The sequence below is a fragment of the Heloderma suspectum genome, chromosome 2 (genome assembly GCF_057233095.1).
Source record: "Heloderma suspectum isolate Gila_16-S chromosome 2, 16-S_ref, whole genome shotgun sequence".
NCBI classification, from domain to species: Eukaryota; Metazoa; Chordata; class Lepidosauria; order Squamata; family Helodermatidae; genus Heloderma; species Heloderma suspectum.
This window is the reverse complement of record NC_139459.1, coordinates 183972316-184044404: the sequence shown is the minus strand read 5'-3', so window position 1 is coordinate 184044404 and position 72089 is coordinate 183972316. Positions and strand designations below refer to the sequence as shown.

Here is a 72089-nt window from a genome sequence, read left to right as displayed (position 1 = left end):
GTCCGTAACATTGTTCAGGAGGCAGCAACTCAATCCATCCCAAAGAAAAAGAAATGCAAGAAAGCCAAGTGGCTGTCTGATGAGGCTTTACAAGTAGCTGAGGAAAGAAGGGAAGCGAAAAGCAAGGGAGAAAGGGGAAGATATATCCAACTGAATGCAGAGTTCCAGAGAATAGCAAGGAGAGACAAGAAGGCCTTCTTAAATGGACAATGCAAAGAAATCGAGGAAAACAACAGAATGGGAAAGACTAGAGATCTTTTCAAGACAATCGGAGATCTCAAGGGAACGTTTTGTGCAAAGACAGGCATGATAAAGGAAAAAGAAGGCAGGGACCTAACAGATGCAGATGAGATTAAGAAGAGGTGGAAAGAATACACAGAAGAACTATACAGGAAAGATCTTAATGTCCCTGATAGCCATGATAGTGCGGTCACTGAACCTGAGCCGGACATCCCAGAGAGTGAAGTCAAGTGGGCCTTAGGAAGCATTAGTAACAACAAAGCTAGCGGAGATGACAGTATTCCAGCTGAGCTATTTAAAATCCTAAAAGATGATGCTGTTAAAGTGCTGCATTCAATATGCCAACAAATTTGGAACACTCAACAATGGCCGCAAGACTGGAAAAGGTCAGTTTACATTCCAATTCCAAAGAAGGGCAATGCCAAAGAGTATTCAAACTACCGTACAATTGCGCTCATTTCACATGCCAGCAAGGTGATGCTCAAAATCCTACAAGCTAGGCTTCAGCAGTATGCGAACAGAGAACTACCGGAAATACAAGCTGGGTTTCGAAGAGGCAGAGGAACTAGAGATCAAATCGCCAACATTCGCTGCATCATGGCGAAAGCAAGAGAATTCCAGAAAAACATCTATTTCTGCTTCATTGACTACGTTAAAGCCTTTGATTGTGTGGATCACAACAAACTGTGTCAAATTCTTAAAGTGATGGGAGTACCAGACCACCTTACCTGTCTCCTGAGAAACCTGTACGAGGGTCAAGAAGCAACAGTAAGAACCAGACATGGAACAACCGATTGGTTCAAAATTGGGAAAGGAGTACGACAAGGCTGCATATTGTCACCCTGCTTATTTAACTTATATGCAGAGTACATCATGAGAAACGCCGGGTTGGATGAATCAGAGGTCGGAATTAAGATTGCTGGGAAAATTATCAACAACCTCCGATATGCAGACGATACCACCCTAATGGCAGAAAGCGAAGAGGATCTAAAGAGCCTCTTGTTGAGGGTGAAAGTGGAGAGTGCAAAAGCTGGTTTGAAACTCAACATTAAAAAAACTAAGATCATGGAATCTGGCCCTATCACTTTCTGGCATATAGAAGGGGAAGAAATGGAAGCAGTGACAGATTTTACTTTCTTGGGCTCCAAGATCACTGCAGACGGTGACTGTAGCCATGAAATTAAAAGATGCTTGCTCCTTGGGAGAAAAGCTATGGCAAACCTAGACAGCATAGTAAGAAGCAGAGACATCACCTTGCCGACAAAGGTCCGGCTAATCAAAGCTATGGTTTTCCCAGTAGTAATGTATGGCGGTGAGAGCTGGACTACAAGGAAGGCTGAGCGCCGAAGAATTGATGCTTTTGAACTGTGGTGCTGGAGAAGACTCTTACGAGTCCCCTGGACTGCAAGGAGGTCAAGTCAGTCCATCCTAAAGGAAATCAACCCTGAGTGCTCTTTGGAAGGACAGATACTGAAGCTGAAGCTCAAATATTTTGGCCACCTAATGCGAAAACTCTCTGGAAAAGACCCTGATGCTGGGAAAGACTGAAGGCAAAAGGAGAAGGGGACGGCAGAGGATGAGATGGCTAGATAGCATCACCGATGCAATGAATATGAACTTGAGCACGCTCCGGGAGACAGCGCAGGACAGAAAGGCCTGGCGTGCTATGGTCCATGGGGTCACGAAGAGTCAGACACGACTGAACAACAACAAGATCCATAATGCTCTCTGCCTTTGGTCAGAGGGCTGCTGTTTTTCCTTAACCAGCCTCCTGATGTAGCCAGATGAGTCAAAAGGGTGAGGAGCAGCTCCAAGAACATTCCTCACTAATGAGGAGAATGTCTTATCACTGATGAGCCTGAGAAGCAGAGTTTGTTTACCTTAAAGCTGCAGGTGGCTGTGCCTGAGAACCAAGTGCTGTTAGCTGAGGCAGAGAATGAATGCTAGGGGTGCGTGCTGCTGAAATGCTGCTTATTGCTCACCTGTAGAGTATGAAACCCATTGTACCCAGTGGCTCGGGGTTCAGAGAAGCTGTCTGACCCAACCGTTGGGTACGCCTGTGTGCTGTAAGTTACTCAATAAAGTACCCCTTGTAAGCAAACCTTTGAGTCTGATTTATCACTATCTTGGCACTTCTAACCTAAGTGTTCAACGCCCACGGCCGGGGCAATACAGTAGTGCAGTGCTGGCTCCGGGTTTTTAAGGCCCCTTGGGCAAGACACCCTCATTGCTCCGCCCAGTGAGTCTGCCCTCTCATTGCCATTGTCACCAGCTGCTCTTGCTCTTGCTCCTCCTCCTCCTCTGTCTCATCATCGCTACCGCTTGCTTGCTTGTTTGACAGGCGGAGAGCCGGTGAGCAAGCAGGCCGTGGTGTCTCCTGCTCTTCCTCCTCAGCACCACCACTGTCCCGCCCAGACCAAGAGGCGGGGGGACAAGCAGGCTGCAATCATGAAGGGGAGCAGCAACTCCAGGGGACTCTTGTCCGTGGGCCCTGCTGGCGTGTGGGCCCTTAGTAGGTGCCCAACCAGGTCTACCCTTGACCCTGACCTTGGGCGTGAGAAGGAGCAGCAGGTTGGCAGATGGTTGGAATAGGCGGAGACAGAGTTAAGAACGACACGGGTTTGTTGAAGGCTGGAAGCACCTTGTGGCTGCAGGTATTTCTTTCTGGGCAATCTGATGCGGAATAGTAGGGTCTACTGGCTAGTGTGCCGCTGCTTGCCTCCGCCTATACTCTACATGTATGTATGTATGTGTACATAAAGCAAATATCGCAAGGTCACTGGAAGTCAGGTGTGCAGAACCTGTTTCAGTCCGAGAGCTGAATTCAGCTTCGAAGACGCTCTCGGGGGCCACATCCCACTTGTGGATGCAGCCAAAGGTAAAAGGGGGAGGAACAAAAATACCAGCATGTTTTAGTTTAAAGCTCTTACTGCCCGTCACTAAGCCTTAGGAGAGGCATTTCAACCTTTTGGGATGGAAAGAAAATGTGCAAGTGCTGGTAAGCCACCCAGTGATCGTGGTCAGGGAGAAAGGGGTATGGCCGGGGGAAGGAGGATTTTGCTATCTGGGGATCACTGGATGGCCGGATTGCATCCCTGTGTAAGCCTCCAGTACATGCACTCTCTAAAGGAAGCCAAACCCAGGTTACACTATCGCCACTCAGGGAAGAGGGGCACGATGCAAGTAGTGTTCTTTCCTCCATTCAGTCTACTGGGAGAGCAGAGGGGATGGCCTGCTACTTGATGCTGGGGTTAGAGCATTTCCCTCTGGGCTCAGCCCCCAGCATAAATTTTTTTACAGCCCCACCTCTTTCTCCCAGCCACTGTTCCCCCATCTCACCCACTTCTTGTTACACTGAGCAGAAGAGCCTTTAAGTAAGGAAGGGGGTGGGGATGGATTGTCTTTTTTATGGCAGCAGATATTGCGGCAAGCTGGGTCCGTTGCCGGGAGCCTCCCAGGTAATAAATGGGTAATAGGATTACCTGGAAGATCCCAAGGGATGCTGCCACCTGCCAAAGCTCTGTCTATTTATATGTGTTAGTCTTACTGTCCTGACAGGGCCGAGGTCATTGGAGGGCCCTGACCCAATCAAAGGTTGACATACGGGGAGAAGGGCTTCATTTTACAGACGTCGCCTGAGGCCTTGGACTCTCTGCCTACACCACTGAGCTGTGGGGGTGGGGTGGGGTGGGGTGGGGTGGGGGGCAGTGATGAGAGAACGATGAATTAGCACAGACACTGAAGAACTATACCTAGCCCTTAAGGATACTGGAGCAATGTTGTCTCAAGCCGTTTGTAGAAGCAGGGCATCTTCCTGTTGACTTTGGGTTACTGCTCTCCATAACATTCATCACCTCCTGCTTCCCACATCACTGTGCTAGGTTGCTGGTTCTGGTTTTAATAATGGGAGAAACGTCTGCTCTTGGACATGAAAGACTGAATTATGAAGAATTCAAAAAGGAAAGGATGTATTGTGGGAATAATTGTTACTGTTTATGAGGTATAAAAGGAGTGCTGTTATCAACACATGCTAAACTAGGCGGGTGGCTACTAGGAGGAGGGCCTTTTCTGCTGTGGCACCCCGGCTGTGGAATGAGCTCCCTAGTGAGGTTCGCCTGGCACCTACATTGTATTCCTTCTGGCGCCAGGTGAAGACCTTTTTATTTTCCCAGGCATTTTAGCATTTTAGCTTTCTAGACTTTTAGCTTTGCTGTTTTAAATCTGTATTTTAAATTCCTGCACTGCTGCTAGGTTTTATTCTGGTTGTATTGTTATATTGTGGTTTTAATGTTCTATATATTTTATATTGTTTTGCCGTTTGGTTTTAATTTTTGTGAATTAGAAGAGCTTTGTGAACTTTAATTTTTGTGAACTAGAGAGCTTTGGCTATTGGGCGGTATAGAAATGAAAGAAAGAAAAAAAACTATCACCAGTATTATATTTTTAAGAAAGTGGCCAGAAATAGAAGTCCTCCTGAGGGATTATATGGGGGGCTGTCCTTGAAGATGGTTTGGCAGTGCCACAACTTTCCTCCTGGTGGGTGCGATTAGGTGAGATCATATTCAACTGGTTCTGTGGCAATTGCACTAGATTCCAGTGGGCTTTGGGGCTCAATTCAGAATCCTGATTTTGACCTTTAAAGACCTTAATTACCTGGGAGCCAGATATTACAGAGCAGAGTACACAACCTTTTTGGTTCCCATGGCCACATGCAGTATCAGTTGGTGGCCCACACCACATTTGTGTGTGTGTGCGCGCACACACACACACACGCTTAAAGGCAAATCAAGAGAGCACTCATCCGAAAAGTGTGGGTGTCCTACTATGGCTGAACCAGACTCCGCATTCGAGCAAATTATGGGCAGTCTAAAAGGCAAGACAACAGAACAGGCAAACAGTTGTGCACAAAAGTTGCAGGCTAGTATGAGACCAGGCAAAGGCGGGAACGGTTCAGGTGCAGGCAAAAGTCAAAGCACAATTAAGGAATAAGTTACCATACACAGTCCAGAAGCAGAGTCAAACAGGAGCCTAAGAGTCAGTAGTATAGAAGATCAGTCACAAAACAAAGTACAAGAACACGTGAACAATGTCAATGTCATTTTAGCCAGGCTAAAACTGAAGGCTTATGTAGCCAGAGCTTTCTGAGCCCCACCCAAGGCTTAGCTGTGGTGCGTTACAGGCCCTCTGGCAAAGGCCCTACTCAGGAGGAGGGCCTTGCTCCCAAGAAGTCCTTCTTTGTAATCAAGCACTCCTTCTCAGAGGAGCCCTATTGGCCTGCCTCTTGAGGCAGTGACACTCTAGGGGCCTGGGTGGTTGCCTCTGCCTCAGGGGTAGAACTCTTCTCCTCCTGCAGATATGGACTAGCGGTGATCTCCTCTGAGGTCCCAGGCTCCCCCAGATCTCCTGACATGGGTGGTTCCTTGGCATTGTCTGTCTCTGGGAGCTCTAGCTCCTCTTCAGAGGAGGATTCCTCCAGCAGGGGCATGATAGTGGGAAGTAACAATGTGAAGGGTCACAGAAGCAAAGACTTCTAGTGAAGGTGGGGTTGGGGGACCCAAGAACGACACTCCCCTGAGAGTTCATCACACAGAAAGTGCTGCCTGTGCATGGGGAAAGTTGCTGGAGCCACTTCTCAGAATGATGAAGAGGGGCAGGGTGAGGTGGGCCAGGGGTGAGCGATGCTTTGCTGCAGGCAAACCCTGCTCTTCACATGGGGAACTTGGCCACATTATCGCAACTCCATCCTGCCCCTCACTTGCTCGCCCTCCCCTGAATAGCTAGAGAGCTTCAAGAGTCTCATGGTATCACTGGATGATGGCGCTCAAATGGCAGGTGATAGCAGCATCCATGATGGGAAGGAAGTGTGGCTGGGGACAGGCATGCGTGCAAGCCATATCACAGAGAAGCAACTGCCCTGTTCCCAAGCACTGTGAGCAAGCACTTTGGTGCAGCAGAACAGAGTGGTGGGGAAGAATTTTTACTGCTGGCAATGGTAAAACTGGCAGCAGAGGGGTCCTGGGGGGCACACAGAAAACATCTTGGTGGAGGTAATCTTTGACAAACGCACCCTCCAATTCCTAGTTCAGGAAGTGGGGGCCCTGTGGTGAAGAGCATGGCTTTCTCCATGGTGGCCTCAGGTTTATGGTGTGACCTCCCTCAGGAGGTGCAGTTAAGCAGCTCTTCCCTGCCTATGGGCATCCATTTGTTTTGTCATAAATGAAATACTGAAAAAAATGGGCCTTTTCATTTACTTTGTTACAGGTAAAGAAAGAAATTTCAGGGTTAACCATTGAGTTCTAAATGTCATATATTAATTCGTTGCTCATTTATTACTAGTTCAGAACCAATTTGAATTACTTTAGTAGTCAGAATAGGTCAGATGGAGGTGACAGGGACGGGGAGAGAGAGAAGGGAAAAATGCTTGATATTAAGCTGCCCAGACTTCAACTTGAACATGTTTTAGCAAAAGTGTCCAGCAGTTTGATACATTTTAGGTCTTCTTTACACAGCATTCTCTAGTTACACTGGAGGGGAGGACTTGTAAAAGTCTATAAAAGAGGGAGATGGATATGATTTTAACTCAGTGAATGAAGTTTCAATTAACATGGTCTGTACCACCTGAGACTGTGGCTAAGGAGCAGTGTTTTGGAATACTACCTCCACATTCAACAAAAAATAATCCAAAGCTGTAAATCTGGATCCCACTCCTCTCTTATGAGGCTGGAATATCCAATATCTTTGACAAAGGCCCAAACAGTTCCACATAACACACACATGTATGTAAGGTTGACCTGATGGCCCCTTTAGATGAGGAGAAGCTTCTTCCAAGGCAGGGCAATCAGGAGAGTGGGGGGCACCCTGTCACAGCAGGTATCCCTTTCATTCTCTCCACACATTCAAAGGCAGTGAAAGCCCACAACGGGTCAAACTCTGGGTTCTTCAGGAGGGAGGGGAGGCTGCAAGAAACATCCAGATGGTGCCAGATATATGCCTTTTGGAGTCTCCATCCAGCATCTCCCTCTGGTTTGAGGGCGTCAGTGTCTGCTAACAGAGACATGTACAGAAGGGTGAGGGAGGGAATGGTGGCCACCTCTTGTCCCTGCGCTGTGTCCTTGATGAGGGATAGGAGGAAGCAGATCTGGATGAAGTGGCTGATTTGCAGTAGATTGGCAAGCGTTTCTGACACCCAGTTGTTTAACAATAGCAGCAACAACAAAATGGCTCTGCACGCCTCACCCAAAATTATACTGCTGAAATGAAAAAAAGGCTTTGGGTAACCAGGCATGGATTTGCGTGTAGAAGAATGACTGCAAACTCCATTCAGTTCTGGTCTTCAAAACAAATACTGGGCTCATAATTCATCAATGCTAATTGTATGTCTTGTCTTTTGCACCAAGCTCCGGTTGGTGCCTCTCAAGGTTCTAGTAAAGAAACAAAGTAGATCCCGCAAGCCTGAAGTCCACCCACCCCTGTCCTAGATTGTCCTGTTGGCCAGTCTGTTTACCAGCCATCATCATATGACCACCATCTCATGCAAAATCAACCCTGACATGACGTTTCAAAAGGTCACGCACATCGATAGGGTTTCAGCGCTGTAAGCTGGAAATGCTGCTATGAATGGGGTAACCAATGCCATGGGAACAGGGCAAAGCATCACAGAGATGCAGGGGTAGAGCAGCTCCCCCACCCACATTGTGGTTTTGTTCAGAAAATGGCTGCTTTCAGCTGGGAATTTCAGGTCTATTTGTCAGTCCAGCCTTCTGTATGAAACGTTCATGCATGTCACGTTTTCAAAAACGACATTGCTGGGTCCTAATTATAAGACAATCTCTGCCAATAACCTGAAGAAGCCCTTGGCAACCCGTTTTAGAGCAAGCAGAAAATCCAGTAATCATTCTGAGATGAGACCTGAGCCCATGGACTGAACTTGCCTGTCCACCCACCTCCCAAATTTAACTTGGGAGTCAAGATGTTTGTCCCCCTCTCCAAACACATCAGCGCCACCTTCACAGCCCTAACTGGATTAGATCCTTCCCAGAAGCCAGGCCATTTTCCTCAGTCCCCTTCTATAAACAGCTCACTTCAGACTTTCTTCATTTTTCCAAATCGAATTTATTTCAGGCACATTTGAAGTCATTGTGCCAGCTCATGATTTCATTAGCTGGGCCCATGGCCCGCGGGTTGGAAAGGCCTGTCGGCTCGATGGAGATCTATAGTCCAATATCGGCCCAAAGAGCCATAAAGGCAGGTTCCCAGCAGAGAGATTACGTAGGGGACAATCTACTCCCGCCTTCTACGTTGTGTGTGATGGATTAAAATATAAATCCTCACACCACCACACATCAGGAATGGGGGGTTGGGGTGGAAACAGTTCTTTGGTTCAGGCCAACTTTGAAGCCTGGAATGCTTTTTGAGACTGCCTGCCAACCCCTTGTCCTCCAACCAGTAAAAACCAAGGTTTGATCACAATCTCAAGGGATCACGAGACCTCCATGGGGATCAGCCTCCAGGGGAGGAGTTTCTGCACTTGGCCTCATGGCTATCCACTTACCATGATCCAGGGACACTGTAGGTGGAGAATGCTCCAAACTGAAAAAATCAAATTTAGATGCTGAGATTTGGGCAGGTTTTTAATTCGTGCAGAATTTCTGTTTCAGCAATAGAAATTGTTAATGCATTCATGGGTGAGACTGGGGACAGAGGGATCAACCACATCAGGGCTAGGAGATCTACGCTTGCTGTAGTCCCTCTGTTGTTCAGAGGAACTGAACATCCCAGCCTCATAAAGTAGGTCTTTTTCAGGGTCAGCTACCTGCATCTATGGGCATGATCTGTGCTAGCTCAGGCAATTGCACTTAGCTTCATCACTCAAGGGTCCAGCCAATGTTGGGGTGGTGACAGATGCACCTCTGGCCTTTTTGCAAGACACTGTGGCAATATTCTGCTTGCACTGGCCTCTTACTGGCCTACATTGCTCATGAGAGGTAAAGGCGAGGTCAGCACACAGCAGGCAACAGTCTATAGTCTCAGAAGAGTGATGCTACTGTAGAATTCTTGCACCTCAAATTTTCTTCTATGCTTTTCAGAGGATTATGTTCCATGTTTGCGCTTTAGCACTGAAGCAGGGATGCAGGAAATATTAGAATTACCCTTATGCATTTTCACATGATCCTGAAAGTGCTTTTAAGCCTCTCTATTGCCATATTTGTGCACGTACATGGACAGTGTTAATAACATGGTATGGAATGCAGAAGAATGCCATGTTAACAATCAGAAGCATATTCTGCCTAGGTTGGGCATTCAAATGACAGGCATGCAAATTTGGTCTGGAGACAGAAAATAGCTTTTAAAAGAGCTGAAAGTGGTTTGTGAGAGGTGTTGCTTCCCATAGTGTATACATACATACTTCTTTGTGTCCCACTGCCACCTGTGATCAAACAGGTCAGGCAGGTTTTTGAAACATCACCAAAATCTGCCAATCCTGTTTATTAGAGGTGAAAGTTGGTTAAAAGTGTAAGTGAGCAGCACTCCCTCTTTGAACCCCTTTTTCAACTCTCCGGGTGCTCTGGAGGCAGGGGGGAACTGTCTGCCTGTCCCCAGCCTTGATTTGTCTTAGATCTGAGAGAATAATTTCTTGCCCTCTCCAGATATTTCCAGATGGAGGGCTCCTAGCGCTACCAATCAAAAGACATTGTGCAGCTATTCTGTCTTGACATCCTTAATGGATTTTCTGTGGGAAGGAAAAAGATGGAAGCAGAGCTGGGAAACTTGTGAGGGTTACAAGTGGAAGACCACGTCATCTGGATTACAACCACCCTGTAATGAGGCAGGGCGACAGCACAATAAAAGCATCATCTGGAAGCCCCCACCACATCCAGTCTTGGGTACTTCCTGTGTATCCAAGGTCCTTACTTGTGCTTAACCAGAATCCAGCCAAGGATACTTGACAAGAATTGCATCAGTGGGGGAGCTGGTGGCAAGACATGAAAAAGTGAGTAGGGAGGAACTTGCCTGAGTCCATACAGCTTAATCAGTCAGGTATTGACACAACATAGAGACAGGGCCAGTTTCCCTGTATTGCCAGGATTTTCTTAACTTTTGGGACTCATCCATGTGCCAGGGAGTGGGGGAAACGAGAAGGCAGGGAAGTTTGGTGCCAACTCACTAGTTCACACAGATCTACTTTGCAACTCAAACCACTTGCAGATGTGATTGGAAGAGAGGGGGGATGTGCAGAAAGAAGCTAGGCATATGGAAAAGTTTTAGGAAGGTGCAAGCAGGAGACCTGAAGGAGTGTGTCCTCTCTTATGCATTGAGCAAGAATTACCTGCCTGAGCTCTCTGGAGAAGTAGTCCTGTCATGTTTGGACATCCTCTCTCTGCTATTTTGATGACTGCACTCAGTCATAGCACTGTAGTATATTAGCCATAGCCTTCCGAGGCTAGACCTGCACGACAGTGTCTCAGAGAGAACGGGGGTGTCGGTCGATTTGCTGCAAGCTGGCCACAATCGATTTGCTGTGAGCTGGCTCTGTTTCGAGGTCATTTGGGGCACATGACGTCATGGCCATCCTGCAGCCACCCTGGAGCTTTTCACAGGAAAAAAACAGATTTCCTGAGACAACTTTTAAGTCTGATTCTTTCCCTTAAGTCAGGTTCTCTGTGGTATAGTTGCTGTGTGCCCCAACCCCCACATTGACTTCCAGTATGCTAGCCCTTCCCAGGGGCGTGCCTTTCAGTGTGACCCCGGTTAAGGGGTGATTCGTGTCCCTGTGTTTCCTGTCCCTGTGTTTCCCAGCATAAACCAATTAGTGTCTACTCAGAAGTAACTCCCATTGTGGTCAATGAGATTTGCCCCCTGAATGCACACTTCAGAATTTACAGAGATCCCCCTCAATCGAAATATCACATTTTAAAGCACTAATTCCCTAAAGGCTGTAAAGCTGCGATTCTCTGTTGTTTCGTTTATTGCAGTTCAGAAGTAACTACTTTGCACCTTCAACCCTGTGCTGCATCAGGTTAGAAAGGGGGCTGGTTTCCCTCCCCTGTCTTTCCCATCCCTGTCTTTCCCAGCACAAACATATGTGTGTCTACTCAAAAGTAACTCCTGTTATGATCAATGATGCTTGTTCCTGAAATGCGCACTCCAGAAGTTACCGAGATTCCCACGCCTCAAAATAATGCATTTCAGAGCCTTAACATGGAAGCTGCATGTCTTTAATGTTTGCTTCCTTGCTTTTTGGAAGTAATTAATTTGCAGCTTGGATCCTTTGCAGCATCAGACGTTTCAGCAGAATGGAGAAAGGGGATTAGAAAGGGGGCTGGTGGGAGCCACAGTGCTTCAAATATTCAGAGGGTTAACTCTCCTAAAGGCTGTGAAGTGCTATGCTGAAGTTGCTTTCTCAGCTGTAAGGGAGTAATTAATGCGAAGCTTCAATTGTTTGCAGCATCAGGAGCTTCAGGGGAGAAAGAAGGCTGCACCTGTGTTGCTTTAATGTTTGATTTGGAGTAATTAATGTGAAGCTTTGATGGTTCGCAGTGTTGTCAGCCATAAGGAAGGATGAGGAAGCCTCTTGCATTGGTTTATCAGCCCCTGCCAGTCTGATGAAGTTCACTCCAATCCCCCCACCCCACCTGAAAGTCCATTCCTGTGAAGGGACTTAGAATGGTATGGTACACTTGTTAGTGGAGCCCTGCGTGGACCAAAGCTGGCTCCTTGAAAAATCCGGGTAAGCCACCATTGTTGTGGAGACACCCCCCAGGTAAAGGCCAGCGCCTTGCACTTCTTGCCCTCCCACAAATCTCTCTCCTCTGAAATAGAACTTTTTGCATCTCCCACAGTAGGGAGGAAGATGCATTTGCTTCCTCTGCAGCATCAACCCATCCAAGTGAACTCTCTCAACCTTCTTTCCTCTCCTCCAATTTTCTAGATGTAAGGAGAAAAAACAATTTTAGATGTAAGGAGAAACACTCAGTAAGAGCTACTGACCCCAATGGAGGCTTCTCTCCCCATACAAATAGCAGCTTCAGGTAGGCAATTTTTGTCAGGACCACAGTGGTAGTAGCGAGGGGGAGGGTTAAACTCTCCCTTTCCATTCCCTGAAGTCCCATTGCTGCTCCCCCCCCCCCCCGTGCTATTTACATGGCCAGCCCAAGAGACTTTGCTGCCTGAGGCAGAGGTTTCCAGTGCCTCCTGAAAACAGCACTGTTCCAGGAGGCATTCCTTAACTAACCAGCCACAGTTTCTGTTGGCATTCTGTTTTTAAAAAGCATAATTTTAATATGGTGTTTTAATCTTTTTATTCTGTTACTACTTTATCTTTTATGTTCACCACTCTGAAACTGGTTTTAGATATGGAGCAGTATACAAATATTGTAAATAAATAAAATACTCCATCACCAGCATGTAATGCTCAAGGCCAGTCAAATTGTTTTGGCACCTGAGGCAGAAAAATCCCACAAGCACTTATCCCCCTCTCTGTATAATAAATTACAATAACAATACATTAAATAATTAGTAATTTGCTACGTTTTCATGATACTCAAAATCATTCTGCCTAATGACAGGACCAGCCCAGAGGGAAAGTGACAGCAATTCCTTATCTTGGAGAGTGTTCTTTCTGTGAGAGTCTCTTACCTGGAGATACCAGAGATTGAACCTGCAGCCTTAAATAGGCATCAGATTATTTACCACTGAGCTACCTCCCTTCTCTTAGTTGGGGATGTCAGGAACTGAACTGATTTTTGGCCTTCCACTTCTAAAATATGCATTTATAATATATACACACAATATAAGCAGCTTACAGTGGCACTGGGGGAGGGCTTTCTGGTGGCTTATTCCTTAAAAAGGTGTCCCCAACCAGTCGTGTCCAACTCTAGGGTGCAGTGCTCATCCCCGTTTCTAAGCTGAAGAGCCAGCGCTGTCCGAAGACGCTTCCGTGGTCATGTGGCCGGCATGACTGAACACCGAGGTGCACGGAACGCTGTTACCTTTCCCGCCGAGGCGGTACCTATTTATCTACTTGCAATTTCTTGCTTTCGAACTGCTAGGTTGGCAGAAGCTGGGACTGAAGACGGGAGCTCACTCCGTCACGCAGCACTCTGGTCTCGAACTGCTGACCTGCCGACCTTCCAGTCTGCAGTTCAGCATCTTAACCACTAAGCCACTGTGGCCCCCGGCTTATTCCTTGGGGCATCTTAAAACCCTGGAACTAGGCCTGGAGAAATAGTCACAGCATCGTAGGCCGGGGACCAAAATATACTCTGACAAGCAGGGTCATTGAGGTAAGAGCCACAGCTCTGACTTACTAGAAGCTTTCCTGCCAGTAAAGCAAACCCCTCAAGGGAAGTCTAAAGAAGGATCCCACCTGGCTGGCTTCAAACATTCAGTTGCAATGCTAAGGTAACAGGGAGCTTTTAACACGCATACATTTCAATGAATTAATCTATATGTTATGAACCAGGCCAGACAGTAGGAAAGTACTAGTGGCCTGGGTACAGTGGCCACTTATGCATTGCCAAAAAAGAGGAACTGCATCACCAAAACGAAGAGGACACCAATTTGCATAACCTTTGCATATGCAGATTTATATGTATTGGTGCAAATTTAGAAATAATCACTAATTTAAATAGAAATACAAGAGAAGACTGGTCAAGGGATCTGTGTGCCTGCTGTTCAGCTCTGCTCTCCAGGTGCTGACTGTTGATGGGCAACTCCAAGACCCCTCCCTGCTCTCCCACCTGATGGTTCTTTGACTTTAACCCAGACTTGAACTGGACAGTCCATCAAATAGAGGACATCCCCAGCCAGCACAGTCAGTGGTCAGGAATGCTGGGAGTTGGAGTCTAACATAACTGGAGGACACAACTGGGGAAAGATGGACTATGTGGTTCTCACCCCCTCCCTTTATCTTCATGACAACCCTGTGAGGTAGGTTAGGTTGAGAGGTAGTGACGGGCCTAAGTTCACCCAGTAAGCTTCATGGATGAGTGGGGATTTGAAGCTGCGTTTCCCCAGTCCTGTTGCAACACACTAACCACTACACCATGCTGGCTTCCATGCTGGAAGCATCTAGAGGAATCTACACACACTTGTAGGCTTTACACGAGGAGCGTCGCCCTGTCACTCACACTGCTCCTCCATCTGCCTCTGCAGTGGCGGTGGACAAGGCCCGAGGCGAGGGGAGAGAAGGCAAGCTCCAGTAACAGAATCCCAGAGATTTCAGGAGACTTGTCTCCCCCTCTCTTCTCTGAGCTCCCAAACTCCCAACAATTCTTGCCTTGTCCAGGCCTCTTGGCTAGGTCTCAAGTCAAACAAAGTAGATGGCTGGTTACCGCAAGCTGAGGTGATTCTGGGGGCTGCAGGGCCAAGCCAGGCGGCACAGGAACAACAGGCCTATTGAGGGAAGGGGGCCATGCCTCCTCGGTGTGGCAGAAACATACATCTTTGCTCCATGCCAGATTGCACTGACTGGGGGTTTGATGACGAGCGATGAGACACGCGTGCAGAAATGGGCACCATATCCTGAGGGGAGGGGAGGCCAAAATGGGACTCACCCATGTCGTAGCTTTTGGAAGAATGCATGGAAATAACACAGGGGGGAGATGAGATAGATAGATAGATAGATAGATAGATAGATAGATAGATATAGATTTAAAGAAACAAGGCTGCCTCTCCTAGCCACCTCTACTTACTTCTTCCTTCACAAGGGCCTGGGGCCCCCAAGAGGAAATGTATCATCAAAAAAAGAGAACAAAGAAGGACAACAATGTGCATAAAATGTGTATGTGCTAATTCATATGTATAGATGAACATTTATAAATAAAAATAAAAATACAGTACATCTCGCATTAGTGTGGAGGACTGTGACCAGATGACCTGTGTACCAGCCTGTTCAGCCTGGTGTCCAGGGATTAACTCTTGCTGGCCAACAACTCTTATGGCTCTTTATCTTTAAACCACTATTGAACTGGACAGCCCTTCAAATAGAGGACAGGCCTCTGTAAAAGAGGACACATGGCTGCCTTAGCCTAGCAATTGGGGTAGTAAATTGCTATGTTTACTGAGCAGTCTTATGCAACTTTACTTGGAAATAGGTCCCACTGAGTCAAGTGAGGTTTGCTCACAGTCAATACAATTAAACAATAGCAGAGTCAAATACTTGTTTAAGGAGAAATGTCTTCATTTTATAGTGAAACACAGCTAAAGAGGAAGATAATGCAACCTCTGGGACAGGGAGTTCCACGAAGGGGGCACTGCCATTGCGAATGCCCTCTCATGCATTGCCACCAACCATGCCTCTGAAGGCAATGGCACACCCAACAGCAGCACAACAGGTGGTCTTAAAGTATAGACAGGTTCATGTTTACTCAGAAGTAAGCCTCACGATGTTCAATAGGACTTACTCCCAATGAAGTGTGGAAAGGACTGCAGCTTTAGTCAATCGGTTTGCTTAATTGGTTAGAATGGTTGAAAAGGTGCCGCCCAATTAATCTTGTTGATTTGTCTAAAATGCGTAATTCAAGACCGACAAGAGGCAGGCACTGTCTTTAGCAGAGCCATTTCTTCTTTGTCACGAAAAGGGGGAATCACTCCTGCGAGGTAGGTCAGCTATAAGGAGTAAGCTTGAAAATTGCTGTACGTTCCCCACTTGCTTGTGGACTTCCCATTGACACTGGTTGGTCGCTGTGGACAAGGCCAGCCCTATCATGAGGCAGAGTGAGGTAGCTACCTCAGGTGGCAGATCTGGGGGGTGGGTGTGACAGGGAGGCGTTGCAGGACAGAACTGTGTGTGTAACACTCAGCCTGCCCTGTGCCCCTTGAGCTAGCTCTGTGGTGTGGTGGAGGATGCTGTTCCATCACCAGTGTTGGTAGGAGTTAACTGCCAGTCTGGTAGGCTTTGTACATGATATTGCAGCGGGAGGACACCATCTTGTCCTTCACCTCAAGCAGCAAAATGCTTTGGAAATAGAGCTTGCTCTGAGAAACAGAATGCTGGATTAGATGGACCTGATGCACCAGGGCTCTTATGTTCTTATGCTCATGCTCAGCCAGTCATGTGCATCGGTCGCTACTCACAGGGGTTCAGCTTTTTAGCACCCCCAGCAATGTTTTTATTTTCTTTCCATTTGCAGTGGCTTGTCAGAAGCTGAATCCTACACAGTGGCAGAGATACATAGCTGGCTAGCCATGAGCTCAGAGTTGGCATGTGCAGGATGTCCCCATGGTTACCATGCACTGAATAAGTCCACTCTTGAGTACTTGGGGAAGAAAAGAAGAAGAAGGGGAGATTATTGTGGCCTTCACTGGCCTCTAGTGGCAAGGATGGGCCATTGCAGCTCTAAAGGGGGGAATGCCAAATGCCTACAATAACTACGATGTGGATCAAAAAATTATATGCATCACTGCATAGAAATATGGAACAGATGTATGAGGAACAATCCACAGGGTCCATACAGCAGTAGTTATTGAAGTGTGTCATAGAGGTCTCCTTAAATCAAGAAAACAGTTCTAATTTCTCCTCCATGTTCACACAGTTTAACGCACCCTTAAGGGTAATGGCAGACATAGCATTCTTAGAATAATCAGGTGTGAATCCATCTTTACAGCTTGTGTTACAGATATACAGAGCAAACACTGGATTAATGAATTGCTTCCCATGGCAAAGAGGTGTGCTAGGCCTCAGTCATACTTTTCCCCTCATGTACCATTTTTGGGGGCGGTAGGGGAGGAAAAATGTTATCTATATATGCGTATAACGTATGGCTGTGAGAGCTGGACTATAAGGAAGGCTGAGCGCCGAAGAATTGATGCTTTCGAACTGTGGTGCTGGAGAAGACTCTTACAAGTCCCCTGGACTGCAAGAAGGTCAAATCAGTCAATCCTAAAGGAAATCAACCCTGACTGCTCATTGGAAGGACAGATACTGAAGCTGGAGCTCAAATATTTTGGCCACCTAATGCGAAGAGAAAACTCTCTGGAAAAGACCCTGATGCTGGGAAAGACTGAAGGCAAAAGGAGAAGGGGACGGCAGAGGATGAGATGGCTAGATAGCATCACTGATGCAATGAATATGGACTTGAGCATGCTCCGGGAGAGAGCGCAGGACAGGAAGGCCTGGCGTGCTATGGTCCATGGGGTCATGAAGTGTTGGACACGACTGAATGACTGAACAATCTATGTTCTCCCTTCACCTTATCCTCTAGCAATTTTTTTTAAGACAATTGCAAAACTGCTCCAGGGATCAGTGTCTGATGATAGTAACACAGGCACCAGCCAATAAACACCCATCACAGCCTGCATTTCAAACCATAGCATTTCAAACTAACCCCCCCCCCCGGGGGGGGGATTTCCAGTATGATACTTCCTGAGCTCGCCCGGGGGCAGAAAAATGTGCTTGTTTGACAGATGTCAGCAGTTCTATCAAACTACCTCTACCTTTTTAAAAATGTTACACTTGCCATCACTCTGTACTTTAATCCTGTTTGTTCTCACTGAGATTTACAATGGGGTTGGGAGCAGGAGTGTGAATTACTCTTGAAAAAAGGGAGTTCATACCCTTATGTCGGAGTTGTTCATAGGGTGGCCATGTGTCCTACTTTACAGAGAGCAGCCCTCTATTTGAAGGGCTGTCTGGTCCAAGTGAGGTATAATAATCATAAGAAGCCAGGGGAGCAGGGGCCTTGAATTTGGCCATCCATGGTTAACACCTAAGCAGCAGACTACACAGGCAGGTACACAGGTCATCTGGTCACAATTGTTCCTGTTATGGTGAGATATATTGCCTTTCAAATGCAATTAGAATAATACTTTCTAAATGTGCACCTAAACCTGTATACATTTAGTGTATACAAGTTTTATGCTAATTGGTGTCCTTTATTTTGGGTGATGCATGTCCTCCTTTTTGGAGATGTGTAGGAGACCATTCTAAGTGTTTAGGACTATGTTCGGGCTTGTTCTACCTCTTGCCAGGTGCCATCTGCACACCCTAAGCATGGAAACTCTGGAACTTCCTAGGATAGAACATGGATCTGCTCAACATAGGGAATGAACTCTTGTATGTGGACAGTGAGAGAAGTAAAGCAAGCTCTCCCAAAACATCTCTACAGGAACACCAAAGGCTGCTTGGTTTTGTGTGCATGTAGCCAGAGACCTGGATCAAGAGGCAGTGCAATATAATCCCCGTGGCTAGATCATGATTTGAAGCCCCTTGGAATCAGCGTGAGCTTGTGACTTTAGTTCAGTTGCTGCTACTAAGCAGTGGGCCCCCATACCCAGCATGTCTATGAAGGTTCAGAAAGTGCAGAACGCATGCCCTTAAGAACACATAGTGCTGCTTTGTATAGGGCAGGTCTGTTGGCCCACCTGTACCAGGGCTATCTGCTCTGATAGACAGCAGCTCTCCAGCCCTCTTTCAGGCAAGTGAAGCTTTCCCCAGCCCTGGGGATTAGACAAATTCATGGAGGATAAATCTGTCAATGGCTACTAGCTGCATGCAACCTCCAGGTTGTAGCAGGACATCTCCAAGTACCAGTTGCTAAGGATCAGCAGGAGGAGAGGGGCTATTGCCCTCATGTCTGCTCATGAACTTTCCAAGAGTCACCTGCTTGGCAATTGTAGGACATAGGATGCTGGACTAGATAAACCTTTGGTCTCATCCAGCACAGGGTTTTTATGCTACCTAAGATGCAAGGACTGATCTTGGGGCATTACAGAGACCAGCCTTACCCAACCTAGTGCCTTCCAGATGTTTTGACCTATAACTCCTATCAGCCCGAGCCAGCATGGCCAATGGTCAGGGATGATGGTAGTTGTAATCCAAAACATCTGGAAGGCACTAGGTAAGGGAAAGCTGATACACATGGCTAAAGCATGAGCTATGGTCCATTATTGCCCTTGCTGTGCATCTTTTTCACAACGAAGGAGGACAGATACTTGTTTCACTGTTAAGCAAGTATTTATTTTATTTATCTTTTAACATATTTATTGCACTTCAATATTAGACAAAAAAAATAAAACTCTCTCCTTTGTCGGCATCTTTTGTGAGTCTTTTGGACTCCCAGCAGCAGCAAATAAAACCCTCTCTATTGTCCCTTTGCAGCAAATATACTCCGGTTTAGGGAGGGAATTCTTTATTATACATTTTTTCCTCTAGTTTTCTAAGAAAAGTGCAATGTTTGATTTTATTTAAAAGCAGTGTTGAACAACAGCAGCAGCAGCAACAGTGTCCCTCCCACCCTGCAAAGAACACAAATATTCCCCACATCATGCACACAGGAGGGTGATCAAAACGTGCCATGAGAACTCCTGTAAATGGGATGGAAAAATCTGGTATGTATCAAGGCAGAGAACAGGGCAGGGCTGACCACAGCCAAGCTGGGACACTGGGGAATCCTACTGGGGAGAAGGGGGAGCCCAGGGTCCCTTTTTGGTCACCTCCCTTACAAGTTTCAAAAATAACCCCTCAAAGATTGGTTCCTTCTTTTAAATCTATTTATGGCCTGATGTACAACAGCTGAGAAAAATATTTCCTGGGATCTCTGGATCTACATCAAGGTTGTAATCCAGCTATCTGCAAGTCCACCACACTCTTAAGTATGGAATTTGGTATCTGGTACAGAATTCAGCAGTCTGCAAATCTCAAGCTTTCATTTTGTTTTGTTTTTTAAATGTAAAATGAAGTTTCTAGCCCCTGTGGCTGAGGAGAAAATCTTGAAAACATTGGGCTTTGCCATTCCAGGCCCAAAGTACACAGGGTAATGGCACAGCCAATTCTTCAACTTTGTGCCACAATCATATGTAAAGCTGGGAATGAGGGTGCAATTTAAAGTGCCACCACGACACACAAGGAGGGGTGCTGAACCCACTTCACACATGCCATTTCCATAGCTCCTCTCCCAGGCACTTTTTTCTCAGCTGGTATAGAAGCCTGGATGGGGGGGGGGGGACGACTGTGGTGGTAAGAGTTGTGAGGGAAGGTCACAGACATGATGGATCTGCACACCACTGTGTGTTCTGTGTAACTTCCTGTGCCTCCTTACCCCTTTCATGACTAGTAGAAGCAGAATAAATTGTGCAGAATAAGCAAATATATGACATTTGTTTAATTTGCAGAATTTATTCAGGTCACAGATTTAGGCATTTCTTGGCACAGAATCAGGCTGCTTTTTAAAAAATATATTATTGTTGTTTATTATAAAGTGCAGAGTACACGCAGCCCCAAATATAGTGAATGGAGAACCAGCCTTTCCTGGTTCCATTTTGTCCCCTTCTAGGGAAGGCAGTCTACTGATCGTTAGGGAACAGTGATTAACCAAACATCTGGGGTTATATTTGCAAGTCTGGAACAGAGATGGGGGGTTGAATATAGTAACAAAGGCAGCTTGGGAGGGAATACTTGTAGCTTCCATGCTCAAAGGAAAAAACGCACCATTGCCCAGAAGGAACTAGTAAGGTTGGGCAGAATATTAGGAGTGTTTGCTTTGTTTAGCCCTTTCTTCCTAATGGCTGAACTAACCTTTGCTTGTTTCACTAAACCTTACTTGAGCCCTGGCTAAACCAGGCTGCCTTTGACACTCGCCTCCCACCTTGGGGCCGCACTCATGCTCCTTCCATTTGCCCTTCAGAAAAACTGGCCTGCTAGCCAACGTGGCGTCTCCACTGCCTTCCTCCACCGATGGCCTCGATAGCATGCTGCGGCCATCTTGGAGAACCACGTGCAACTCTCCCTACAAGCTGGCGGAAGCCCCTTTGTGTGTGTTTTTGTTAGAGACGTGACAAAATATATATTCTGTAGACATAGACACCCACATCAAACAAGACGAAAGAGGATTGTGCCCTGTGCTTGCTCAGGTGGAGGTGGACGACTGGCCCAACTTGAGCAGTTCGGCTTGACATTTGAAGGTAACAGCTACCCCAGTAAAATCTGTAGCATATCTTGAACATCTTAAGACAATGTAGCGCCCAGGCCCTTATGTGCCATCCCTTCTTTGGGAAACAGCAGCAAGGGAATAGAGGCGAAAGAAAGAAAAGCCCGAGACTTGGGGCGAATGGTAGCATGCAGATGAAGGAAGGAAGCTAAGGTTGCGATCATCGCCTTTGTCAGGATTGTGGCCTGCATTTTCCTGTCCTTGAGAGCTACCAATAATTATTATTATGTACAGTATGCCCGGTGTTTTTATATACAGTACAGAACCTCAAGACAGTATCACATAGAAAGATATATATATATATATATTTACACATTTACGAAAGACACGGTACAACGTGTGTCCAGTTCGTTTGCTTGATCTCCTCTAGCAAATAAATGATCTTCAATCCCCACAGCACCACGAACAGCGCTATCTGGGAAACACACCCTTTCCTCCTGTATCTGATCTCCTCACCGGGGAGGGATCTGCTCTAGCAGATCCCAGCTGCGATGGGCTAGGTGCTCCCCGCCCTTGCCGGATCCCTTCTGCTCCTCCTTTATCAACGCTGTCTTCTTCCAAAGAGCAAAATTTGGTCCTGATGCATTAAATTTGCTTGATGGTTGATTCGCGGTTCTTCTTCCCCAAACTCTTCGGGTTTAAGAAGGTGGTCCAGTGGGCTTAAGGGTTGATCCGGAAGGCAAGGAGTTTCTCCGAATGCTGGTTGTTGAGGGTTCTCAGGTCAGGGAGACGGAGGAGCAGCTTGGGGAAAAGTGTGGAGTCGTCTGGGTGCTTCTTAGTTACTAGCGTTCTCAAGCCCCGTATTAAAGTCTCCTGGAGGATTTCAACCGCATCCACGTCAGAGATGCCAGAGCGATCTGAAGGCCCAAGCAAAATCATTAACATTTACAGTAAAAGGAAAGACCTAGAGAATAGAGAAGTTTGCTGTGGGGTTTATTTCTAAAGAAAAAGTATGGGTGGGGAGAGGGGAAGGGAATCATAGAATAGTATCACAGAATAGTAGGGATGGAAGGGGACTATAAGACCATCGAGTCCAACCCCGCTTAAAGTAGTTGCAATATTTACTTGATTGTCAATATCAAACTCAGTTGTTAGAGATGCCCTGACATTGTCATGCAGATATAAAATACATTTAAAAAATAAAAGTTCTGTCACAAGTTGATTTTTTCACCTACATGTGGGGAGGGGCAGGGCAGGAAAGCCTCATCCCTGACCACTGGAAATCTTATTCGGCTACTGGAATTCTACTGAGCTACTGGAATTCCACCAGGCATAGTTGAATCCCTCTCCCCAAGCTAAAAATGTACTGTTCTTTGCTCAAAGATGTGATTCTAAGAAAGCTAAATTTTGTGACCAGTATCACAATCACACCATGAACATAACCTCACCCAATGGTGAATATGTAAACCGAGAGGCCATTAGGTCTAAATCTTGCCTGGAAGTCCTGCCTCCTAATCCCAAGTGTGTGGAGTTCAGTTGTGGTTACTGAGTATTGAGGGAACAGCTCTCTGCACTTGTTCAGAGACACTTTGTTATTCAATTATTTATTTAATTTCCCTCCTTTCCATTAAATAGCTTATGATTAAAAAAACCCACTAAAACATGTAAAACTATCAAGTTTGAAACAATCAGAACAAACAAAAACAAAAAATAGGTGTTTAGTCATATTTAGAGCACACCCATTTAAATCAATAGGACTTGTTAGTCAAGTATCATTTATCTCAATGGGTCTACTCTTAAGTATGACTAAATCTGGATCAAACCCTAGGTAAATAGCAACTGCCATAAAAATTGAGCTCCACAAATCAGGCCCTTTGTAATTACTTCAAATATTCCACATCCAACCCCAGGTTGCAGGGCTAGGCCCTGGTTCAGCTTCATTCCCTCACTTGCCTGCAGTTAATCCCTCACTGGCCTCACTTGCCAGTGCAGGCTCCCAGATTCCTGTTGGAGGGACTAGGTCCATGAGTCACTTAGCCTGAATTTGAAGGGATAATATGTACCTGAGTGAGATGGGAGGGGATCTCTGGGAGGTCACTCTGGCTTTTCCTTGTCTCCTCCCTCTACTCTCCTATCTTCTTTCTTCTGCAAGGGATGCTGACCATTGGGCTGACCTTAGCCAACTTACCTTGAGATGAAAGTTTGCTTTATCTCCAGTGAAGACTGTTTCTACCCTAACACTCAAGTGTGTTTTGCCTACATCTGTGGCTACTGACAGGGGGGCTGATTCAGACTTCAATTCCATCCTGGACAGGCCTGGCTGCTGTTACTTTTAAGTGCTCTGAGACAGTGGGGAGTTCTCCAGGATTCTCCCTGTCTTAGGACTGCAAGGACAGGGAAAGCCCTTAACGAAAGGCACAAAAGTGCCTGTCCATGATAGGACGCATCAATCCATACCCACAAGCTCTAGCCAAGTTATGCCTCCATAAGAGCCCACACCCACCTGCTGAGACAAGGACCACGGCCATGAAGAGCGCCATTTCCTGTGCATCCAGGCCCAGAGAGCTAAGCTTCTCACTGAACTCAAACATGGCGTCCAGCAGGGAGCCCATGCCCATGGTACGTAGACTGCAGAGCGAGTAGGTCTCCCCACTCAGGAAAGTCACCACCTTCTCCTTGGGGCTGAACAGGGAGGAGAAGCGCACCATCAGCACCTGGAGAGAGAAGGTAGAGGGAAAGGGTCAGGTGCTGCCGGTTTAAGCAAAGGTGAAACCATTTGGACAAATATCCCAGCAAATGAAGAAAAGCTCTCCATAGCTAATAACTCATACATTCCAAATCCAGGCTTTGGAGCAGTCTGTCAAAATGTCCTATTACCAGAAGATGCTGGAGAACTACCAGTTTTTTTTCTAAGCAAGCACAGACTTAACAGCATGAGGAGTGGAGGCCTCTGCTCATCCCTACCATACATTGTATGAGGAACACTTGTGTGGGGTTTTTTTACATTTGGGGAGCAACACTGCCAGTGCTAGGCCTTGAAAAGTGCCCACAGATTATGGGACAGAGAAGTGTGGCAGATTTGACGTTTTTGTTTTATTCTGTTTTTAGAAGCTGTTTTTTGTTACAGTTCTCCCTGCTATGCACCTGTTGAAGACACAAGAGCACTATTTCAGTCTGGATGTTTTTCAAACCCTTTGGCTGGGGGTGGGAGGGGAGGGTGTTGCTAAGTTATGCCAGAGTTAAATTCCTTAAATTGAGGAAAAGAGTGCTTCTGGTGTCTCTGTGTTTTTGAGTCCCCCACTCCTGAAACTCTGCCAATGCAACTGACCCTCATCAAACAATGCTGCAAGTTTTCATTTAAAAGTGGGAAGCAAGTCTCTAGCTTTTGCAATGGTGGAAAAAAAAGCCTACCCCAAAAGCTCATGTCTCTTCTCTCTCTATCCTAGCCAACTGCCATCACAGCTCCTCCCTAAAACCGAAAACATCTGGAAAAAAATTCAACCTCAGTAATCAATATTGTGACCTGGGAAATGATATGCAGATTAGCTCAATTTGCATAAGTAATCCTTTGCACAGAATTGGGTTGCCTACGGAAGGACTGCCCTTGGCTCGATCCATGAAGTAATATGTATAGCAAGAGCAACTGAGAGTCAGGCTGAATCTACACATAGCACTTTTACCGTTACCATACTGCAGTGATAACTACTGGTGCCCATTGGTGTAATGGGCACCAACAGTTATCACTGCAGTATGATAACGGTAAAACTGCTATGTGTAGATTCAGCCCTTGTGTAGTGTAGTCAGAGAGCCAGTGTGGTGTAGTGGTTAGAGTGTTGGACTGGGACCCAAGAGATCTGGGTTCTAGCCCCCACTTGGCTCTGAAGCACACTGGGTGACTCTGGGCCAGTCACTGACTCTCACCCAACCTACCTCACAGGGTTGTTGTTGTGAGGATGAAATGGAGAGGAGGAGGATCATATAAGCTGCCTTGGGTTCCTTGCAAGAGAAAAAAGGGCAGGATATAAATGTAAGAACAAACAAACTGACCTGGAAAGTGCCTGCTTTGAGCAGCATCACTTGGTCCTGCTGGCAGAGTGACTGGAAGCCCGGAATGCTCTTGGCAAACTCCACCACCTCCTTAACGGCTGGTGTGAAGCACTGCGAAAACTCCTCCCACACTTGCTGGCTGCTCTTGCCATTGCTACAGTAGGGGGTGGCGTTCAGAGGACAAGCCTGCAGGGAGAAATAGAAGTAAACTTGGTCAAACCAGAATCCCTTGCAAAAGACCTGTTCTAACCAACAAGCAATACTATTATTACTTTATTTCAAAAATGCTCTCCCCACCCCGTAAAAGGATGGCTTGTGTCCACCTTCCCCAACCTGATGCCCTCCAGATGTGTTGGACTGCAACTCCCATCATTCCCAGCACATCTTGGAGGGTACCAGTTTGGGGAAGGCTGACTTATGTAATGAAAACACACAGTAAAGCTGCTTTAAATCAAAGGTGCATCTAGATGGAATGATAAGGTATAAATGGGTGGGGGGAGGGGGGGAATGCAAAAAAACCCAACCAACCAAGCGGGCAATCTTCCCACCATCCATCCTTTTACATACACACAAAACTGCTTATCTGTAACTGCTTTTTCTTCCAGTGGGGTTACTACTTCCAGCGATGTAGCTTGACTGGGAGAAAATTACTTTTGGTTTGGGAAGGGAGAATGTGAGCAAGGTTCCCCACACCCTTCTTCACTTGAAATTCCCTTTCGGCCCCACCATTTTATATGAGTTCGGTGGCAGACTTGATTGTAAGCATGAATCTGAGCTGCCGCCATCACATCAGGTTTTTTAAACAAACCTTCAGGAATGTGCCACAAATAGGTTTAAAACAAGAAAGAAAAAATAGGTTGGTTTAAAACTATTTCTTTTTAAAAAAAACAACAGCACCAAATTTGTCATGAAACCTTGGGGAAAGTAATGTTCATCGTGATCGTGTTTTTACTTTTCAGTTTCCTTTGTAAAACTAGGGCTGCGGCTGAATTCACTTCCCTTGAGTCATCTGGAGCTATTTTATTCTAGTGGCACTTGCTGCCTTTGTCTGATCGTAGCACACAGTACTCTGGATTGTGCAGCTTAAACAGTGCACAGTGGTTGGCTAGTGGATGACCCTATATGGTAGCCGGACAGGAAGTTGGACGCTCTAATGCAAAGTTAAATGGTGGATGGTGCGGTGGGGAGGGGACGGGACAGGACGACGACACTGGGCCAAGTATTAATAGTTTAAAAGTGCAATCTTATACCTGTCTAACCAGATGTTTTGCATTGAGTTTAATGGGGCTTACTCTAAGGTAAGTGGGTGTAGGGTCACAGCCTTAACTTCAGAACTGCTGAATAAGTATGGCTGGATCTAGCCCTGAATGACAATGATGTAGGGGCAAGATGGTAGAGTCCTGAGGTAGTACAGTGGACTGTGGCACTTGACCACAAGGATGAAATACATTTTGAATTGTATGAGAAACAAAAAGCAACTCCCTGCAGGTACAGAAAACTAGCATAGTAGGAAGAGGGCTGGGCTAGAACCATTTGTACTCATGTATTAGTCTGCTGCTTGCAGATGTTTTTCTTTAATACAAGACAGCATATTCCTCCACTTGCAGTCTAAAGTGGTACATTCTAGTCATGACATCTGGGCTTGATCATCTTATTCTGCTGCAAGTGTAGATCCAGTTAGTAGGGGTACCTTTGGGTCAGCGGATTGCAAATATAATGGGGGTAGTACAAAACGTCTAGGTCAAGGCAAACAGAGGAAGTGGCTGAACCCTACAGAACCATGTGTAATGTGTGCATATGAAACCTCTGAATGATATTAGCCTGCTTCAAATGGGTAATATCTAAAAAGGAAGTTGTTAAGACTCAGGTTGCCTGGCTGGAAGCTATTATTTATTCTTAAAATGAAGTAACAGAGGATGTCAGCAGGAACAACTTTTCTCATTGCCCATACACTATTGTGGGAGAAGCGGCAGCCACCAAAATTCTCCCTGCCATTATTGTGTTGAACCTAGCAGTGATGGGGTAGGTAGGGAGACGAGGACAGCTGCATAGCCCTTTCTTACTAGCCCTGTTGGCTCCTGAAGAGGCTCACCGTTTTAAAAATTACTATCTGTCAATCCAGTCCTGTCACTTATTACCGCTACAGTACCGCCATTTTACAACAGAGAGAATGCAAGAGTTTGGAAACCAGAGTTCTCTATGGGAGAACCTGCAGTAGAATTACCAAGGTAGTAAGGCCTGAAGGAAATGGCAGCCCACTCCAGTATTCTTGCCAAGAAAACCCCGTGGAACGTATCACAAGGCTAAAAGATATGACGCGGGAAGATGAGCCCCTCAGGTCAGAAGGTGTCCAATATACTACTGGGGAAGAGCAGAGGGAATTTCCAAGTAGCACCAGAAAGAGTGAAGCGGCTGGGCCAAAGCCAAAAGGACACTCACTGTGGATGTGTCTGGTGGTGAAAAGACAGTCCAATGCTGTAAAGAACAATACTGTTTAGGAACCTGGAATGTAAGATCAATGAATAATGGTAAGCTGGAGGTGGTCAAACATGAGATGGCAAGACTGAACATTGACATCTTGGGAATCAGCGAACTAAAATGGACAAGCATGGGTGAATTTAATTCAGGTGACCATCATATCTACTACTGTGGCCAAGAATCCTTTAGAAGAAATGGAGTAGCACTCATAGTCAACAAAAGGGTGGGAAAAGCAGTACTGGGGTACAATCTTAAAAACGACAGAATGATCTCAGTACGTATCCAAGGCAAACATTCAACATCACAGTAATTCAAGTCTATGCCCCAGCCACTGATGCTGAAAAGGCTGAGGTTGACCGGTTCTCTGAAGACCTACAATACCTTCTAGAACTAACACCAAAAAAAGATGTCCTCTTCATCATAGGGGATTGGAATGCTAAAGCAGGAAGTCACGAAATCACTGGGATAACAGGCAAGCATGGCCTTGGTGTACAAAATGAAGCAGGACAAAGGCTAATAGAGTTTTGCCAAGAGAACACGCTGATCATAGCAAACACTCTTTTCCAACAGCACAAGAGGCGACTCTACACATAGACATCACCAGATGGTCAATATCAAAATCAGATTATGTCCTTTGCAGCCAAAGATGGAGAAGCTCTATACAGTCAGTAAAAACAAGACCTGGAGCTGACTGTGGCTCAGATCATGAGCTGCTTCTTGCAAAATTTCGGCTGAAATTGAAGAACATAGGGAAAACCACTAAACCATTCAGGTATGACCTAAATCATATCCCTTATGAATATACAGTGGAGGTGACGACTAGATTTCAGGGATTAGACCTGATAGACAGAGTGCCTGAGGAACTATAGACGGAGGTCCGTAACATTGTTCAGGAGGCAGCAACTCAATCCATCCCAAAGAAAAAGAAATGCAAGAAAGCCAAGTGGCTGTCTGATGAGGCTTTACAAGTAGCTGAGGAAAGAAGGGAAGCGAAAAGCATGGGAGAAAGGGGAAGATATATCCAACTGAATGCAGTGTTCCAGAGAATAGCAAGGAGAGACAAGAAGGCCTTCTTAAATGAACAATGCAACAATAGAATGGGAAAGACTAGAGATCTCTTCAAGAAAATTGGAGATCTCAAGGGAACGTTTTGTGCAAAGACGGGCATGATAAAGGACAAAGAAGGCAGGGACGTAACAGAAGCAGATGAGATTAAGAAGAGGTGGAAAGAATACACAGAAGAACTATACAGGAAAGATCTGAATGTCCCTGATAGCCATGATAGTGCGGTCACGGAACTTGAGCCGGACATCCTAGAGAGTGAAGTCAAGTGGGCCTTAGGAAGCATTACTAACAACAAAGCTAGCAGAGATGACAGTATTCCAGCTGAGCTATTTAAGTTCCTAAAAGATGATGCTGTTAAAGTGCTGCACTCAATATGCCAGCAAATTTGGAACACTCAACAGTGGCCACAAGACTGGAAAAGGTCAGTTTACATTCCAATTCCAAAGAAGGGCAGTGCCAAAGAGTGTTCAAACTACCGTACAATTGCGCTCATTTCACATGCCAGCAAGGTTATGCTCCAAATCCTACAAGCTAGGCTTCAGCAGCATGTGAACCGAGAACTACCGGAAGTACAAGCTGGGTTTCGCAGAGGCAGAGGAACTAGAGATCAAATCGCCAACATTCGCTGGATCACAGAGAAAGCAAGAGAATTCCAGAAAAACGTCTATTTCTGCTTCATTGACTATGCTAAAGCCTTTGATTGTGTGGATCACAACAAACTGTGGCAAATTCTTAAAGAGAAAGGAGTACCAGACCACCTTACCTGTCTCCTGAGAAACCTGTACGTGGGACAAGAAGCAACAGCAAGAACCGGACATGGAACAACCGATTGGTTCAAAATTGGGAAAGGAGTACTACAAGGCTGTATATTGTTGCCCTGCTTATTTAATTTATATGCAGAGTACATTCTGAGAAATGCCGGGTTGGATGAATCACAGGTCGGAATTAAGATTGCCGGGAGAATTATCAACAACCTCAGATACGCAGACGATACCACCCTAATGGCAGAAAGCGAAGAGGATCTAAAGAGCCTCTTGTTGAGGGTGAAAGTGGAGAGTGCAAAAGCTGGTTTGAAACTCAACATCAAAAAAACGAAGATCATAGCATCTGGCCCCATCACTTCCTGGCATATAGAAGCGGAAGAAATGGAAGCAGTGACAGATTTTATTTTCTTGGGCTCCAAGATCACCGCAGACGGTGACTGCAGCCATGAAATTAAAAGACGCTTGCTCCTTGGGAGGAAAGCTATGGCAAACCTAGACAGCATAGTCAGAAGCAGAGACATCACCTTGCCAACAAAGATTTGTATAATCAAAGCTATGGTTTTCCCAGTAGCAACGTATGGCTGTGAGAGCTGGACTATAAGGAAGGCTGAGCGCCGAAGAATCGATGCCTTCGAACTGAGGTGCTGGAGAAGACTCTTACAAGTCTCCTGGACTGCAAGGAGGTCAAATCAGTCCATCCTAAAGGAAATCAACCCTGACTGCTCATTAGAAGGACAGATACTGAAGCTGGAGCTCAAATATTTTGGCCACCTAATGCGAGGAGAAAACTCACTGGAAAAGACCCTGATGCTGGGAAAGATTGAAGGCAAAAGGAGAAGGGGGTCAGCAGAGGATGAGATGGCTAGATAGCATCACTGATGCAATGAATATGAACTTGAACACACTCCGGGAGAGAGCGGAGGACAGGAAGGCCTGGCGTGCTATGGTCCATGGGGTCACGAAGAGTCAGACACGACTTAACGACTGAACAACAACAACAAGGCCTGATTTTGCAATCTGCCAGCCTCCCTCAGTTACAGCTCAGTCAGGGCCCAATTTCTAAAAAGAAACATGCTGAAATTCAAGCACACCTGGAAGCTGTGTTATGTCTCTTGGAGCTTCTTACTATTAAATTGACTACCCGTCCCATCTGGGATTAATAGAAAGCCCTCAGGGAACTCAGAAGGAACTCCCAAGCTTTTGGAGGGATCACAGAGTTATACTGCCTCTGAATGTGGAGCAGCCTTACCCAACCTGGCACCCTCCAAAAGTGTCTTGACTGCGTGGCTGTGCTGGCCAGGGATGATGGGAGCTGTGGTCCAATGCATCTGAAAGGCGGCAGGTTCAGGAAGGCTGGCATAGGGGTTCTATTCCTAGCAATCATGGCTCATTGCCATCAATAGACCTATCTTCCATATCTCTAATCCTTCTAAAAAGTTGCCTATATGCTAGTGCAGCCTCCCCCAACCTGGCATCAAACTGTTGTGTTGGACTGCAACATTCCATAATTCTCAGCCAGCATGACACTGGCTGGGAGTGATGGGAGTTGGAGTCCAACACATGTGGGGAGCACCCAGCTGGGGAAAGCTGGGCCAGTGGCTACCGCAACATCCCATGGCAATGAATTCCCCAGTGTAACTGCTAGGTACTTACAATGCCTCTGCTGGTTGTCCCCCGCCAGGGGCAGCCCCTCTGGGGGTCTGCCTCTGGGTAGCCGTATTCAAAGGCTGGGTAGCATCCAGCATTGTGCAGATAGCCAGCCTGCTGGGCCTGGAAGAGGTCATTGCCGAAGCACCGGGGGCTGTTGTCAACGTAACTGGCTTGCTCCGGAGTGCTGTAGCTTGACAGGCGCAAGGTGGCTGACTCGTACTGCCCATAGCCATAGGAGGGGTTGAGCTGCTGTTCGTGGTAGTTGGCCAAGGGGCAGGCCTTGCTCCCTGGGGAGCCGCCCCGCTTGCCCAGGCGGTCCTGCCCACTCACGAAGATGTCGTGGTAAGCCCTGGAGATGGCGCCAATCGCCTCCTCTTCCTGGGCGTTAGGGCTGGGTGGGGTGTCTGCCTCAGGACTCAGACCAGCGTCCATCGGGGCCTCATTCAGGCTGTTCACGTAGCTCTGCATCTCATCGAGGAGGCGCTGTTTCTCCCGCTTAGGAATGCGGCCAAAGCGCACAGCTGCGGAATGGAGAGAACGGCAGGGAGATGTGAGTGCCGTGGGGAAGGACTCCATGAGATAACCAGTTCATACACAGTATGATGGCAGGGCACAGCTATTCTCATAGCCCCTACGCTATTGTGGGAGAAGCTGCATCCTCTAAAACTCCCCCTGCCACTGTTGCATTGAAACTGGCTGCAATGAGGTCGATGCGGGGATGAAGACAGCTGCATGGCCCTTCAACATCATCTCAAACCTGAGTAAAAAAATATAGATGGGACAGGCACCGGTCAGATCAGGTATACTGCCTCATGCGTGCATGCACACACTGTGCAATGCTGTTTCTGCAACTCGGGAGATGGTGGCAACTGCTGATTTTGCTGCAATTCTCTTCCCCAGAAAAACCAGGAATGGCCGGTTCCAAACCTGTCCTCAATCCATGGCACCATTGCAAAGCCAAAATTAGCAACTAGCTTCTCAGGCTTCTGGGTACATCTGTCATGTACTCAGGAGAGCCGTTGTGACCATTAATCAAAGGACACTGTTTGCTCTCTGGGCATGAGTGGCTCCTCCCACATCCTTCTCTGTTGCTCTGGAAATCCTGGCTCAGGAGCATAAATCAGCCCAGGGTTCCATTAATCAACCAAGGATTTGCTGACACTGTACTCTCATGAGAGAACAGCAGCAGCCAGCCAACTGTTTCTGCCTTAGGCTATGTACCACTTGGTACATTAATGATAGAGCATACCTAGGTAGTAGCTTAGCCCCTTCTCCCTGCTCCCCTCCACCATTTCCCTGCCATTTTGGGGGGCTGCCATTCCTTAAGAAAGTGTACTGTACAGTACAGGTCAGTAAGCCAGTGTTACATTTTGTTTTATTATAGGCTGCTGGTAGTTTTATCTTGCTTTTTATCCCATTTGTTTTATTGCTACTTTGTATTTATGTTTTTAATTTGTACACCGCCCAGAGAACTTTGGTTACTGGGCAGTTTAAAAATGTAATAAGCAAACTGCTCTGCCTATGTGCTGTTAAAGAAGATAAACACTGTGCACTTCCAGTGTGCTTTTGTGTCGCTCACTCAATTCCAAATGCACTTGGAAGAAAGCCACAGGGCCCATTATTAAGATACATCTGTAGCTCTGGATTGTCACTCAAAGGTAATTCACTGCAGTTGCCCCTGAGCCTCCCATCTACCTAAAACAGGGTCTGGCCCTGCCTAGACGCTCACCGTCTCTTGACATGCCCACCGCCAGGCACTTCTTGAAGCGGCAATGCTGGCAGCGGTTGCGGTTCATCCGCATGATCATGCAGTTTTCGTTCTTCACGCACATCTTGTAGTTGATGTTCTGCTGTATGCTCCGGCGAAAGAACCCCTGGTGGGCAGAAGCAGATAGGGACTGGATTAGGGAACAGGAGTCAACACACACACACAAACACGCTCTGAGCGTTCACATCGACGCTTGACTTTTCATTCTTTTAGAGTTGTACTGGAAATGTACCTAGTCTTGACATGTTGCAGATGTCTCTTTCTAAAAGTTAGCTGAAGGTGCCACAATTAGTTCCAAGAATATAGGGTAAGTTTATTCTACCTTGAATTCCTGGGAGCCACTTGGATGGTCAGCAGTACGGTAGGCATCCATTAGTTTGACCAAAACAAAATTTGTAACGGAAGCATCCCTTTTGTTTTTCCCATCTATTTTTGCTACCACTATGAATGACCCTGCCCTACTTTGCTACTAGAATCGTAGAATAGTAGGGTTGGAAGGGGCCTACAAGGCCATTGAGTCCAACCCCCTGCTCAATGCAGGAATCCAGGTCAGAGCATCCCTGACAGATGGCTGTCCAACCTCGTCTTGAATGTCTCCAGTGTGGGAGAGCCCACCACCTCCCTAGGTGATTGGTTCCATTGTCGTATTGCTCTAACAGTCAGGACGTTTTTCTTGATGTTCAGCCGGAATCTGGCTTCCTGTAACTTGAGCCCATTATTCCGTGTCCTGCTCTCTGAGATGATCAAGAAGAGATCCTGGTCTTCCTCTCTGTGACAACCTCTCAAGCTTGTCACAGAGCGATACTACAGTATAGCGTTTCTGCAATCAATGGAAATAGGGAGAAGAGCAGAAATGAATCAAGACTAATCACTTCTGCAAGGCACTTTAGAAATAAATTAGTTAACACAGAGTGCACACTGGACCAGATTCATTACTACGCAGCCCAGAGAGAGATGCAGATGAGAGGATCCCACTCTTAAAGGCAACCATGAAATAATTTTAGATAATATTTTTATAGGTAGATGCAAAACACTGCCAAGAGTGAGAATTGTGTGTACTTTGGATTCCTGCAATTCCCCCATGAGTGCAGAATTTGATTATCAGGCACCAAATTCTCAGTTTTGATACTTAAAAAAATGGTTTCTAGTTCTCATCACTCCTGATACAACACTTAGACAAACAAACCAAAAAAAATGGGGGGGTGGGGAGAAGGAGGGTGCTCCTCACCTTACACCCTTCACATGCATGGACGCCGTAGTGGAAGCCTGAGGCAATGTCGCCGCAAACCTTGCAGAGCAGCACCATCCCACCCGCCTCTGTTGAGAGACAGAGAGAGGAATTGGGGTTAATCCTCCACCAGTGTCCTCCTCTCCACCCTCGGTCCCCTTCCCCTGCACTTCCAGAAGGCTTACAGCACCCTTCCCCAACGGACTGCCATACAGAGATGGTGCACTACAACTCCCATCACCAATGGGCTCACACTCCCACACATTCAGTTGCTGTAATGATACCTTAAATGAAAGGATAATGTTGCTAACAACAACCTTGCGCCTTTGGGAGTTTTAAAAGATCAATTAACTAAACAGCTCTGTACCCTCTGGGGTGGCCAACTTGGCTTGCTTTTTCCAGAAGCTCAGGCCCATGAGTTGAGCAATGGCCAACTTTTAAGATGTGGATAGTTAAATAAAGAGGCATGTGCAACTGGCAGGAGCAGGAGTGGGGAGGTTCCCTCTGGGGAGAGTAATATTTTAGCCTTTCTCTAAGGCAGCCTCCCCCAGCCTGGTGCCCTCCATGTATGTTGGATTACACATCACATCATCCCCAGCCAGCATGTCCAATGGCCAGGCTGAGTGGGGAAATGATGGGAGCTGTAGTCCAACACTTCTCGAGGACCCCAGGTTGAGGAAGGCTGCTCTAAAGGCACACTTCACATACATAGCAGAATGTAAGTGAAAGACTCTGAAGTCTTTATAAAAATAGCTAGAAAGCTATATAACAATCCTGTATGTTAGGTCACGCTTGTTATCCTGTTATTGTAGAATGCGTAGGGGGGCTGAGACAAATGAGGTTGCGGCTTGTCTAAGACCCACCTAGCAAGTTCGTGGCAGAGGTGAGATTTGAACTGGTGACATCCTGGCTCACAATGCTCACTCCAGGGATGTTTCTACATTAAGCAACCCCCCCGCAAACCTCCACATCCTTTCCAGACCTTCCTGCTTTCAGTGTCTTTGCAGGCTTAGGAAGGGCTTCTTTACACAGCAGCCATGTGGTTTGAACTGAGGGAGTGCCTCCCTCCCTCCTTGGCATGTGTGCAAAGGTGGGGGGGGGAGTCCTGATTTCATAGCTTAACTTCTTCTGCAGAATAAGTTCTGCTGTTCTTGCAGCCCCCAGGTAACCTCTGACTTACTTCTCAGTAGACCTACGATAACCCTGTAAGTCTGCAACCCTCAGCACACTTACTTGGGAGTAAGCCCCACTGAAATAATAGGGTGCTCGGATAAAAGCTCCGTGTGATGAACCTCCAAGCCTTGACTGGCAGAACCCAACTCCTCGCTCACACTATAGCCCAAAGTTCCATATTGCCCTTGCTCTTAGGGCCAAAAACAGACATTGCTTTAAACCTGTGTTTTGCAGTTGCGTCTCCCCCATCCCCATTTTTACTCTAGAGTAGGTGCAGGATCCCAATCCGGACCCTAGTGGGGGGTAGGGCGTGCTTTTAAGATCTGGAGCCCTGCATCTACTCAGGAGTGAAAAGGAAAAGAAGACATAGCTGCTGGATACACATTTAAGGCACAATCCTACACATGTTTAGACAGAAAGAAGTCCTACAACTCCTGGCTGTGGGATGCTGGGATTGGTAGGGATTTGTTCTGCCTAAACATGCATAGGATCGCACCTTTAAAGTAACATCTGTTTTGGCCCTCAAAGCTGCAAATACCAGAATCGAGAGCAGGGGTCTGGATCTCTGTTTTTTGCTCTGCCGCTGGCCATCCTTTGTTTCCATTTCCCTCACTAAACGGAGGAGGTGGCAGAGCAGCGAGTTACTTACTGGTGAAGGTGCCGGTGGCTCCGTTCTGCTTGGCAGCAGGCACCCCGCTTTGCGTTGGGGGCGACTGGCCCTTGCTGGGATAGCGAATCCCCTCTGGGAATTGGAAGGCTACTTTGGGTGAGGAGGGGGAGCCGGCCCGTTGTGGCTTGATGGCCCCAATCTCGGTAATGGTCAGCTCTTCCAAGGAGGAGGGCAATGAGTGTTGGGGCGAAGGTGCCAGGTATCCACTGGGAGGGCTGCCTGGGGTGGGGCTGGAGCCTGCTGTTGAGCCCACATACAGGATCACACCACCTGTGAGATGAGAAAGAGCCAGGGGGAAGATGAACGCAGGAGCTGTGCACAGTGCTAAGGAGTTAAAGCAACGTCCTAAAAACTCACAAAAAGCAAAGTAAGCCGTGTGGACCATAAATGAAATCCAAAAACCCATATTAGCGCAATGCCTTTATTAGGCCAACCAAAAGATCACCAAAAAAATGTACAAGCTTTTGAGATCCCCAGATCTCTTCATCAGGCAAGATGCTCTTTATAACATCTTGCCTGATGAAGCAATCTGGAGCAGTCAAAAGCTTGCACATTTTTGGTGATCTTTTGGCTGGCCTAATGAGGGTATTGCACTAATATGGGTTCTAAAAACTCCCATGCCTGGGTCATGTTCTAGTTCAGCATTCTGAACCTGAACCACTCAGCAGCCGGAATCAGGATCCTACGAGTACTCAAAGGCCATCTAGTCCAAATCCTGCTCAGTGGCAGGACCAATGCCCCCCTCCCCCCATACACACACCCTACAAATCAATATGGTGCTGTGAGGCATGTGCCTCCCAGATGCTCCCCCCTGTTATTGCAGTTCCAGGCAGGCAAAAACAAGATGCTTATGAAGCTTGACTGGTGGGCGGCTTTTGACCTGATGGGTAACAAGCTGTGCAGGCCTGGAATGGGACATCTCAAGGAAATGTTACTGCATGCAATTCCATGTCACCCACTATGGGAAACCCTCTGTGGGGGGGGGGGGAGCACCCTTTCAAGCCCCAGTAGGCTACAAATGAAAAAAGATGAATGAAACCTTTAATTCCTCTTCCTGACTTTGGCAGGGTGTGCTGTTATTCTTGGTATCTGAAGAAGCAGCAGGATCCAAGAACCTACAGGCTGCCATTGCCCGGAGGTGAGCAAGTGGGAGGCGGGGGGGAGAGGGGAAGAAGCAGGGCCCCTTTGGTTGTGCCTCCACAGAAACCTCCAGCAGCCTGCCCAAGCAAAAGGTATCATTGGTTCAAACAGGCACAGGTCACTGAAGGCTCCTATCGGACATCTGCGCCCACACAAACAGAATCTATTGCTGCCTCTTGCCACAGCAAATGGCTGGCCGCCACTGCCTCTAAACAAGTGAACAGATCCTCCCAATTTTTCTGCTGCCATCTGGGACTGCCTCCCCCACAAAAAGTACTGTGAGCTGCCACACTGGGAACTGTTGAGAAAGAGAAACTAGAGAACAGAAGAAAAAATAATAGCGTGTCCCCCCGTCTGCTTGAAAATGGCTCACGAGTCTGGGAAGGTTGAAGAACACGGATCCAGTCCAAGCTGCGTGCTGCTAACCTGCACAGCCTTTCCCTGAAAAACTCCAAGGAAGACAGTTCTGAAATCTACCCAGGCTGCACATTTCTCTGCTGGAGCGTCTCTTAGGGAGTTGGGCTACATCCCACACCGGAAGCAACAGTTAAAAACTCCCTCTGATCATAACAACATAGCAAAACTAAATTGCACCTCTAACATTTATCCAACATCTATCTTCATGGGATTTAAAGCCACCGTTCCTTGTCCTGCCCCCTCGGGTCGATACAGCGAACAATTGTTCTCCCTTTTTTTGCTTTTGCGTGCCAACTGTTTGACCTGCCAAACTCTGCATACAGAGGTCAGAGCAGGAGGAAATGGGGGGACTGGACTTGAGCAGAGTCGCTGCCAATGAAAACTATCCTCCCCCCACACCCCTCCCTTCCACCATGGCATTGATCTGCAGTACGGCTGGCAGCTGTGTCTGAAGGTGCGAAGCCAATGACCAACTGAACGCACGCAGCCTCCATGTGGCTCCAGGACGAAGTCAGGGAAACAGCAGGGAATGTGGCCCAAAGGGCACGTGCTGTGGGAAAAGCAGAGCAAGTGGATGGCGCATATACGCAGGCAGAAGACCCAGGCCGCCCATCTGAAAGCTGTGGCAGGAGGCAGAGGCCCCAGTGCCAAGACCCCACAAGAGGCCAGTGCAAACGCCAAACCAGAGATCGTGTTGGCTCAGGGCTTCTCAAGCTGGCCTCCCTAAGGGTACATTTAGAAAAGTGCTCCATTAATGACCCCGTGACAGTCTTCCACATTCTTACAGCATCACGTCTCAAGGCTAAAGCAGGTCATGAGCCTGGAATCAGAGGAATATCAGAATAGGGTTCAGCCCACGAACTCAGGTCCAGCCAAAGGGAAGGAACTAGGACCAAAGAAAGAAACCTCTCAACAAAAATAGGCCAGGTCAGGTCGGGTGATAAGGGCTTCTGGGCCAGGCTGGCTTGTGCAACTAAGACTCCACTCTGGCTGCTGCTAGTGCTGGTTATCATGGAAGGTGGCCAGGCTGTTTGTCCATCTGGCTCAGCAGAGTCTCCTCTGGCTGGGGGCAGTTCTCCAGAGGCTCAGGCAGAGGGCTTGCACATTGCTTGCTACTTGACCCTTCTTCAACCAGAGGGATTGAATCTGGGACCACCTGCATGCAAAACAGGTGCTCTACCACTGAGCTCTGGTCCCTCCCTAACAGGTTACCATCCACTTATCCTAGCCCTAAAACCCCTTGGTTGTACACTGCCACTTTCCTTTGCTTCCCAACATTTTGTCTCCCCCACCCCCCAAAATCAGGGATGTGCTCAACTGTGTGAGGACTTTGTAAAGTGGACCACACAGAAGCTTAGCGGGTGGCGCACTCCCCCGCCCCTGCTCCTTGCCTTGTGTGCCTGAACTCGCACACCACATACACATCCGCACGTGACCTACATCAGGAACAGAGATGTACTTTCCAAGCAAACATGCCCACACTCTTGTTCTGTCTGTCTTTTGGTGACAGAATGAGTTTAATTTCCCGCAGGGACCAATCATCATCACTCAGCTCTGTCCTGCAAAAACCCTTGGCTTCAAAGACATGCGCCCAAAATAAACCGCCTCTCTTTTATATTTTTGTGGGCATTGTGAAGCTTATAAGGGCAACAGCAGCTTGTTCCAGCTGCAAGCACTGCCAACTTTAAAACCAATTTTGGAACTGGGAGAGGGGTTTGTATCCAGCAAGAACACACTCAAAGACTTTTGCTCAGGGGGCCGTCAGGCTTCAGGGACATCCTGGAAATACTTCTGCCTGCTCTCGAACAGCATTTGATTTTTGGCCCCTTGATCACGGGGATCTCAAACTTTTTACACTGGCAGCCTCTCCGAACAGAGCAAACAACTGCCCAAACCTCCGCAAATGAATGACAACCAAAAGATTCAACTGGCACTTGTCAGCTCCTCTCCTCAGCAAGCAGCTCAACAGAGCATAGGTGGGGTCCACTACATGCTTTCATGTGCCAGTCCTTGATTATATTGCCAGTACTGTATTGATCAATGAGGCAAACCTCTTCCCCTCCTCCCAACCTCTCAGGCTCACTTTGGATGGCCAAAAGGTGCTTCTGGAAGATGCACAAATGCATTGTTTTTCCTCTCCTTGCACTTCTGAGCATCATCTGAAGGAGAGTAGAGACGCTCTGTGGAGAGATGGGTGCTCTACTCCCATATCAGAGTCAATCCCAGCTCCATCAGATGAGACAGCTCAGCAGCAGAGCATATCCTTTGCATGCAGAGTGTTGTGGCGAAGGGGCTTGTGTAACTCAGTGAAGCCATAAGCTATGCCGTACAGGGCCACCCAAGACGGACAGGTCATGGTGGAGAGTTCTGACAAAATGTGGTCCACTGGAGAAGGAAATGGCAACCCACTCCAGTATTCCTGCCAAGAAAACCCCATGGAACGTATCACAAGGCTAAAAGATATGACGCGGGAAGATGAGCCCCTCAGGTTGGAAGGTGTCCAATATACTACTGGGGAAGAGCAGAGGGAATTTCCAAGTAGTGCCAGAAAGAGTGAAGCAGCTGGGCCAAAACCGAAAGGGCACTCAGCTGTGGATGTGTCTGGTGGTGAAAAGAAAGTCTGGTGCTGTAAAGAACAATATTGTTTAGGAACCTGGAATGTAAGATCAATGAATAATGGTAAGCTGGAGGTGGTCAAACATGAGATGGCAAGACTGAACATTGACATCTTGGGAATCAGCGAACTAAAATGGACAAGCATGGGTGAATTTAATTCAGGTGACCATCATATCTACTACTGTGGCCAAGAATCCCTTAGAAGAAATGGAGTAGCACGCATAGTCAACAAAGGGTGGGAAAAGCAGTACTGGGGTACAATCTCAAAAACAACAGAATGATCTCAGTACGTATCCAAGGCAAACATTCAGCATCACAGTAATTCAAGTCTATGCCCTAACCACTGATGCTGAAAAAGCTGAGGTTGATCGGTTCTCTGAAGACCTACAATACCTTCTAGAACTAACACCAAAAAAAGATGTCCTCTTCATCATAGGGGATTAGAATGCTAAAGTAGGAAGTCAAAAAATCACTGGGATAACAGGCAAGCATGGCCTTGGTGTACAAAATGAAGCAGGACAAAGGCTAATAGTTTTGCCAAGAGAACACGCTGATCATAGCAAACACTCTTTCCAACAGCACAAGAGGCGACTCTACACAGGGACATCACCAGATGGTCAATATCGAAATCAGATTGATTATGTCCTTTGCAGCCAAAGATGGAGAAGCTCTATACAGTCAGTAAAAACAAGACCTGGAGCTGACTGTGGCTCAGATCATGAGCTGCTTCTTGCAAAATTTCGGCTGAAATTGAAGAACGTAGGGAAAACCACTAAACCATTCAGGTATGACCTAAATCATATCCCTTATGAATATACAGTGGAGGTGACGACTAGATTTCAGGGATTAGACCTGATAGACAGAGGGCCTGAGGAACTATGGATGGAGGTCCGTAACATTGTTCAGGAGGCAGCAACTCAATCCATCCCAAAGAAAAAGAAATGCAAGAAAGCCAAGTGGCTGTCTGATGAGGCTTTACAAGTAGCTGAGGAAAGAAGGGAAGTGAAAAGCAAGGGAAAAAGGGGAAGATATATCCAACTGAATGCAGATTTCCAGAGAATAGCAAGGAGAGACAAGAAGGCCTTCTTAAATGAACAATGCAAAGAAATCAAAGAAAACAATAGAATGGGAAAGACTAGAGATCTCTTCAAGAAAATTGGAGATCTCAAGGGAACGTTTTGTGCAAAGACGGGCATGATAAAGGACAAAGAAGGCAGGGACGTAACAGAAGCAGATGAGATTAAGAAGAGGTGGAAAGAATACACAGAAGAACTATACAGGAAAGATCTGAATGTCCCTGATAGCCATGATAGTGCGGTCACGGAACTTGAGCTCTCATCCCAGAGAGTGAAGTCAAGTGGGCCTTAGGAAGCATTACTAACAACAAAGCTAGCGGAGATGACAGTATTCCAGCTGAGCTGTTTAAGATCCTAAAAGATGATGCTGTTAAAGTGCTGCACTCAATATGCCAGCAAATTTGGAACACTTAACAGTGGCCACAAGACTGGAAAAGGTCAGTTTACATTCCAATTCCAAAGAGGGGCAGTGCCAAAGAGTGTTCAAACTACCGTACAATTGCGCTCACTTCACATGCCAGCAAGGTTATGCTCCAAATCCTACAAGCTAGGCTTCAGCAGCATGTGAACTGAGAACTACCGGAAGTACAAGCTGGGTTTCGAAGAGGCAGAGGAACTAGAGATCAAATCGCCAACATTCGCTGGATCACAGAGAAAGCAAGAGAATTCCAGAAAAACGTCTATTTCTGCTTCATTGACTACGCTAAAGCCTTTGATTGTGTGGATCACAACAAACTGTGGCAAATTCTTAAAGAGAAAGGAGTACTAGACCGCCTTACCTGTCTCCTGAGAAACCTGTACGAGGGTCAAGAAGCAACAGTAAGAACCGGACATGGAACAACCGATTGGTTCAAAATTGGGAAAGGAGTACGACAAGGCTGTATATTGTCGCCCTGCTTATTTAATTTATATGCAGAGTACATTCTGAGAAATGCCAGGTTGGATGAATCACAGGTCGGAATTAAGATTGCCGGGAGAATTATCAACAAACTCAGATATGCAGACGATAGCACTCTAATGGCAGAAAGCGAAGAGGATGTAAAGAGCCTCTTGTTGAGGGTGAAAGTGGAGAGTGCAAAAGCTGGTTTGAAACTCAACATTAAAAAAACTAAAATCATGGCATCTGGCCCCATCACTTCCTGGCATATAGAAGTGGAAGAAATGGAAGCAGTGACAGATTTTATTTACTTGGGCTCCAAGATCACCGCAGACGGTGACTGCAGCCATGAAATTAAAAGACGCTTGCTCCTTGGGAGGAAAGCTATGGCAAACCTAGACAGCATAGTCAGAAGCAGAGACATCACCTTGCTGACAAAGGTCCGTATAATCAAAGCTATGGTTTTCCCATTAGCAACGTATGGCTGTGAGAGCTGGACTACACGGAAGGCTGAGCGCCGAAGAATTGATGCTTTCGAACTGTGGTGCTGGAGAAGACTCTTATGAGTCTCCTGGACTGCAAGGAGGTCAAATCAGTCCATCCTAAAGGAAATCAACCCTGACTGCTCATTGGAAGGTCAGATACTGAAGCCGGAGCTCAAATATTTTGGCCACCTAATGTGAAGAGAAAACTCCCTGGAAAAGACCCTGATGCTGGGAAAGATTGAAGGCAAAAGGAGAAGGGGACGGCAGAGGATGAGATGGCTAGATAGCATCACCGATGCAATGAATATGAACTTGAGCACGCTCCGGGAGAGAGCGCAGGACAGGAAGGCCTGGCGTGCTATGGTCCTTGGGGTCACGAAGAGTCGGACACGACTGAACAACAATGAGGTTAAAAGATAGCAAGGCTAGGAAAGGCTTCTTCTGCCCACAACCTTAGAGAGCTGCTGACAGTCACAGTGGATAGTATTGGGTTAAGTAGAACGACTTAAGCTTCATATGCTCAAAATGAGATCAGTCATACACCACCTTTTATAACTCCTTTTGAATACCAGCAGCAGCCTCAAGGGTTGGAGGGGTGGGGAGTGGAACTGCCCTATTGATCAGCAGTACTGACAGCAAAAACAAAGGTTGGCACTTTCACTCAATCAAGATACATTGGTCAGAGATCAGCTCAAATATCCTCCATTGACTCTGGATGCCTTGGATGCTTAAAAACTACTGACACTAGAGGGAGTGGAAAACATAAGGCTCTTCTGTTATTAAATGCCATGCTCTAGGTAGCATAAATAGGTTGAAAACTAAAAATGCACAGCCTCCTTATGACTATGCATTGCACTAACTGGCTCCAAAAAAGAAATGCGGGGAAAAGGCACTGAATGATGTCCTGAGAAATCTCTTCAATTAACAACATAGAATAAGAACGTATGAGTATATTATCTTTAGCATGAATTACATTTAACAAAAAAAAAAGTGCAGAAAGGGTGAGATCCAGCCAAAGTTAAGCACTTTTCTCATTTATTCCAATGGGGAAATTAAGCATATGCATACTGAAATCAAGGGCACTAGGTTCCTTCATCTTGGTTGTCTATATTGTAAATTATATTGAAGATAATAAAATTGCTTTATGGTTTAAGAAAAACAAGCAGTACAAAAATATCAACTCCCAAAGGGGAAGATAAAAAGACTGGGGGGAAAACACAAATCAACACTGAATTTACAGAAACATATAATTTGGCAAGGCTATATCAACACAAAACATCAAAGCTAGGACATCAGAGAGAGAGGTTCTAGCCCAGCTTGCTCCTTGCACACTGATTTTCTACTTGCAGGGAGTGATTTTTAATGTGGGGGGAGGCTCCTCTCATCTCTAAACGTAAGTGGTACAGTGAAGTCCATTATACCATCTCATCTCTCTGCCACCTCATTCATACCTCTTTTTGCTGTGCGAATCCTATGCACACTTATCCAGGAATAAGTCCCACTGAACTTAATAGGATTTGCTTCTGAGTAGACATGCACAAGATTGCACTGCCAGTCTCTTAGTAAGGGATATAGTCATCAGCTGAGCATGAAATGGAAGGAAACCAAGGGTGTTTCCAGACCGGGGGCTCCTAGCATAACCAGTCAAAAGGCACTGCACAGCTATTCCATCTTTCCGTCCTCTATGTTTTTATGGGGAAATGAAGAAACCCTAGAAGCGGCCGTGGGAAAACACAGGAGAGTTACAAATGGAAAACAACATTGCCTGGACCACCCATAAAATTCCACGAATTAGGCAGGGCAATTGCACAATAAAAGCCTTGTCTAACAGTGCCCCAAGTCACAATGGCGTTATTTTCTGGGCCCAATTCCTAGTTGGTTGTCTCTGCTGGGAGAGTTTATACGCAATTGTCATCCTCACCTTCCAAAACTTGCCCAACCTTTGTTATTTAATAGGCTGGAGCGCATGTGTGTTTCTAGCCGCTTCACTTCCCCCATCCAACCCCTGGCATTTATTTTCACAAGAATCCTGTGAGGTACATCACCCTGAGAGATGGTAAGCTGCCCAAGGCCTTCAAAGCAGACTGGGAATTTGGACCTGGGTCTCCCAAATCCAAATCTGACACACTAACAGAGCCTTCCCCAATGTGCCCACCCTCCAGCACGTTCAGCTACAACTCCCCAACAAATGGTCACCCTGGCTGGGGATGATGGGAACTGTATTCCAACACATTGGGGGGCCCTCTAACCACTACATAAGTGGCGCTCTATATTCATACGTTATTTAACAAAGCACGTAAAAATAAAAATTCATCAGCCAGCACTAACATTCCTGCTCTGAAAACCCCTTTTGCTTTCGCCCTCTTCCTAAAAGGTTTCCCCTTATGGCTTTGGCCCTCCCCGCTTTGAAACTAACTCCGAGGCACCGTGACCCGGCTCTTCGCAGCGGGGCAGAAGCGGGGATTGCCCGAGGCCGAAGATACCCAGCGCTGCCCCGCTCTTGGCGGTGAATCTGTGCCAAACTGCACCAGCTCTCGTTATTTTTAGCGCCTGCCAATAGCTGGAGGAGAAAACATCGAGGAGGGGGGAGAGAGGGGGCGGGGGGTCCAACCCTCCAACGGGGTCAGCGCCTCACGTGTCCGCCTCTCGCTGCCGCTGAACGAGTGTCAGCAGCAAGCAACGTGCTGGAGCGCCGCCAAGGCGGGGTGGGGAGACACCTGACTCGCTGCTCACATGGCCCGGGCGGCACAGATAATTCCGGCTGCAGGCGGCGGGTCTTGCACGCGAACCGCCAGGGACGCGGTGCGTTGCAACGGGGGCGGCGGAGGCATGCGATCTGGGGGAAGCGGGAGACACCCGCCGCACCCTTTCTTTGCGCATTGGGGCGCGGGGTTGCATGTCAGCCAGGAGGGCTTGTTTACACGCTGTCTTGTAGAAGAGAATCGCCATTCCCAGCCTGGGCTGTTTGAAACAATTAAAAAGAAAAGAAAAATGAGGGCGCCTCTGAACGTGTGCAGAGTGCCCTCCACCAGAGTGACAACAGTCGCCCTCCCGCAAGCAAGCGTATATCTAGGATGAGGTGGCCAGTGCCTCAAAAACCGAGGGATGGCTGGACGTTTTCAAGAAGCCTTGAACTAAAATGCAAGGCTCCAGGTGGCCTGAAAAAGTCAAGCCGCTTTACCGCGAAGCCATTCTGTTTATCCTCCTAACTCAGAAACTGGACAGTTTACTGATGACAATCCTGGTCCTCTGAAGAGCACCTTTTCACATGTTAAACCGAGTTTGCTGCTGAGTGTGTGTTTGACAGGGGGTTGCAGCCAATCATCTCCCCTCTGGGTGGCATGCCACCATGACGCACTGTTTCCAACACATTTGCTTCATTCACACGGTACATTTTTATGTGCACACTTAAAAAAATAAACAGGCGTACGCTCTGCCTAATAGAGCCTTCGGGTTTGTATTGAAATGAGGTGTTTGGTCTAAACCCTATTGAGCGCTGGTTCAACCTAAGGCACCAGACCTCTCTCGGTAAAAATTAACTGCTGCGGTGTTTAATTTGCAAAGCAGTTGTGGCAATTGCAATGTTCAGACACACTGTACCCTGTATATGAGTATGTCTTTTTCCCTCTGAGTGAGCAACAACTTCTGGGGAAAGTAATACATAACTAAGTCCGGGCTGCAGGAGTTCTTGCCCAGACTGCAGCTGCAAACAAGGGGCAGGTAAGATGGAGCTGCTCTCCTCCCCACCAGTTTTTAAAAGCCTTCCCACCTCCTTCCTATTGAGCGTACACCAGTACTCACCTTTACTGCACATATACAAGGACAATGAGCAATGTGACAGAACCCAGAAATCTTAGTTCCGGGCACTGATACTCCATTTTCTCTGCATGAATACCAGTTGCTGCTGAGTACTACATTTGTCCGGGAGAGAGTGCAGGACAGGAAGGCCTGGCATGCTATGGTCCATGGGGTCACGAAGAGTCGGACACAACTGAACGACTGAACAACAACAACTACATTTGTACTGGATAATGGAGGATGCCCTCCAGGACCACTAACACAGCCTTTTTGTTCTGTCAAATCACCTAAGGATTTTTCTTGCAGATAGCGAACTTTGGAGGTTCTGAACAGTTCTACTATGTGTCTACTATACACACTTGTATAGTTTGCATTGGAATATGTACAGATTTGTAGCAATTTATGCTAACCATGTAATTTTTGAAGTGAAAGTTTCCAAACTCATAAGTGTTTCCTGAAGGCATAAATGTTCGAGAGCACTGGCTTAGAACATGGCCAGACTGTGCAGCATGGGTGCCAGAAGTGAAACGGGCAACAGGGGTTTGTGGTGCACTTTGACGGAAATGAGAGGCCACCATGGGCCTAGCTGCTATGGCACAGAGACAGGCCTGCTGCTCATGCCTGCCTCTGCTGTGCTGTGCCGTGGTGTGCTGCTGCTTCAGCTATTACACAAGACAAAACCACACAAAAGGCAACAGCACAATGGGCAGCAAATGTACCACAGTGCATAGTAAAGAGGCACTATCTCCTACTCTGAACTTGACTTGTGGGGTATCTACCTCCCAAAAATTGTATATTAAAAAACTGTATTTATATCCCACCATTCCGGTTTTCACAAGGCCCCAAAATTGCCAATCACTAGTTTCGAACAATACTGAATAAGCTCATTTCAACCTATTCATGCATACCAAGGAATAGAGACCACAATTCATATTGATCTTTCTCTCCCCGCCCCCTTGACACTGCAGACCCCTAGCTGCTTCCAGATCTCACAGAGACAGAGCCTGTACCATTTTTTTTTTGGTCCGTGCTATCATGACCCAGCTCTCCTGCTTGCCCCACTGCTGTTTTGCAACCCAGCAAAATGATTGTAACTACAAAGTCATTGTAAAGCTGCCAGTCCACAAGAAGTGTTACTGAGGAGGAGGAAACACATCTGAACAGGAAGCGTGGAAAGTTAAGTAGAGGGGCAACATCAAAGGATAACCGGGGTCGGGGTGGGGGGGAAACATAACAGACAAAAATGAAGTACATAGAAGTAAGGGGCAGCAGTGACAGAGGGAACAGGTGCTGCAATAACTTAAGTTGCTACTAAATTTACTGTCTGAAATTTTGCTGGTGTATTTCACAAGGACCCGCTTTGCAGGTAGTGGCAGCATATCGTGGGTTAATTAACTACATAATTAGTTGTTAGGTTAACTGTGGGTTGTGTAACCCACGATTAACTTAATAGTGTCTGGGTTTGGATGTCACGTAGCAACCTCTGACTGGAAGCTGAAAATGAAAAAAGGCTGTGGGATATGCCTGGCATATGCTTCAACAAAGGATTTGCCACCGTTGCATGTGAATCGTCCCATTGTCAAGGCCTGCCCCCTTACCTCAGAGCTTTAAGTTTAAAACCTTGCCAGGAATGCTTCTGCTTCCCATCTCCTATAAGGGGATACTTGCTCCCAAGAACTAGCCCTAGAGCAGATGCCTAAGAAATCACTGATGGGTGCCTTTCCGTTCCTGGACATGCCTACTGATCAAGTGCTAGCCTGGCAACTGTGCCAGGTCCAGAAGAAAGGGGACTAAACCCCAAGATGAAAATGCAGCCCACTTGTGCTAAGTGTTATGCAGACTCTGCCTCTGTGCTATAAACATGCAGTCTGGTCCTAAAATACTTTTCCATGGGTGTCAGACCCATTGATTTCAATGGATTTTGCTTCTTCATAAAAGGAGCAGTTGCTTCAAATATCATGAATTCTGAAAGCTTGATGAAGAGGGACTCTAGTTCAGTGGTAGGGCATATGCTTTGCATGTAGAAGGTCCAAGGTATCTCCAGTTAAAAAAAGGATCAGGTAGCAGCAAGGTGATGACAAAGACCTCTCTGCCCGAGACTCCGGAGAACCACTGCCAGTCAGACAATACTGGACTAGATGGACAAATAATCTGACCTGGTATACAGCAGCTTCCTATGAAGCAGGCTGAGTGGCTTGGACAGCCGTATTTCACTAGACTGCACTTTAACACATACTAGCATCCTCCTCTCCCACCCCACCCTAAAGACAAAGGAATTCTGGAAACTGTAGCTTATTGCAAAGGTCTGGCATTAACAGAGAATTCTCTGAACCACCTCACAAAACTGCAGTTTCCAGGATTCCTTGAGCAGGAAACTGAGAGTTAAACCAATTTGACAAAAATGAAAAAGGTAGTTGTGCTGGCCATAAGACAAATACCAACATTCGTATAAGGGTAATACCTTTATAAGGCCAACACTGAAGTCACAAAAATGTTCAAACATTCGAGATCTCAGGCAAGATACAACAAAAAGCATGGGAGAGGAGTGGAGGAAAAGGCTGATTTGATGTTGAAATCATGAAGTCTGCATGGTGAAATGTGGGAGGAGGTTGCAGACCTTCAAACTAAGCTCTAACCCAGTGATGTGATAGTGCAGAGACAGCGCATGCTCTAAGGCCATTTTTACACATGACATTAGAACAGCTCTGAGCTGTGTGTGTACATTGCATTACATTGTTTGCATCATTTTGTAATCGAACATACATTCTAGCCCAACATTAAGCTTTACATTTAAATTACGGATTTTGGAAATACAAAAAAGGGCTTTTTCTTTCACCTGCAGAACCACATTTGCAATTGCCTGCATCAAATATGGAAGTGGAACCCTGAAGCCCAGGGAGATGAAATTCAAAAATGTTTGGAGGGGCCATAGCTCAGTGGTAGAGCACTTGCTTTGCGCACAGAAGTCCCAGGTTTGATCTCCAGGTAGGGCTAGGAAAGAATCCTGCCTAAAACCCTGGAGAGCCATTGCTGCCAGTCAGTGTTGATAATACTGGGCTAGATGGGCCAACGATCTGACTCAGCAAAAAGCAGTTTCCTATATTCCTAGGACCTCTTAAGAGAAAGCCAATGTGGTATAGTGGTTAGTGTGTTGGTCTGGGGAGACCTCCAGTTCATATAAAATGCCTAACAGAAGCTCAATGCTGCAAGTCAGTGGCAGAGAAATAGTAGAAACAGATGCCGCTTCTACTGTGCCTAAACAGCTCTCAGCTGATCTGGTCCCCTGCCTCTTGCAAGAGTTTTAAAATCAAAACTTTTATTTTATGGCAGCTATCTGCAACCAAACTGGCACCATCAGCAGCAGCAACCCCCCACTGCACAGCCCTCCCCTCAAGAGTGGCATTATTAGCAACTGCGTTGCATGCGGCCTCATCCATCAGCACTTGTCACTGTGTCCATGCTGCTGACACTGCAGTTGGTTTCACTCTGCAGCGGGGAGCAGGGTGGGGGTGGAGGGGGAATCACAGCCCACACTGGCAATCCTTGAACCTCTAGCGAACAGTAATTTCAGCTGTGCCACTTTACATGTTGTAGTAGGAAGAGGAACTGCTGCAGTATGCATTTCCCAGGCGCTATAGAAACCAATCCAAGGCACCCACCAGAAACATTGTGGTAAAGACAACTGCTGCAGTTGCTTGTACTTGGTGACCTGAATTCACCTGAACAAAGGTGAATTCAGAAACTCTCAATGGTTTTGTAAAGCATTATGCTGCCTTTGAAGCAGCCAACAGCTGGGGGAATCCTGATTTCGGAATCTAGGCCAGGAAGCTGCTGTTCTCCCACCCACAAACCCCCCCTTTTTAAAAGTGGTGAAACCCAATTTCCTCCTCCCTCTGCAGATGCAAGCAATGACCGTATTTTGGGCTCGCTTATCAGAATCACTTTGAATCTGACCACATACATTCTTTCTCTCTCTCTCCCTCAGTCTAGAAAAATGACTCAAATTTTGCCTGCATAGCTGGTCTATAGGAAAGGCAGCCCCAGACAATTTCTAACAGAGAAATTCCTGGTTCCAAATTTAAGAACCAAAGTGGGCATGTACTTAATGTTCTAATGCTGGCCCTGAATTCTATCAGAAGGATCAAACCTCGTAAATTGGTTTAGTTTGGCAGATTAGGTTTTCGATGAGTCACTATTTTTGAGCCTCAATCTCCTATCTGTAAAATGGAGGTTATAATGACCTCCCTCATGGCAGGATTGCTTTGATGGCAGACAAAATAAAGTGCCAAAGCTCTGGAAGATCAGAATGAAAGGTTGACTGCCAAAATTGGGAGAACATCCACTTTTGCTGTACTGTGTTGAAAGACTTTCCAATCTTTGGGGCTATGCAGAAAAGAATGACCAACCAACTTTGATGTAACGCTACTACTTTTAATCCTGGCATCCTTTGCACGCTGGGATACGCTACAAAAAAGGTAATCCTTCCCCCTGCCTCCTCATACGTACCATATTTCTTGATACACAGAGAAGAGCCTTAAGCACAAGGAGCTTATCTAACATGTCCCCAATCATGTTCACTCAAATTGTGTGTGTGTTTGACCTGATACCACGAGTTTTCTCAAATAAGGAGAAACTACTTGCTGCCGAATGAAGCATTACAAATTCTGCCTATTGTCCACCCATGATGGGACTGCTGTAAACCCACAAAGCAGCCCCGCGCTACACTGGCCAGTGATTCCTGCCAAAACAAACCACCCAACAAAAAACACCTTTGACCTTCCTAAAGGGATATTAGTAATCTGATAGAAACCATTTAACAAGCCACTTATATGGAGTCACAGCAGACCACTTAAAAGCAATTTATAGGGAGATGGGTCTTCCACATGACTTAGGTTGTTAACAAGGGGGTTTGTTCTTAGCAGAGAAGCTCCTCCGTGTTGGATAAAGCACGCAACTCACGCCTTCCTGTGTAGAAGGCAAAACCTCATGGCTGTTCATTGTGCAGGCTTGCTTGTCATCTTTGAGTTGGAGCCAACAGCCTGGAACAAAACCAGCCAAGAGAAATCAGTACCAAATCGAGCACAACATCTAAATGGCCCCATTTCCTTTTCCTTCCCCCTCCCCCTGCTTTAGATCCAGCATATCAGGGCTCCAGGTGATGTGCTTCAGAAGGAGGAGAGATGCCCACCTAATGGGTAGAAGGAGCTGATGCTTTGGCAAAATAGAGATGTGTCAATTACCCAGAAACAGAACACAAGTCTAGCTAGGGTCTTAGCTGGAGCCTGCCAGGAGACACTAGCTGCTCGTGCAGGCTTTAATCTGCCTGCACGTTCCTGCATCAGTGGAACAGGAGTGGGAGGGGCAGGAGAGGAACGAGCAGCTTGGGGTTTTTGGCTTTAAGTAGGTTAAACAAATCAGAGTGCATCTGTGGGCTTGTTGGAACTGCAGTAGCGCTCCCAGAATAGGCCAAGAGCCTGGGAATCAAAGATACCAAATGCGATCTCAAAGATATTTGTTTGCTTCACTGAGAGCAGAGTGGGGGTGAGAGGGAAGAGGTGGGCAAGGGAACAGAACACAAACAGGGCCAAACACCCGTCAAGTGACATATTTAGAAGTATCTAGGCTTCTTGGGATTCAATGTTTGTTTGTTTTATTCTAAAGGACAGATAAAAGTGGTGGAAACAAGGGTTGTGCCCCCACCCCAATACAGTGTTTATTCTGTACAGTCCTAAGAAACTGGGGCATTTCAGAATTAAGAGTTGCATACTAGGAACCCGTCTTGTACTGAGTCAAGCCATCTAGCTAAATGTTTATTGGTTACACTGACTGGCAGTGACTCGCCAGAGTTTCTAGAGTTGCCAGGTATTATACCAAGGGGCCTTCTGCATGCGAAGCAGGTACTCTATGGTTGAGCTACGTGTGACGTCACAAGAGAGAGAGATAAATGGTCCATCTCCAGTACTCATATTTGGGCTTGGTTTCAGACCAAATTGCAGAGGAGTGGGGAGAGAAGAATTCAACATGGTTGAATCTAATTTTGGTTAACCTGTTTTCTGACTAGTCCCGTGATGCAGTGGGTGGAATTTTCACACATTGCAGGTTCGCTGGCAAACTCAATTTGTGGTAAGCCATCCAGGCAACTGATTCACCACAAGCACATTCTGGTCAGGTTGACATTTTTGTTGTTTTTGTTTCTGTGAACCTGGTTTCAAACAACGTTCTTCAGTAATCGTTGTTGTTGCTGTTTATTCGTTCAGTCGCTTCCGACTCTTCGTGACTTCATGGACCAGCCAGCGCCAGAGCTTCCTGTCGGCCGTTGCCGACCCCAGCTCCCCCAAGGTCGAGTTCTTCAGTAATGGGCCACATGAATTGGCCCTTGGTGTGGTTCATGCCAAGGATGAAGTGTTGGAGCTGGGGGATTACAACCCAGGTCCCATCCTTGGGGCAGAATTGCATATTAAAAAACAAAACCCTGACATTGAACACAATGCAAAATGTTATTATACAGAAGCATGTATAATAAAATCCACATAGCTGCTGCTCTTAGGCAAAGCACATTCAGGAAGGGATGATTTGCAATGGAGAAGGAGCAGGGATATTTAACTTTCCCCAACCACTGGTTTTGTGATTTGAAAAATCCCCCCCCCCACAAGCTATTTACCTCTTCCTCGCCCCCTCCCCATCAGCAAGGCAGAGGAAGCAGCTTGGAGGGGGGCTGCAGCAGAAAACAGGAAGTTCGAGAATGGTTAAGCACTCCTCTCTGATCCTTCTCTACTGCAAACTGTCCCCTGCAAAAAAGCTGCTTTAGCTATAACAGCCTTCCCCATCCTGGTGAACTCCAGATGCTGGGGGTGCCGAGAGTTGTTCTCCAACACGTCTGGAGGGCCCCAGGTTGTGGAAGGCTAACCTAGAAGAAGCAGGCATTGGGGTTATATTATGTATGTCTGGCTGTAATGCGTAGTAACATATTCACCACTTCGGTGGACTTGGGCAAACCACCCTCTTCAAATCTTGGTCTTGTGTCTGTAAACCCTGGTGATGCGCTCAACAGACTCCGCTGCTTCTGAACCAGGGTTCGAGAATTACAGCTTTATACGCACCTCATGTTTTAAAGAATGGCCAGGTAATAACTTTGGTTGAAGAGATAAGGTTCGGTCCAACAAGTACCAGGTATCAAAACAGAAAACCAGCTTACCCATGACTCCTTCCTCCCTTCTCCCCCCACCCCCCACTATTTTCTAATGCCTGAATGCTGGCAGAGATCAAGAAGGAAAATCATCTCCTGCAAAGGTAGAGGCTGCTCTACAATCAAAGAAGCTCAACCAAGCATCAGGACCACACCCTATTGTGCTCCTAGCCCAGCATATCCTGCCTGCTGCAATACAGTTTAGCTTTGATCTCAGTCTCTCTGGCACCTGTGAAAGTTCCTTCGAGGCTTGCAGGCAGTGAAGTAGGTCAAAGTCACCACAACAGGAGAAAGGGCAAAATGAGGTGGCACAGCTCTAAGCTGGGAGGGGAAGCTTTTTTGCTGCAGGATTAACTCCCTCTTCAGTTGTACAACCCTGCTCCTCCCAGCCCCAAATGGGAATGAGAAACCAAGGAAGTGATAGTCATTGACTTATGATGAATATGTGTGGAACCCAGGCAACCAAGAAGAGAGTTTTGTAAACCGAAGAGGGTTGTTGGATCAATAAACAATAAATAAATTTCATCCAATTTACAAAACTTTCCCTGCCTTGTCACCCAGACTTGACGCTTATTCGCCATAGGTGAGTGACTTGATTACAAGCTCTTATTACATGATCTAGTTTCTCTTTTCAGTGTGAGGCTGGGGGTTTCCTGCCTTAAGTCCAAGGGTTTAGGTTTTTTACTCTCAGGCAATCACTATGCCACAAATGACTAATGTAAATGGAGGCAGCAGGATTTTGTGAACTTACCTGCATGGCTGAACTTAACTAGCATTTACTCCAGCTGATCTGATTTACCACGGACAGCTCCTGCTTTTTGCTGCCAGTCTCTGGTAAAACACTTATCCTGGTTTTATTTTTTGCAGGATGTTGGGGATGCCTTTCTAAAACATTGCTATTGTGTACACAGGTGCATTAGAGTTGTTCAGGTTTCAGCCCAGTCATGCTGTCAGGGCAAAACTTCTGGACAGAAGTCCAGGGTCGCACTGAGCAGGATGAACAGGAGGGCCCCCAAACACAGCAAGGCTGGCTTAGCCCATTTTTAAATAAATGAAATAATATACCTTGCCATCTAAAGAGGAGAGCCCTGGCAAGACCATTCAATCCAGAGTCTAAAATTACTTAACTGCACTACTATTTCGGCCCCTTCTCTCTAGATATTAAATATTGAGGGGCCTGGAGGAAGAGAGGGGATGCCTACAGTGCAGATGCAGATACATGTATGCTTGCAGATGTACATCAGATACTGATGCACTGCTGCTCCCCTTTCACATCCCACCCCATAACTGCTTCATCCAGATAGCTGAAGTTGCTGAATGGCTTTGAGTTGTATTTAAGAAAGAAAGACAGTTATTGTGCAAATGCACCCTTTTTGAGCAGGGTAGGCTATTACAAAGTAAATGAATACAATGTATGAAGAAAAAGAGGAAGAGCCTCAGGCAGGGGTTGCTTGGTGTGGAAACAGGCATTACAGATACACAGATGACCTTATTCTCACCAGGCAAATGCTGGAAGCTGTGACCTGGTAACTGGATATCTATAGCCTAGACTTAACCTAGTTTGAGAGTCATTCCTTCCCTGTAGGGAGCCATGGGAATTGTAGTTTTGTGAGATGGGCTAGGGCTCTCTACCACAGCATACTCGCACCCTCACCGAACTACAATTCCTAGGATTCTTCCAGGAAAGTCATGATATTTATTTATTTTATTTATATTCTGCCTTTTCCTCCAAGGAGCCCAAGGTGGCATACCTGATCCGCTTCATTTTATCCTCACAACAACAACCCTGTGAGGTAGATTAGGCTGAAGTCAGCAACTGGCTCAAAGTCACCCAGTGAGCTTCATGTCCGAGTGGGGACTTGAACCCGGGCCTCCCCAGTCCCAGTCTAACACTTTAACCACTACACCACTGCTAGCCAGCCTCTATAAGTTTGCAGTGTAGTTGTGCATGAAGATTATGACTAAGATATCAACAGGACCAGCTAATTCTCCTCCTGCAGCAGAAAAAGAGGCACAGATACCGCAATTACCACCATCTCACCTAACTCCTTTCTAAAGCTTCTGTTCCCACCTTGAGACTCCTGAAAAATTCACCCTCTAGAAGGTAAATCAGATTCTTCTTGGGGATTTTGTGTGGATTACAGGAAATGTACAAACAACAAAATGGATTGCCCTTATTTCCAACTTTTCTTTGTGAATAAAAACCCTGCTACTAATTTGCAGCTGGAGCTACAATAGTTAGGCTGACCAGATACAACAGAGCAGGGGTGGGCAAAAGATAGATCTGGAACTATTAGTAGATCTCTGGGTGATTTGTAGTAGATTGGCAAGGATTTCTGATTCCAAATTGTTTAACATCGCAGCAAGAAAATGACTCCTCTCTCCAACCTAAATTATACTGCCGAAATGAAGAAAGTTGGGTGTAGGGGGTAACAAGGCATGGGTATTTGTGCGGAAGGGCTGTGAGCTCCAATTCTGCTACTCAAAACAAATTCCTGGGCTCAGGACTCTTTAATTCTCAGTGTATGTCTTTTGCAGCAGGCTGTGGTTGGTGGATCTTGGGATTCTAAAAAAAAAGATCCTGCAAGCCTGAAGCCTGCCCAGCCCTACAGTAGAGTACAGGAATCCTATACCTTTACACATCATACAGAAAGGATGGGATATGCTGCAGATGCCAAAATTCCCTCTTCCATGCAACCATTAACCCATCTATTATTGCCTCTGATCACTGTAACCACTGCAGCTCCAGATGTGCTTCCAGATGAGGCTTTTATCATGCCATTGCCTTGCCTCATTCATAGAATTATATGGGAGATCCAGACAAAGTTGTCATCCACTTGTAATCCTCCTGTGTTTTCCACCACTTCTTCCATCTTTTTATTTCCCCGTGGAAAATCCGTTAAGAAGAAAAGACAGAAGAGCTGCATAATGCCTTCTAATTCTCAGCATTAGAAACCCTCTGTCTGGAAGAACCCCTGCTGTAAAATTAGTGGCCAAGAGAATAGCACAAAAAAACCCAAAGGGTTCTTATATTCAAAGGGAAGTTGCAAAACAGGGTCCATCAATTATATATTCTATAATTCACACAGAAGCCAAATTATATCCACAAAAGTAAAGTTCCAAAATCCATATTCATATAACACCTTTATTAGGCCAACCAAAAGATCACCAAAAACGTGCAAGTTTTCGAGATCTCCAGATCACTTCACCAGGCAAGATGTTACAAAAAGCAACTTTGGCCAGGGGAAGGGGCAAGGCGATAGAGAGCAAACAAACCCCTGAATTGACAGTGAAGTCACAGTGTCTGCATGATGAAGTGGGGGAGGAGGGGTCTGCAGACATTCAAATTAGGCTTTGCAGGTTACAGGCTGGATCTGCAGCTGCCCCAAGGTTGCTGGGAACGAGAAATTCCCCCATTTTGGAAATACAAAATACAGCTGTTACTCAAAGCTGTTTCCATTGTGGGCGAAGCACACTGGCCCCTTTTCCCAGTAGATCACAGAGATACTAAACAGCCTTGATATTAACCAAGCCCAAGATATTTTTAGATGCTGTACTAGGTTATAAAAGGCATTTGAAGCCAAATTAGGTAGCTTAACGTAGTAGTTGGAGGGGCTTCGATTGTCTTTATTCAATCTAGTACAGCATCACAAATTATCTCCAGCTTGGTTAATATAAAGCCTGTTTATCTGCACTGTTTATCACCCAGTGATCGGGTATCTATGGGCAACAGGCCAACCACTAGCAAATTTTCATCATGAGATGCGTGCTGTGTATGGAGACCACTGATTTTGGAAACCTGGATGCCTCTAAGTGAACAAGAATATGCAAACGCAGCAGTAGATCATTGGCTGTATGCCCAAAATAACACCGCCTATGAGACAGGTTTTCAAACACTAATAAAATGCAGAAAACAATGTTTCGGACACAAATGGGGCATATCTTCAGTGTATGAGCTCTGATTGAGAGTCCTGTGATTCAAATGGGCTTCTCCATTACTTTCAATCGGTGTGGCAAAGGGATACACAGAGATCTCTTTGAAGTGAATGGGAAAACCCTGGTGCAAACAAGACCTCTGTGCAGAACCTTTGGTGCAAAATACTGCTGGACCAGAATGATGCAATTTAATTTGTATATTTCTTTAGCATACAGAAGGGTAATGACTGTTGGGAGCAATACAGTGTTTGTAACATCCCCCACCCCACCCTCATACAATTGACTACTTTTCCCAACTTTCCCCTATTAATATCAAAGGAAAATACTCTATCTGGAGCAGACAAGTGGCGGGAGGGGGCGGGATAACAGTCCAATGTGTGTGTGTATGTGGGCAGGAGGGAGTCAGTAAAACACAGTTTGGTCTCTTTTAACTTTCTGGTTAGCAAAGGGCAACATTTTACCACTGAATAACCAACTTCTACATTGTCAGGGGCCACTATATTCTCCAGACCAGGGCCAGGGGCCCAAAATGTATTTTGCTACACAACTCAGCACCTCCTCCCCATATATGCCCCCCTTCCCAGTAGGAAGGCTGCACGATAAGCTTCCCAAAGACCCATTGGCTAGGATGTTACATGCAAAACCCAAGGGAGGATAAATATTATTTCTTTGAATATTTCTTCCAATTTTTTAAAGCATCTTTTCTGCTCTTATGAGTGAAGCTGTAGGCCAAAAAAGATCACACCTTGATTAAAATTGAATATAGGGTAGGAGTGGGTACCTTGTGGCCCTCCAGATGTTTTGGCCGACAGCTCCTATCAGCGCTAGCCAGCATAGCCAGTGGTGAGGGATCATGCATACCATCCCATGATCCCTCACCACTGGCTATGCTGGCTAGCGCTGATAGGAGTTGTAGGCCAAAACATCTGGAGGGCATCAAGTTGCCCTCCCCCATATAGGGCCACACTCACAATGCTTTGAAGGCCTGAGAATTCAGCCACTGGATGTTTATTCCAGAATTATAGAAATCCATAGTAGGCAACTAACATCCCATGGGAAGAATCTGGCTCCCAACCAACTGCTATGTCGATGGCTAAAAGAAACCTTTTGGCCACCATCAAATTCCCCATTCCCCATAGGTGGTTTCAAGAGGACAAGGAAATTGCTAGAAACATATAGGCCATAGTATTCACATGTCCTGCTCTCTTTTCCTCCCCTTCCAAGAAAGGTGCCATACAGGTCTGCAACATTCACCTCAGAGCAGCAAGCGAGTAAAGGGCAGGGGAGTGACTTGGCCCCTTGACCCGGTGTTCCCCCTGGGATTGGCCTGCAGACTGATCTAGTTGCTGACTATTGCACCAAGGCCTTTTCTGTTTGGCTCTCCCCAATTTTGTTTCAGCCCTCAAGGAAGTTAATCCAAACTGAAGATGACAATGCAGGAATCAGTTCTACATGCTTGTCCTCTATCTGCTACCTGCTCTATTTCCCCGGCAGCGGGCAGTCAATTCTCCAATGGTGCTAACTAACATACCTCATACCACTTGTCAGAGCACCGGGTGCTAATTGACTTCATGGAGATTCTAAGCTGACACCTCTGCGAGGAATAGCACAAAGAGCTACCAAACAGAAGCCAGGCTGTAGATACTTAAGGACGGAGTACTCCTTTGCATGCATGCCAGCTGCGACTGCCAGCTTTTTTATGGACAGGCGCTCTGCACTTCTTGCCAGCGGCATGGTATGCACAAATCAAGAGGTGAAGCAGTGATGGGTAAAGCACCACCTGTTATTTCTGCAAGGGTTAATGGCACAGCCTCTGTCCATAAAATGGTCAGGACTGCCACCTTTTACCCTGGACAAGGGATACCCTGGACAAGAGATGTTGCCCTTTAAATCTGTTGAAGTGGTAGGAAAGGCAGCAACAGTTGCTTGAATGGTCCTGTAGCTTGCCCTCCTCCCTCGCATGCTGTGGCAAGGAAGTCTCCAGGTGTGCCAAAAAGGTGAGGGAGGCAGGCAGGGGCAGACAAAAAGGACTGCAGAGGAAATGGGCAGGGAAGGGCCATGCAGCTGCCTTGTCTCTCACTTCAGCAAGAGACTTGAGAGCAATGTCCACTCCCCAGGATAAAAGATGGCATCACTTATTAACCTGCAGAGGACAGAGCTCTTGCAAACATTTCTGATTTGATTTTGCAGCTCAACTCTTGCAGAGCTTACCTGATGGCAATCCTATCCATATATGCAATGGGACACACGTCTAAAACTGGACCCAGTTCACAAGTGATTTTGCAATTCTAGCCAACTCCATGCCTATAATTATGGGCATTAAAAGGCACTGTGAGCATCAATTACCTGAATCTACTGCGTATACACCAGCTCCATCTTCCCCAGCTGCAGGCTGAGTTCACCCTAATATTGCTTACATGCTTCCTCCTGGAACTACCACTGCAAGTTCTCTGACCACTGTAGAGTTTGGGCCTCCTTATACCTAGGAAGTCTAGGGAGATGCCTTATACTAGGTCAGACTATTTCCCCATCTAGCCTAACCTTGTCTAGTCTGACTGACAGCTGCTCCCCACAATCTCAGGAAGGGGACCTGGGACCTTCTGAATGCAAAGCATGTTGCTCTACCACTGAGTGATCGCCCCTTCCCAGCATCTCTGACATGGCCGGGAACAGAGGCAAAACATGAGCCCCAGATGTGCTGTCTGGCAGACTACTACATTGTCACTCTCTTTGAGCCACTGTTTGACTGCAAAGCATTCCCAAATGTTTTGTTGGTTTTGGGCCCAGCTGACTGCAGCTCCTAAAAGCAGCAAGACAGCCACACCCCAGGCTGGCCAGGGTGGAATGGAATTCAGTCTGCATACCTTGCACTTCATGTGAACTGGAAGAGATGGATGCGGCAACTGTCTTGAGGGGGGGACCTCAGCCTTATAAATGGAATCCACCTAAGACAACTCGGCAAGCGAGAGATTTCGATTCCCAGCCTACCAGCATCCAAAATAGCACACCTGGGCACCCATGCAGGTGCCTCTACGCACACCTTCCTTCTCAACGGCCTTTGAGTCACGCAGAAATCTTCCTCAAGCAGTGATTAGCTGGAGAAAACCCTGGGCATGTGCATTCGCAAAGGCTGAAGTGCTCAGTACAGAGAATGCACTGTCAGGTTAGCACCACTCAATCACCACTCACATGAAGGCCTACCAGGGATCATCCAAGCAAGGGACCCGACAGGACTGTCACTCCCATCAGACGGATTAGGGAGATGGATGCTGGTCCATGTGGCCAGCAGAAGGAGAGAGCCAGTCTTGTAGCACGCAACCTCAAATGGCTGGCAGGCTGGGATGAGCAGCTGGGGGCTCACAAGCCACACTTCCCTGTCTGAGGAAATTTGGGTTTGAAGTATGGTGAAAAGAAACAAAAGGAAAACACGTCTGCCCACAGTTACGAGGAAAAGGAAAATGTGTTCATGTTGTAAGAAGAAATACAGATATTCCTGTTCCTAATAATAACCTTCTGTTTGAGTTTTGTATGTAAAGCCCATTGGCTATGCCTGACCGCATTCAATTTACCCTTCCCCAACCTGGTGTCTCCCAGATGCATTGGCCACGCTGGCTGGGGTGATGTAGTCGAACACATCTGGAGGGAACCGATTTGGGGGAGAATGATTTCGTTCAAAGGTCAAAGGTATATCCCACCTTTCTAACCAAGTCAAGTCAGCTTACAAAAAATCCAAAATAATAATGAACAATACAACAACGAAAATTAAAAGTTGACCCGATTAGCAAAATAATGATAAGCATCATGCTCGGTAACTGTGAAGCCCTTATTGATAGGTAGCGCCACCTTTATGATGGAATCTGACCGCTAATGAGGTCAGTTTGTGTGATAAAATACACTGTTTGGAGCAGGGGAAGGGAACTTGGTGCCCTCCAGATGTTTTGCGCAACTCCCATCAGCCCCAGCCACTATGGCCAATGGTTCGGGATTATGGGAGCTATAGTCAAAACATCTGGAGGGCACCAGGTTGAATAGAATGTTCTGAATAATACCAAAGTTGGACATTCCTGCCTTAAAAGAATGGAGGGGGGGGAGCCTGCACTTACACAACAGACTTACCCATGATAGCTTATTTTCCAAAACAATCCATGATGGCCCAGTGTGTTGTCCGTGGGATCTTTTTCCCATGCGTGGTGGGTTATTTCCCCCAAATAAGCCACCCCGAGAACCCACAGTCTGCAGTAAGGGTTATTTTACCTACGGTGGGTTAGCGTGTTGTCTGTTACGTCAGCGTGGGTTACAGAGAACACCTACACAGCTGCTTGGCAACAGCAACCAAAAACATTCCCGCTGCTCTGTTCCTCTCAAGTGATCTCTATTCCCACTGCAAAGGAAGTTGGGATACCTGCCTGGCTGGGCAGGAGGACAACAGGAGGAGGGGAATAAACAACTCTGTGTAGCTCATTTGCCCGGTTGTCTGATGGAAGCACAGTAAGTTGTTTGCATAACCACCTACCCAGTGTAGCTAGCCACCCACCACGAGTTAGTGTGACATGTGAACAGGCCCAAAATGTCAGGCTCTTTTCAATCCTCAGTGGGCATTGCTCCCAGATAGGTCTTACTAGAAAAGAATACCAAAGTCTCCAGTGGTACTCATTTCAAGTTGCACTTCTGTCCCAACACAAACACATTGCTGTAGGCACTTGATAAAGATTAGATGTTTTTATCACTCTAACACAAACACAGCGTTAACACAGAACTACAAAAGTGACCTCTCTGAGAATGTGGCATTGTGTCAAGAGAGTGGCAATGTCAACATTTCACCATGAACCATCATAGTAGCCTGCTGGGACAACAAAGAACTTCAAGAGGCCGGTGTGATGTTAGAGCACAGCACACTGTGGAGAGACCACTGTTTTTGAACACTGCACTGCCCCAACTGAGAAAGCATGGTATATCTCCTTCTCCAAAGGGCTAGATGACATCACAGGGATGTTACACTTCCGCAAGGGATTTCAACATGACTTTGTGCAACATTACCCCATGACCTTGCACACTGCCTCCACACTCTACTATGCTGACTTCTAACAATACTATTGTCTCATTATGAAGTGGCTCCAGAATAGTGATGGCTTCCTCCTCTTCCCCAATGCCAAGTGATCCTGGGATTAGGGACACCCTAGTTCTTTTTATGTACTGGTTCATAAATACATATATTTATGTATTGGGAAGAGCTGTAGCTCAGTGGTAGAGCAGCTGCTTTGCATGCAGAAGGTCCCAGGTTCAATCCCTGGTATCTCTAGGTAGCGCTGGAAAAAAAATCCTGCCCTCAAACCCTGGGGAGCCATTGGTACCAGTCAGTGTCGACAATACTGGGCTAGATGGACCAAAGGCAGCTTCCTAAATTCCTCTATGTATGTATATGTGTTTTTGTGTGTGTTTATAATGTATGAAATACAAGAAATATTATTTATTTATTCCTCTAAGGAGCTCAAGACGGGGAGAGGGTTCTTCCTTTTACTCCTCATGACAACCCTGTGAGGTAGGTTAGGTTGAGACTGTGACTTTTACAAGTTCTCTTCATTCCTGAGCAACATTTGAACTTCGATCACCTTGTTCCAGCCCTCAGCCCATACATGACACTGGGTCTTGTGGCCATCAAGGAATATCTGGGGGTTAACAGAAGATCTGTTGCACTCTAATGCTATGAAATGCACTCGCTGCACTCCCAAAGCTTCTTACAGATAATTTAGCAGGAGGGAGAAGAACATAGGACGCAGCCCAGGCTCCATATCCCTCCAGTCAGGGTCACAGTCATGTCACCACCACCGCCACAAGGATTGTGTGGACTGGAGGACTTCCTATGCAAATTCTTTTTTATATTCCAGAGGTTTGCTGCAGGTTTGAGAAACCCGGCGTGTAAGACATCCTTACAGGGTGCCATAGCCAGGTTTCTGTGTAACCTGCACTAAACAAAAGGGGGGGAAAATTAATAATCAAATGAATGAACAAATAAATACATAAAAATTATACGGCACATTAAGGTAATCCTAAATCTGCACCAAGAAAAGGTATGTATCTTGTAGCCTGCATAAATTATGCAAATTAAGAAAAAATGCATCTATTTATTTCTGCATAATTTATTCTACTTCTGCTAATCAAAAACAGAGGCAAAGAGCTATGTAGCTCAGAGAAGCCCCACTTCCTGATCCCTGCAAATCTTCCTGAGACCCCCTCTGTCTTCTGAGATTTCATCAAGAATTGTCCATACACCATCAAGCCTATCTTCATTAAGGGCTAGAAACTTGTCTTTTTTAAAACAGAAAGCAAATATTTTCAGGATGCTGAACTCTGTGCCAGGTATCAATTCCTGCACTTGTGTGTGATGCAGTGGTGGAATAAACACAGCTCTCTGGCTGTAAAAGGATAGAGCAAAGGATTTCCATAGAGGAAGTCCCAGGTTCTGTCCTTACCATCTTCAGTTAAGAGAACTCAAGCAGGGAAAAGATCTTTACCTGAGACTCCATAGCAGCATTCCCAAACCTGGTGCCCTCCAGATGTGTTGGACAATATAACTCAGCATTCCCAGCCAGATTGGCTTGGGCTACAACTCCCAGCATCCCCAGAAGTCCAACATATCTAGAGGGCAGAAGGTAGGGGAAGACTGCTCTATGAAGAACCCCCTACCAGTCCAGGTTGGATGGTCTCCAAAGAACTGCTCATCAATCACATATCAAAAGGTGCTTGTCTGCATTACGCCACATCCCTGGCTTACCTGAGAACAGTGGTTCACCTGATCTCACCCGCCTGCCTCCCTTCAACAACCCTTTTTGAATGCTCAATCATAACCGGAGCATTCAACCCAATGCTGAGCAGCAACCTAACCTCCTGCTTCAGAAATCAGTCACTACCATTTTCTCCCACATTCCACAACACACTTGGGACTTGCTGACCCCCCAGCCCCCCCCCTCACCCACACACAAGCTTGCATGCAAAGCAGGTACTAAATGAAGTGGTATGCAGCAATTGTTCTTCTTTGCACAGAAATGAGTGGCGGTTTTCCAGAATAATCTGTCCAATGTTGCTGGGTTTGTTTACTGAGGTGTAAAAATTCAGTGGCACCCATGTGAGTATTTAGGAAAACTAACTGTGAGCCTGTTCAATTTTAAACAAGTAGTAATTTTAAGCACCTCACCCCCACCCTCCTGCCCAGTCCCCCTGGAGAAAAATCTGCAGCCTCCTCATAACTATATCCAACATTGCACCAATAATTTTCTCTTTCTTCTTTGTATGCCTATGCACATATTTCAGGCTGGATATTTTTCTCTCCCTCTCCACTTAAACAATCGTTCCAATATCAACAGAAACCATCTTTCCATTTTTCTTTTTTTCTATCCATGCAAATCATCATCATCAATAAAAGCCGCTTTAAAAATCCATTAAAAAATCAGACATTTACGCTTCGGGAAAATACCAACCATCTAAAAATAAGCAGGAAAGGGTTTCTTTCTGCGTGTTTTTTTAAATAAAGGGAAATGAATTAAATCCCACACTTGTGCTTATGTTCGGCTTCCGGTGTTGTAGCAGAAACATGATAGGAATCCTAGCTAGGATTTTAGGCGAGACTGCCGAGGAGTAAGCGGAAGAACGCAAAACCCAGCTATATAACACAATGCCAAGGAAATTCGAAAGCGCAGGAGACAGGTTACAAGCCCCCACCCCCGCACACACACCGGTGCATCGCTTTTTTCTCTCTCTTTTCGCATTCGCTCTTTTAGCGCCCATCCACCCACTTCCAGCTAAACGGATGCATCCCATCTTAGGCAAATCCTATGGGGGGGAAAAAGAGTTCGCAGCAAAACAGAAAGATCGGCGGCTTACCAGAATTGTTATCCATGGTGCGTCTCTTATCTTTTTGAGCCCTTCTTCCGTTGTTAATGCAACCTGGGCTCGCTCTCTGGGGTTGCAAAAGAGAAATCGCGTTGAAGGTGGTGAACAATTGTTGAGTGCCGTGTGTGTGTGTGTGTGTGTGTGTGTGTGTACGACTGGACTCCCGAAAGCAGGCAAGAAGAAATCAATACAAAGAATGATCGGTAGCGCGTAGGGTATGCGCGAAGGGAAACCTCTGCGGCTTTCCCCCTTGGATGCGTGTGCGTGTTCGCTCTTGAGCTGCTCGCTGTGCAAAATGGTTTAAAGATTCCAGAAAGGAGCGAGGCTTTTTTTTTTGCTATCTACTGCGACTTCCACGTGCTCCGAAGCAAAGGCTCAGTTAAAAAACACGCAGCTAAAGATTCTTTCGCCCCCCACCTTCCCTCCCTCGCCGTCCTCTCTCCCTTGATTCGTATATATGTGGGTGAGGGTTGTTGCGGCCGCTTTTTGCTTGTTCAACTCGGGGATTAGCCGCTCCTGCTTCCCTGCCAGGAGGGAGCGGGGGAGTTTGGATCTGGCGTGCCTTAGCGGCTGGCTCATGTGTAGCCCGCATGTGACAGAATCAAAGGCATGCCCCACTGACACACATTTCAGGCAGCCGAAGCGATGACATCAGCTCCGCGGGCGCACGTGGGCAAGGGGAGGCGGAGCTGGAGGGGGGGAGAGGGAAGGGAGGCCGCGCTCAGCAGCCTCGCTCGCTCCGCGCACTGCAGCAGGCGCCCCGGCCCCCGCCCCCGCCCCCGCCCCGAGGTGGGGAGAAGGACAGCAGGAGAAAGAAAGGCCCCCGGCTGGCACAGTCCCATCTGGGACGCAGGCGAGCGGCAGTTCCCAGGCTATGATGTCAACAGAGAAAGGGGTCACGTCCTCCTATGCCAAAGAGAACCAGGCGAGCGCTCCAGATGGACTGGGAAAGAGGGCAAAGGGAAGGCACCATGAGCTCCGGAGGCCGGCAGGATGGGGGCGCGGGCATTCGTGACATGCTCAGAGACACCCTTTTCTTCATTGTTGCTTCGTATAGGTTTTAGGGTTGCCACCCTTTCCCCACCACCTGAATGGGATGGGAAGTAAAGGGCTTCTGTGCCTCTCCCCCCGACCACCGTGGCAGCCAAGGACAACTACATCTGTTGAAATTTTGTCTGTCGGCATACAGCTGTTTGAAGCGCCTCTACCCATGAGTGGGGGCGGGGTGAAAATGGCAGTCCTGTATATTCTGGCACTTTGGGCACGATCCCACTGAATTAAGGACTTTTACGACCCATTGATTTCAATAAGTCTGTGCCTTTGAAATCAACTGGGTGCCGCTATATTCTGAATCCTGGCATTGGAAACAAGTTGTGGAGCTGAGTTATTTATCATCAGTGTACACAGTCTGATGGTTTTCCCTACCAAAGTTGACCAGGGGTTAATTTCTAAACAGGGGCTTAGTTAGGCTGCAATCCTACATACAGTCACCTGGGAGGAAGCTCAAGTGGACTCGATGAGATTTATTTTTGAGTTGACATGTATAGGATTGCAGCCTTATGCAAGTATGGTTTGTTCAGTTTCTGTCCTGCCCTTTCTCAAGGGCTCAGGATTGGCAGCAGTGATTAAAAACAACAACCAAGGAAGCACCCAATTAAAAGTGTATTTATGCACTATCGCAAGGATAGGCAGCCTGGTGCCCTCTGTGTTTTGGACTACAACTCCCACGGCCAAACTGGGATGATGGGAGTTGTAGCCCAAAATAACAGGAGGGCACCAGGTTGTTTACCCCTGCACTATAGAAATTAAAGTTACTCCGCACCTGCTTTAAGTCCAGCATGTGAATGCCAGCTCAAATAAGACAGGCTTGAAGTGCCTCTCGGAGGCATTCCTGTTCAGACTTTGGGACACCTCTGTAAGGGAAAGGAGACCCAGAATTGAACCTTTTAAAATGATCAATCCCATGCAGGACAGGGGTGGGGAACATTTAGCCCTCCAGATGTTGTTGGACTCCAACTTTCGTCTGCCCTAGCCAGCCTAGCCAATTGTGAGGGATAATGGGAGTTGCAATCTAACAACATTTGGAGAGCCACAGGTTCCCTGATGTAGAACAACAAGGGGCACAACCCAAAGGAATTTGAGTGTGCTTGAATTCCACTGAAAGAAAATAATCTTGTTTTGGATACCAAAACAACACATAGGAAGAACCCTGCTGGATCAGACCAAAGATCTATTAGTCCAGTATTTGGTTCTCACAGCGGCCATGTTCCCCCTCATGTTCCCCAGCAACTGGTATTCCGAGGCACATAGTGTCTCTGAACTTAGATGTTCCTTCCATACAGCTGTCATCATCAAGTAGCTCAAGTATCTTACTCAACCATCTGCATGTGTCATTGGCTTCCAGATGAAGCTTTTATCATACAATTGACCTGCTTAGTTCATGGAATTTTACAAGGGGGTCCAGACATCATCAGCTTCCATTTGTAACCATCCTGTGTTTCATGTGTTTTTTATTTACCTCACTGAGGAGGAAATGGAATAGCTGCACAGTGTCTCTGTCTGGAAGTACACTTTGTTCTATTCAGAGCCACTATTAATATTCTAATGCCAAAATACAAAAGGTACCCTTTATAAATGAAGGAATCATTAGTTGTTCCTATGGATGGAATAGTTAAAACTGAGAAATGTGTGTGAGCCAGGAGTTATACACCAGAGCACAGAGAAAGACCCTGCTAAATATGAAACTGGGACAACAGCTATTAATAGGACTACATTTCTACTTTGAAAAACTGGGACAGTGCAGTGTGCCGTTAACATACTGCCAAGATAAAAGTTTAAAGACAGAAAGAGAAGATGAGATGTGTGGGTACCCAATGTGAGTGATTTGGATGCCAATTTATTTTAATTTATCCAAATCCAATTCTCTTAAATTGCTTGTTCTGCACTGGAAATAGAGCACATGATTGTGTGCTGCTCCCGAGTGTGAGTGCATGAAAACATTTGGTCAAGAGTTGCACCATGGGAACATCTGTCACTGGCACTGCTGGAGAAAAATCACCCAGGATATCACCCAGGAGAAGTGCGTAAGGGAGCAATCCTATGGCCGCTAGTCAGTGGCTAGACAGCCATAAATTATGTGGTTTCCCGGGAACTGACCTCGGAGCCCGCACTCCGAGGTCAGTTCCCGGAAAACCGACCTGCCCCGCTTCCGCACTGCCTCGCAGGCAGCGCAGAACAGCCCTGCGCTTGGAAGAGGAGCGTGGAGCAACCAAAACGTAATGCTTTTATATTGTTGTATTGTTTTACTTTTCAGCAAAGGAGATCGTTACCTTGTCATGGTGCTGGAGCTTGAGCACCTCAATGACGTCATGAGCTAAACTGTGAAGGGACACCCAAGACGGGAAGGTCATGGCAGAGAGGTCCGACTAAATACGATCCCTGGGGAAGGAAACAGCAACCCACCCCAGTATTCTTGCCATGAAAACTAAATGGATCAGTACAACCAGAGATAAGTCGGTATACCATCGGAAGATGGGACTCCCAGGTCGGAAGATGGTCAAAATGCTACTGGGGAGGAACAGAGGATAAGTTCAACTAGCCCCAGATGTGATGACGCAGCTAGCTCAAAGCCGAAAGGACGGCTAGCAGCCAATGGTACTGGTGGTGAATGACGAATCTGATATTCTAAAGATCAACACACCATAGGAACCTGGAATGCAAGATCTATGAGCCAGGGCAAATTGGATGTGGCTATTGGGGAGATGTCAAGGTTAAATATAGACATTTTGGGTGTCAGTGAACTGAAATGGACTGGAATGGGCCACTTCACATCAAATGACCACCAGATCCACTACTGTGGACAAGAGGACCACAGGAGAAATGGAGTAGCCTTCATAATTAATAATAAAGTGGTTAAAGCAGTGCTTGGATACAATCCAAAACATGACAGAATGATCTCAATTCGAATTCAGGGTAAGCCATTTAACATCACAGTGATCCAAATATACGCCCCAACCACAGATGCTGAAGAAGCAGAAGTAGATCAGTTCTATGAGGATCTGCAGCACCTACTGGATAGTACGCCAGACAAAGATGTTATTTTCATTACAGGAGACTGGAATGCTAAGGTGAGTAGTCAAACGACACCTGGAATTACAGGCAAGCATGGTCTGGGAGAACAAAATGAAGCAGGACATAGGCTGGTAGAATTTTGCCAAGACAACTCACTGTGCATAACAAACACTCTCTTCCAACAACCTAAGAGACGACTTTATACATGGACTTCACCAGATGGTCAACACCAAAATCAGATTGACTACATCCTTTGTAGCCAAAGGTAGCAGACATCTATGCAGTTGGTAAAAACGAGACCTGGAGCTGATTGTAGTCAGATCACAAACTTCTTATTGCACAATTTAGAATCGGGCTAAAGAGAACAGGGAAGACCCACAGATCAGTTAGATATGAGCTCAGTAATATTCCTCATGAATATGCAGTGGAGGTGAAGAATAGATTTAAGGGACTAGATTTAGTAGATAGGGTCCTGGAAGAAATATGGACAGAAGTTCGCAACATTGTTCAGGAGGCAGCAACAAAAAAGTCCCAAAGAGAAAGAAAACCAAGAAGGCAAGATGGCTGTCTGCTGAGACACTGGAAGCAGCCCAAGAAAGGAGGAAAGCAAAAGTCAACAGTGATAGAGGGAGATATGCCCAATTAAATGCAAAATTCCAGAGGTTAGCCAGAAGAGATAAGGAATTATTTTTAAACAAGCAATGTGCGGAAGCGGAAGATAATAGAATAGGAAGGACAAGAGACCTCTTCCAGAAAATTAGAAACATTGGAGGTAAATTCCAGGCAAAAATGGGTATGATCAAAAACAAAGATGGCAAGGACCTAACAGAAGCAGAAGAGATCAAGAAAAGGTGGCAAGAATATACGGAAGATCTGTATAGGAAGGATAATAATATCGGGGATAGATTTGATGGTGTGGTCAGTGAGCTAGAGCCAGACATCCTGAAGAGTGAAGTTGAATGGGCCTTAAGCATTGCTATAACAAGGCAGAAGGAGATGACGGTATCCCAGCTGAACTGTTTAAAATCTTGCAAGATGATGCTGTCAAGGTGATGCATGCCATATGCCAGCAAATTTGGAAAACACAAGAATGGCCAACAGATTGGAAAAGATCAACTTATATCCCCATACCAAAAAAGGGAAGCACCAAAGAATGTTCAAACTATCGAACAGTGGCACTTATTTCACATGCCAGTAAGGTAGTGCTCAAGATCTTGCAAGGTAGACTCCAGCAATTCATGGAACGAGAATTGCCAGATGTACAAGCTGGGTTTCGAAAAGGCAGAGGAACTAGAGACCAAATTGCCAATATCCGCTGGATAATGGAGAAAGCCAGGGAGTTTCAGAAAAACATCTATTTCTGTTTTATTCACTATTCCAAAGCCTTTGACTGTGTGGATCATAACAAATTGTGGCAAGTTCTTGGTGGTATGGGGATACCAAGTCATCTTGTCTGCCTCCTGAGGAATCTGTATAACAACCAAGTAGCAACGGTAAGAACAGACCACGGAACAACGGACTGGTTTAAGATTGGGAAAGGAGTACGGCAGGGCTGTATACTCTTACCCTACCTATTCAACCTGTATGCAGAACACATCATGCGACGTGCTGGGCTTGATGAAGCCAAGGCTGGAGTTAAAATCGCTGGAAGAAACATTAACAATCTCAGGTATGCAGATGATACCACTTTGATGGCTGAAAGCGAGGAGGAGCTGAGGAACCTCATGACAAAGGTGAAAGAAGAAAGTGCAAAAGCTGGGTTGCAGTTAAACCTCAAAAAAACCAAGATTATGGCAACCAGCTTGATTGATAACTGGCAAATAGAGGGAGAAAACGTGGAGGCAGTGACAGACTTTGTCTTTCTAGGCGCAAAGATTACTGCAGACGCTGACTGCAGCCAGTAAATCAGAAGACGTTTGCTTCTTGGGAGGAGAGCAATGACAAATCTTGATAAAATAGTTAAGACCAGAGACATCACACTGACAACAAAGGTCCACATAGTTAAAGCAATGGTCTTCCCCGTAGTAACCTATGGCTGCAAGAGCTGGACCATAAGGAAGGCTGAGCGAAGGAAGATAGATGCTTTTGAACTGTGGTGCTGGAGGAAAATTCTGAGAGTGCCTTGGACTGCAAGAAGATCAAACCAGTCCATACTCCAGGAAATAAAGCCAGACTGCTCACTTGAGGGAATGATATTAAAGGCAAAACTGAGGTACTTTGTCCACATAATGAGAAGACAAGATACCCTGGAGAAGATGCTGATGCTAGGGAAAGTGGAAGGCAAAAGGAAGAGGGGCCGACCAAGGGCAAGATGGATGGATGATATTCTGGAGGTGATGGACTCGACCTTGGGGGAGCTGGGGGTGGTGACAGCCAACAGGAAGCTCTGGCGTGGGCTGGTCCATGAAGTCACGAAGAGTTGGAAGCGACTGAGCGAATAAATAACAAATTTTTTTACTCTGTACTTTTTGATTTTAATTTTTGTGAACCGCCCAGAGAGCTTCGGCTATTGGGCAGTATAGAAATGAAATTAATTAATTAAATATAAATAAATAAATAAATAAACGGGGCATTCCAGGGTGGGGAAGGCAGAAATGCTGGTACGACACATCCTATGTGTCGTCTGACAGCCTCCTCCCCCGCTCCGCCT

At 46.5% G+C, this 72089-nt stretch overlaps 1 protein-coding gene across 1 annotated transcript; it reads right to left on the bottom strand.

The window, feature by feature from the left end:
- Positions 1-21332: 21332 nt before the first annotated feature.
- Positions 21333-65943, bottom strand: LOC146353528 (nuclear receptor subfamily 1 group D member 1-like). The gene is made up of 8 exons (XM_084836673.1): positions 65360-65943; positions 35930-36220; positions 34108-34196; positions 32841-32985; positions 31115-31632; positions 25155-25340; positions 23611-23821; positions 21333-22024 (listed from the first exon to the last, which is right to left on the bottom strand). The coding sequence occupies exons 1-8, from the start codon at positions 65373-65375 to the stop codon at positions 21828-21830; spliced, it is 1653 nt and encodes a 550-aa protein (XP_084692799.1). The 5' UTR covers positions 65376-65943; the 3' UTR covers positions 21333-21827.
- Positions 65944-72089: the final 6146 nt, after the last annotated feature.

Coding starts and splice junctions, on each gene's coding strand:
- LOC146353528 (XM_084836673.1), bottom strand. Junction 32,986..34,107: donor ATGCATGTGAAGGGTGTAAG/GTGAGGAGCACC, acceptor TCTGCCCACCAG/GGGTTCTTTCGCCGGAGCAT. Junction 23,822..25,154: donor TCAAAGCAGGCACTTTCCAG/GTCAGTTTGTTT, acceptor TTCTCTCTCCAG/GTGCTGATGGTGCGCTTCTC.